This window comes from Medicago sativa, chromosome 3 (assembly GCF_051527215.1).
Source record: "Medicago sativa cultivar Bolivia chromosome 3, Bolivia_mono, whole genome shotgun sequence".
NCBI classification, from domain to species: domain Eukaryota; kingdom Viridiplantae; phylum Streptophyta; class Magnoliopsida; order Fabales; family Fabaceae; genus Medicago; species Medicago sativa.
This window is the reverse complement of record NC_140751.1, coordinates 95720833-95783328: the sequence shown is the minus strand read 5'-3', so window position 1 is coordinate 95783328 and position 62496 is coordinate 95720833. Positions and strand designations below refer to the sequence as shown.

The following is a 62496-nucleotide window of genomic DNA, read 5'->3' as shown; positions in this document are numbered from 1 at the left end:
GTAGTTTAGGAAGAAGAAGAAGGGGGGGTTTCTTTATTTTCTCTCACGTTTTTTATCATACATATATCTCTTGCAATTTTTCTTTCTTAACCCATGTCAACATATCCACAACCCATTGCCCATAAGGTCTGCCCCATACCTGCTCCAGGCCCATGCCTTTCTTGCTGTTTTTTTCCTCACTACGTTTTTGCTGTACGCACCCCCCTTTTCCTGCATGTTTTACTAATTTTTTGCTAATTGCACCCCTGCGTGTTCAAAAAGTCCTTTAAAAATTCCTAAAAAATTCCTATAATTTTCTTTGTACTTTTTGATCAATTTTGACATATTACATGTCAAGATTGATCAAGAAATACTGGAGAATTATTTTTACTTTGGTTTATTGTTTTTTTTCTTTAATTTTTGTTGAAAATCTTGATGAAAAACTTGTAAAAACCTTGTGATTTCTTTTACATTTGTTTTGAGTGATTAAGACTTGTTTTTTGTGACCTTTTGCATGTTGAAAATTGTTAGAAAAAATACATGTGAAATTGTGAGTGATTTGTATTGTTTTTTTTATCATATTTTGTTAAGTCTTTTTGCACATTTTAATTCCAATATTTTGGCTCATGATAATTGGTGCTTGAAGAGTAATTTTGGGGCATTATTTGTTGTTGATCTGGAATATTTGGTGCTGTTTGTAGTGTATGATATTACTTTCTTGTGTTGTGATTTGTTTGAATATTACTATGTGCAAAATTAGTGCAAAATAGGTCTAAAGTATGCCAAAACTTTGGAAGCTTGATGTGGCCTTGTGATTTTCATGTCATATGCTGAAATAAAACCCTTTGGAAATTTGCAAGGACATGAAAATTATAGGTCATGATCTTGCTTTCATATCATGGTAGATTTTAGGCATGTTTTTGCCACTTTTAGTGCTAATTCTCATTGATTTGCTTAATATTTTCTTGCCTATCTCTTCTATCATTTTGTGCCTTATATTACTAACCATTTCATTTCATGTCTCGTATATTTCATAAGCATTCCCATTTCATCCCATTTCATCTCTATTTTTCTTGCAATTTAATTTTTACCAAAGCTTAGAATGTAAAACTTAGGAATTCTTGTAATATTTTACTTTATGCTTTTAAATTCTTGCAAGACTATAGCATGTAAACTAGGGCATGATGTAAAGGACAATGGACTCTAATAAATGTACACCGACACAAGCACCGACACATGCACACACCTCACTTTAGATAGATAGCTAGAATATGCATGTTTAGATGTATGTTTAGGATTGTATGTTTAGATGAATGTTTAGGCATTACACTTAGAGAAAAATCAATTTTCCAAAAAAAAACTTGAACAAACTTCACTCAAATCATTTTCAAAACAAACCTTGGGATCAAAATCCCATTGTAATTTTCCCTTTTATTTTCTTAATCAAAATTCAATGAAAGTAATCATACTTAGACCACATTTTGCAAATGACTAATTCAACCCCACTTTTTACAATCTCATGCCCTCGAGGCCTCTTTCTATTCTTCAAATTCCAATTTTCAACTTAAAATCAACCAACAAAAACAAAAACCTTTTTGGAAGAGAACTACGGTGGATTTGATCCCTTAAACGGGTACGTAGGCAAGGAACAAAATTCCTTCAATTCAACTAAAATAAAAATCCAAAAACATTCTTCTCCCTCCAATTCTTCACTTAGGATACTCTTAGGTTTAATATCATCTTTCAAAATAGCATTTAAAAATAAAGCGCGCGCGTAGAAATTAAAGACGGTTCCTATAGGATACTATAGTCGTTATGGGTGCCTAACACCTTCCCGTAGCGAAAACAACTCCCGGACCTCGATTCTCAAGGGTTTTGCTTACTTTTTCCCTTCCCAAGAAAAAATAAGATATCACCGGTTTAAAAGCTTCAAACGTAATCAATGTTTGACACCCGAAAACCAAGATAAAACAAGTATCATCAGCAAATTGCAAATGAGAAACAGTTGTTGCGTTATCACTTCCTACCTTGTAACCAGTAAAAAGATTATTTGCTGACAAAGATTCCATTAACACATGAAACCCCTCCGCCGCTAACAAAAATAAAAAAGGCGAAAGAGGGTCACCCTGCCTCAACCCCCGCCTCAAAGAGAACTCCTGAGTTGGAGAACCATTTACCAAGACCGAAGCTGTTGCCGTACCAACACACTCTTTTATCCACTTCCGCCAAAGAGTTGGAAAACCCATTTTCAACATCACATCGTCTAAATAGCCCCAGTCGATAGAGTCATATGCTTTCTCAAAATCAACCTTGAAGAGAATCAGTTCCTTTTTGCATCTATGAGCTTCATCAACAATTTCGTTTGCCACCAATATGCCATCAAGAATTTGTCAACCTCTAATGAAGGCTGAATGCGAATCCGAAACAACAGAACCAATAACAGACCTCAACCTGTTTGCAAGGACTTTTGCTAAAATCTTATACAAGCTACCCACCAACGATATCGGACGGAAGTCATTCAACAAGCTGACAAGTTTTAATTGCATGATTTATTTGTTCACTTACTATTTTTCAGCCACACCTCCTTGAATTGTGGCAAATAGTACATTGTGATTGGCTTTTCTTTATTCTTGAAGAATTCTTGATGTTATTTTTCTAGGGATATAACATTGTTCTTGATACAATTGCCCCTGTTCTACATTTAGGTTGGCGAACATGTCACTTTTTTCAACAATCCTCTGCGAACAGGATTTGCAGGTTCTGTCTGAACAATTCTGAGTGTTCTACAATTAAGTTGGCGAGCAATTTTTTTTTCATAATTTTTTTATTACTTGTTCTTTATTCCAATTGGCGAGCATAGCTATGTTCCATATTTAAAATGGCGAGCTTGCCATTTTAAGTCCATCTAATTCCTTAAAAAAAAAGTCCATCTAATTTAATTTTGATTTTGAAAGAAGGTTCATCTAATTTAATTTTTTTTGAGAGAAATTTATCTAATTTAATGTAAACGTTGTATTATTATTTTTTAATGAAGTTGCAATCATCGTTTAGCCTACATTGTTTATAAATATTTTTAATTAAAAAATTAAAAATTATTAATAAATAGACTAGCAAAATGATAATAATAATTATTATATTAAGATAATTCGAAATAAAATACATTACGAAAAAAATTAACTACTGATGATTAACAGTTGGACAATTCCTGCGAATATGACCGGTCTTGGAACACAGTCCACATTTTCTCGGTGCTTTTTCCACAACATTCATTTCAGTCAAGATACGAGTATTGTTTGGACGACCTTTCTTTAATCTTCGCATGGTTGGATCGTGGCAAAGCTTTGGACCTTCATGCGGGGGCCAATACCTCTTGTCGTGGACTACTTCAAACATTGTGTTGTATATTGTGTATACACTCATTTGTAAATACAACTGATATAAGGGTTCGATAATCATGATGAAAACTAGAACACTCGGCTATAAAATTAGGAGAAGATAAATGTAATAGATATTTAATGTATTTTTGTTAAATGTTTAATAAAAAAATTATTTTAGGTTGTTTTTTTAAATTCAAGAAAGGTGGTTTTTTTAATAAAAAAAATTGTAAAAACAAAAAAACAAAAGTTAGACCGCAACCAAAAAAAAAGAAAAAATATATGAAAAAAAATGGCAAGCTCGTCATTTTATAAATAGAACACAAATAAAAATAAAAAAAAAATTAAAACATGGCATGCTCGCCATTTGAAACCAAGAACAGGAAAAAAAATATTAAAAAAAAGTTTGAACGCCATTTCACATGCAGAACCTACAGAAAGTTCTGAAAAGCCTGCCAGCTTGCGGAGAAAGTTGAAAAAAATGGTGATGCTCGCCAAATTAAAAGGAGAACAAGGGCATTTGTAACAATAGTTTTGAACTAGGGGCAGACATATCAATTTTTTAGATGATAGGGGCAGAAGCAAAAAAAAAACCTAGGTTAAGCAACCAAAACAAGTAGTAACTTTTTACTCCTTCCGTTTCAAAATGAGTGTCATTTTAGTCAAAAAAATTGTTTCAAAATGAATGTCACTTTCAGTTTCCAATGCAATAATAACTTTTTCTTTTCAATTGTACCCTTCAATTAATACTATGTTACACTAATTCCAAAGTATTATTTTAACAAGTTAAATTAGACACATACTTTGAATAATAAACACAAAATAGATCCTTGTATTAGTTCGTTATGAAAGTTTTTATTTTAATATTATCATTAAGACATCAACATTAACTTTCTTATTTTATTGGATGAAATCCATATAAATTGCGTACTTTAAAAGTTAATCTCACATAAAATAATGAGACTTACATATGTTTCATTTAATAAGAGAGTGAATGTTAAATATAATTCTCTTAACATTTCCCTTTAAAAGAATAATATTAGTTCTCGTCACTTCTAAATTCCAGACACAGTCGAATAAAAAATAATAACCGTGACATACAGTTACATAAGCGTTCATATTATATAACTAGTTGTCAACCTGTGCTTCGCAAGGGGTGGATTGCTTTTTTTCGGATAATTTTGTTGGCAATCACATTTGTTAACGGTTAAAAGTGAACTGATTGTGAACATAGATATTACATGCTTATAAATATAAAAAATCATGATCCATAACATATCAAATAATAGATAGGTCTGCCATAAATGAAACCGAAGTAGAAGTTATACAACATAGATTCTAAAGTAGTGGTGTTTAATGGATTACAAAGTTAAATTTCCAAAACGGCCTCATCATCTTCAATCCCAAAGGTAAGCACATTCACCACCTAAAGGTTTCTCGGCATTTTCCCTGCCAATAGTTATCTATTAGAGAAAACCATTTAGTTAATCTAACTATTTTTTTTTGTCATTAATAATTTTTTTATTGTTGTCCAGTTAATCTGAATATAATAATGATGTTTTTTGCCATGATTGAGTCACACTTGAATTCCAATCTGCTTCAAGGAGTGTTGCGATTACATAAGCAAAATCTTTTCCATCCATTTTCGATTATAGATGTGGTAATATTTGTTTCAGGGTCATTTATGAAAAATAATTTACATATTGTAATTGTGTTAGCGGTACCGCATAGTCTTAAATATCTTTTAAAAAATTTGTTACGAAGGAAAAATGAGCAAATTACTGAATATTCCACAGACATTAGAAATATTTACCAAAATTTGTTTATTGCTAAAATTTATTAGTATTTGAACCTGAGTCGCTACTAAAACAATAAATTGTCAAAATACAACAACATTGTGTTGCAGAAATTTTGTGGATACCGTCCTTGATTACCGAGTTTAAAAGTGAATTTCCAAACTCCTATCACTTATTGCGACAACCTAAGTATCATATCCCTATTACATAATGCAGTGCTTCATATTTAGGACCAAACATATGGAGCTCTAAATCTTTGATGAAGAGAAAGTAGCCAATTAGGAATCTCATAGTACATCATGTCCCTGCTGATCAAAATACAGTTTACTAATCTGAGACAAACCCATGGTGTTTGATAAGTTTGCACTTGATCGACCACCTTGAGTTTGAGTTGAAAAATGGAAAATGGACAACCAAACATTAGAAGCATCCAAGAGCAATGATCATCTCTTAAAAAAAACAATGAATCGTTTTGTGGTATAAGGAAAGGGATCAAGGACCCTAAGTGCAAGTCATGTAGCTCTTAAAAGTGTTGAAAATGAATGAAAAGAATAATAAATATGTTTGAAATTAAAAGAACAAAATGACCTTAGAATTTAGAAAAGGGCAACACCAGTGATAAAGAGGTTCCTCATTGAATTCATGTTGGTGTGAGTTGCAATTTTTTCAGTCAATTTCAAAAAGTTGAAGAAAATTAGAGGGACTAAAACAAAAAGTTGGTATATTTAACCCTTTTATGGATTAATTTCACTAATGAAAGCTACATTTGAGGATTAAATTAATCGATGAAAGATACATTGATAACCAAACCGATTGACGAAAGATGCATATATGTATGTTTTCATACGATCAGAGACTATTGTGACAACCTCTCACATATTTAAGGACCACAAAGTATGTTTGTTGTGTTATTAGAGAAGTTTTAGCTTACAATTAACTGATAGGAGAAAGAGAAAAAGGCTTAGCCATGAAAAACCCGAAAATATATTTGGTGACTTATAACTATATCAATAAGATTAAATATTCGTCTTGTATTAAACACAAAATAAAGAGCAAGAATTGGTTACAAAATTTTTCCATCAAACAATGGTGGAACACTAACTTCAAAATCTCCTTCCGACATCTGCAACACCTTTGCAATAGATGGCCTAATAATTGGATTAGGGCACAAGCACCACAGTCCAACCATAGTCATTCTCTCAAACCTAATGAAATCATTAACAACTTCAACATCATGGCTAAGAATGTCTCTTAGTTTCCCCTCTTTTGCCCAATATAGAACCCAATCTATAAGTATCATGTCATCACCACCTTCTGTTCCATCTTCAACTTGATGCAATTCAATGTGCCTTCTACAAAATAAGATTTCAAGCAACATGACACCAAAGCTGCAGATATCCACTTTTGCAGTGATAGGTGCATTTTTGAGCCATTCTGGTACCAAACATCCCATTGTCCCTCTAACATTCGTGCTTGTTCAACTTCTGTCTTTCATTAGCAGCTTGGCCATTCCAAAACATGCTTTAATTTTGAGCTATAGTTTACTTGCAAAAAGTGATATGCAAGAAAGTGTACGATGGTGTTTAAACTTGGAATGAAGAGTTACAATTACAAAATTAAGTACCTGCTAGATCAAAAATACTGCTAGTATAAAAATTCTATTGTGTAATATATGTATATGATATTTTTTCAAAGGAAAAAGTCTGATACAATGTCTATACCAAAATGCATAATGAATATGCAAATCATTTTAAAAAAGGTTAAGAATTATTAAGACATCACTGTCGAGAAAGATGCTCGGTGAGTGGTGACAGGCTGACAACAACTACACTTAATATATAGAAACCGTGATTATTAGCTCATACTATCTCATTCAGCCAAAAAACACACACATATTAACGTTTAGAGTAATATTTTATGTCCGTTTGTATGTTTTTTTGTTACTCGAATGCATATAATTTTTTTTAGTGTTGCTTGGTTGAGGGCTACCTCACCGATTTTTTTAACTATTTTCGAATTTTTATATTTTTAAAAACTTTTAACTATTTTATCAAAGCCTAACCAATGAAAACTCTATTACCAAAGCTACATGATTTATATCATTTTGACTTTCAGCTTCAACATATATAAATCCTTTCACATGATCTACAGCAAAGGCAGATATTAACTGCAATTTAGTATCCAGTTCTTTCAGGTGAACAAACTTCTGCATCAGACAGATAGCTGAAAGCATCTCTACCTAATTTATATGATTTTGTGTTTTAGCTTCAATGTATATAAATCTTTTCACATGATCTACAGCAAAGGCTAGGGATGTCAATGGATACCCATGGGTACGGATAATATGATACCTGTCCCCGCCCCATTGGATAAATATGATACCCGTGCCCGCCCCGTATCCTCGTGGGTACCCACTATACGGGTACCCGTGGGTATTGAGGTATCCATGGGTACCCATGGAGTTTTGAATTTATTTATTTTTTGGTACAAATAATAACGTTTTTTAATTCCCAAAAAACTTCAACTTTTAAACATTCATACATAATCCACTCAAAATTTCATAAATCATACATAATTCATAGAAAATTCATGATTCTTATATAATCTATATGTTTTATGATGTGAATGAAGTGGAAACGGTGAACTTAATAAGATGAATTAAAAATAGGTTATTATTGAGGATTTTTAGGTGGGCGGTAAAATTTTCTTAAATAAGGTACCAACTTTAAGTAATAAGATATGATATATAAGGATATATTAGTAATTTACTTAATTTATTATCGGGTATGGGTACCCGTGGGTATGGATACAATCCAATCCGTGTCTGTGTCCATATAATAATGGGTACTCAAATACCCGTTTATTATACCCGTGGATACCCGTTTAGCTACCCGCTCCATACCCGTGACGGATTTTACCCACGGGTACCCGTGAGCATGTGTATTTTTGTCACCCCTAGCAAAGGCAGATATTAACTGCAATTTAGTACCACGTATATAAATCCTTTCACATGATCTACAACAAAGGTAGATATTAACTGCAATTTAGTATCCAGTCCTTTCAGGTGAACAAACTTCTGAATCAGACAGATAGTTGAATGTCTCTCTACTTGATTTATATCATTTTGCCTTTTAGTTTCAACGTATATAAATCATTTCACATGATCTACAACAAAGACAAATATTAATTGCAATTTAGTATCGAGTCCTTTCATGTGAATTATACGCACTTTTAAAAAACTTGTTTTAAAGGAGAGATGTTCAAATTACGAAATATTACCATTCTTCGTAAATTTGAGAATGAAGGTCGCATAATCCAAATATTTGTGATGCATGGTCTAAGGCATGGGGTTCAATAACGTATTTTGTAAAAAAATTGTTCCGAAGGAAAAATGAACAAATTAATGAATATTGCACAAAAATTATAAATCTTTATCAAAATATTTATGAAAGCTTTATCAAGAGCAGGAAAACATCATAAATTACATATTAGTTAAAATTATAAAAGTGAGCGCTACTGTCATAGAGTTACCAAAAAGGGATTAACACCAATATTTACATGACACAAAATGAACGAAAGAAACACATTAAACTCTTTAGCGTCTTGTGTAGGAACTTGGTTATTAATAATTTGACCGTTAAAAAATAAAAAATCTCTTTGACGTCAAAAAAGTAATATCAGCTGAGCAATATTCAGTCTCTTCACATATGCTTAGTAATATTCAGTCTGGAAGATTACATTGAAAGGATAGATGGTAAAAATATTTGGGATCATTAAATGACAGCGTGAATAAAAATATTTATGAGATTGTGATGATTAAACGATATTGAAATTAGATATATAAGTGATAAAAAGATAATAAAATTCCTTTGAAAAAAAAGGTAATAAAACTAAATGGAATCTCCTTAAAAAATTAATGGAACGGTTAAAAAAATAAAGTTAAATGGAAGAAAAAAACATATTGAAATATAATATTAAAAAATAAAGAAAAGGTTCCCAGCGTGAGTTGAAAAGAGGTGTTTGTGAAATAAATTGTCGAGAAATAGTTTTTTAAAGTAACATTCAACAACTTATGGTCAAAGCTCATTCCATTCAATTTTATGCGTTAAAAAAAAGTATTTTTTTTAGTAAGCACTTAATTGATATTGTATTCGGCTTAACTTCTCCTTAAAAATGTAGAGAAGTTTGAAAAAAGTCGGGTCAAACGATACCTTATTCTCCCACAACGGCAATGTAGAAGCAATTGAATTTGGGAGGAAAAATTGAAGAATAGTTAAAAATATAAAAATTGAAACATAATTAAAAGTTATTAAAAATATAAAAATTAGAAAATAATTAAAAAAAATTGGTTAGGGACAAAAATGGAAATTCACAGGCCAACCCTAAAAAAAACACCCTCCAATAATTGAATTACCAAAATGCCCCTCATAGGGGCAAATTGGTAAATTCAATGGACATTTCCTTTTATATATAGTATATAGACTTGGGAAATTTCTATGTAGCTGCTACGATGAGTCAAATAGAAAATGTAGCTGATATGATATTTAAGGAAAATGCTACTTCTCAAGAAAAATAGCTTCAAGAATTTTTCAAGAAATAGTTGGCAAATTTTAATTGGATGATTTATTTGTCCACTTCCTATTTTTCAGCCACACCTCCTTGAATTGTGGCAAATAGTGCATTGTGATTGACTATTCTTTATTCTTGAAGAATTCTTGATGTTATTTTTCTAGAGATATAGCATCGCTCGATATTTAATTAAATAGGAAAATGCTAGATATCAAGAATGGATTTTCTTGATGAATTCAAGAATGACATGGCAAAATAATCACCTTTAGATTTCAATCTTATTTATTAACGTTTCATAAAAAAATAATACATAACACCCACCACCCATGATTTCCGGCCAGGCTGAGATTTTATTGGCTAACATTAATTTCGGGACAATTTCTTGATAAAATATTTCTTGATATATAGCATTGCTCATTTAAATATTACGTATCCGAGCATATACTGCTTGATCTTTGTTCGTCACTTTTTATTTTTTAAGATATTTCGCGCCAAAAGAGAGAGCAGTGCTGCTGCTCATGACGATGTATATAATGTTTATTTATTTTTTGACAAATGTATATAATGTTTATTAAACGTATTTGTTTTTTCTTATTTCATGAGGACAAATTAAAATATGACATGGAAAAAGTAAACGAAAATGAAAGAACTATACCATTTCCTTGACTGTGTAGTCATGTAGTGCAGTGCACTCAACATAAGTGACATGTATCAGACATAAATGTTATAGAGATTTTTTTTTTGAAACGAGATATAAATATTATAGAGTTAAATCAAAATAAAAATGGTCTTTTCTATTCAGATGGAAACTATCTACAACCACCTTACCAATATTTAAATCAAAATAAAAATGGTCTTTTCTATTCAGATGGAAACTATCTACAACCACCTTACCAATATCTAACTGAGAAAAATAAAAGATAAATGACACAAGTGTTACAAATAAATAAGATAAATGATCACCGAAGTAATTTTAAATAGGCATAAATTGTAAGTTATGACTGAATGTTTCGTCTTGATTAGGCATAAATTGTGCTTTGTTGATCAACAAATAACTCTAGTCATGTTACTTAATTTATAGAATTGGTTTTTCATAGAAAAAGTGAAGTCATTCAATACGGATGGGTTGCTTATGGATTATTTGAAAGTAGCGAAACCAAGTTATTTTTGGTAATCAAGATAGGTTTAGTGATCATCTTGTTGATTTGGTGAAGCTTTTGGTTTGGTCTTGGATTAAAAATAAGGGTTTCTCCTATAATTTTTGTCATTGGAGTACTCAACTCCTAATGTGCTTAGATGTGACTACTTTTGAATTTTGATTATTGTTTATTTGGGTTGATATATAGCGCCGCTATGTGTTGGCGCATTTATCTCTTGACTTTTGTATCTTCTCAATCTTAACACTTCTTATGTTTTGATTAGTTTTTCTATTATAATTCTATTTTGTCATCTTAAGAAAAAAACATAGATAGGCAGTAAGTAGATATTGTATTTTCATGTATATTATTTTCATTTTCATACAAATATAATGTATATACTACCTTTCCTAAAAAAAATGTATACACTACATATATAATGAATTCTACTCTACCAAAGCTTAAAAGCCACGTGTTGTTCTATATATGTACATTTTATGAAATTAAAATCTATTTATTTAATGGACAGTTTTAGTTAAAGATGTACTATATATAAATATAATTTTTATTTCTTACGTCTTTTTTTTTTATATAATGTTTAAGAGAATTGAGTTTTGGAAGCTCGTGAGAGTCGAAACAGGTTTCAATGTTTAACGAGCTTGACCAAGGTACCTACAATTTTAAGAGATCCTTAGGTTGACAAAATGAATTGAACACACGATCTTATGCTTATGTGTGACTATACTTAATCCCAGTGGTGGTTTACTTGCTTGAGTGTTACTTGTATAACCTCGGTTCAACTCCCGCCAGGATATATTTTTTTGAATAAAAAAGTTCAACTCCCGCCAGGATATATTTTTTTGAATAAAAAACATTATAAATACATTATAAATACAATTGAAATATAAAAAAGAGAGTATGAGAGAGTCGAACACAAAAGAGAGTATGAGTATGCTTATGTGTGACTATACTTAATCCCAGTGGTGGTTTACTTGCTTGAGTGTTACTTGTATAACCTCGGTTCAACTCCCGCCAGGATATATTTTTTTGAATAAAAAAGTTCAACTCCCGCCAGGATATATTTTTTTGAATAAAAAACATTATAAATACATTATAAATACAATTGAAATATAAAAAAGAGAGTATGAGAGAGTCGAACACAAAAGAGAGTATGAGAGAGTCGAACACACGCCATGAAAGCATCTGGGGTGTGTCTGACCACTACAACAACCATGAAGCATGTAAAATATTATGATTAGTATGGTATTTATAGAGAAGTTGGGGGGTGCAGTGGCACCTGGGGGTCTCAAAGGAGATCCGCCCCTGCTTAATCCCATTTTCACACTATGTACACTGAAGTGTTCAACGTCAATTCATCCCCCGCCTAACTTAAAAATGTCATGTTCTGAATTACTCATTAAAAAGTTAATATATTGTCTCTCATTCCCATTTAGATCCAGCCAAATAAATATGGAGGAAACAATTTCTACAACAACGAAAATTGTTTTTCTTAGATAATCATCACTCTCAAAAGAAAAGAAAGAGGAAACTCTATGAAATCTTTCAAGCTATCTATCGATATAAACGAAATCTAAAAACATTGATGTTGATGTTGTCAAATTTAAAGGATCAATTTCTTTATGGGAAAAAAGAGAAGATTTTTTTTTACTGAAGAAAGAAAAAAAAGAAGACTTTAGTACGTTAAAATAAATTGAAGTACTTCAGAGCAATTTTGAAAATATTCTGAAAAAAGGGAAAAAATATTTTGAAAAGCTAAAAAAAAGCAATTTTGAAAATAATAATATGCACATTAACATCGTTCGTAATCGGATTTCAATCAAAGTTAACTTATTCGTGTGAGGCATTCTTCGTCAGGACTTTCACTTATGTGTGGTTGGTTGTGGCTTGGTCGAGTCGGCAGATCATCTTTTTGTGGGTTGTCTCGTTTTTAGTTTGGTTTGGCATCTTATTCGGCTATAGCTTGACATCTCTTATGTTGATCCTATTTGTGTGTCTAGTAACTTTCTCTAGTTTGGTCAGATGAGCGGTAACTCAAAATCTCTTCGATATGCTTTACATTTAATATGGTTTTCATGTGTTTAGAGAATTTGGAAGATTCAGGAAACAATATGATTTTTAATGATAGGGAAGATTCAGGAAACAATATGTTTGTTTGAGTCTAATTAGAGCATATGTAATTTTTTGTTGCCTTGTTCGGTTTCGGCATTATAACATTGTACTAAACTAGTTGGGTTTTGTTTTAACATTCCTTGTGTTATTCAAAACTTTTTTTCGTGGTTATGTATTCGTTTTATTAGTTGTAAAAAAATAAAATAAAAGTTAACATCGAAGAATATTCCAGAGAACTGTTTTTTTTCTTCTTCTTGTTTCTGTACGCATAGCTACCGTGAATTTCATTGACTATATTATTTTGATTGCTGCAACGACTGAAATAGCTGGAGCCAGATCAGTCTACTACTTTTTATTTTATTTTATAAGTCTATATGATATAATTTTTTTTGGTGGTGGCCGGGGTTTGAACTCCGGACCTTACATATATTAGGCATTGTCCTTTTAGTAAGTATGATATAATTTGTGCAACTCAATAAGTCTTTTACATTTTTCTAAAAGAAAAAGCAATAAATCGGGCTTTCAATTATTTTTTTTATAAATTTATACGAGACTCACATTGATTTAGTTGAATTCATGTAAATATTAGTCATTAAAAAATTAATATATTAAAAAATATGTGTTAGAGACACAAACACTTGTTATCAACCTATTACTAAATTCATGTTGTATAGCTTTCAACACATATATATTTGTGAAGTTTTTTTTGAGCAATATAGTAATAATATTTTTTTTCCCGGAAGGATCAATTATTATAATATAGATTGACGATGTCATGATTAGATGGGATCTAATTTTGCTCTAGTTTTGACTTAATCTAACTAAGCTCTATTGGAAGTATATAATTTTTTCATTTTTATTCTCTTTAATAATTCGTCATACAAATGGTTCATATATATTCTCTATAAATTTAAAGTACTTGCTATTTTTTCATTTGTTTCATTTGTTTGACGGAAAAATAGTGAGCTCTATTTGAATTTTGATATATACTAATATACTTGTTCTTTTTTAGGGGAAGATTACTTGTTGGGTTGATATCCATTGTGTAGAGGGACTGAGTTTTTCATAGTCTATTATAGTCCAACATAAGTCCTTCTTCATCAGAGGGAGGGTGTTGTCCCTGAACGTACTCCGATATCCAAGTCAGTAAGAGGTCAAGAGAGAATGCAGTTAAAATATGGTAAGAAGTGTGTTACGTGATCCAGTGATATGCATTGGTACATATAGGGGATAAATAGCGTTTTCGCCTGTCAAACCTTCACTTGAACAGCTGTCCTGAGGAACAGGTGTAACCATCTGGGTGGTCCTCTAGCATTGGATCCGGACCACACGATCCTGATCTATTAGTATGGACCCTTATCTAGTAGAATTTAGGCCGTATCCATCGTACGAAGGTCGTGAATCGGACCCACTTCACATTTTAGTTAAGATATTTCGCGCCAAATAAAGCATTGCTGCTGCCGATGACGATGCATATAATTTTTTTTTTTGAAGGCACGTATATAATGTTTATCAAACGTATTTGTTTTTTTCTCATTTCATGATGACTAATTATAATATGATATGGTAAAAGGTAAACGAAAATGAAAGAACTATACCGTTTCCTTGACCGAGTGTAGTGTTGTGTAGTGCACTCAACATAGGTCATATAAAATTAAAAATATATATACATGATCTGTGTTTGCGGAAACGTTTAATTTAAAACTCAGGAAAACAATTCTAATTCAACTTTTTCTTTTGACTCAATTCTAATTCAGCTTGAATTAACTTGAACGGATTAAAATGGTGTTTAAAATAAGCAATATATGTTTAAATGCTTTATTATTTTTAGGAAACAAACTTATGTCATATCATTACTAATAAGTTATTATTCAATAACATCATAATCTTTTGAGCACCAACTGTATATGTAGTTGCCCTGGCTAGCTAATGAGTTATTACATTAGTTTCTTGTCAAATGAACTTTACCAAAAAGTTTGGAGACATCCTGCAGTATATGCTTCCGTTCAATTTTTTTATATTATAAAAACAACAATAATCAAATCATGCATGTTGATAAATAGTACTCCCTCCGTCCTGTAATAGATGACCCATTTGAAAATTTTTAATTTTGACCTAACTTACTTTGACCGTATTTTTCTACTAATATACAAAGACAAATAATATCATATAAGATGTCGTTAAATTCGTCTCGATGAGTATTTTCAAAATATCAAATTTTCATAATTTTTTTCTAATATATTATTCAAGATATCTAAGCTCAAAGTTATGCATTGACATGCGTAATAAGGTCAACTGTGTCAGGTATTATGGGACGGAGGGAGTAGTTGATTACTTGTAGTACAATACCCATTAGCAATATAATATTGACTTTTATACAATAGTTATTTTGCTTTAAGAATCTCAAAGAAGATACAATGTTTTTGAAATTGACTCAGTATTTTTGCCTACAACTACATATTATATATGTATGTTATTTTTTCTTAAAAAAAAAATTAGGGGACCCACCCCAATTCATCTTCTGGGTTCTCGCCTGGCCGATTGATCCGATGAGATTCAATAAAAAGAAGTTTCAGAAGCATCCTTCATTTATATCGAGTTACTTCGGTTTTTCTGCACCATATTTTGATCTGCCTCTTCTTCGATCCGGAATTCCCAACAAATCCTTTACTCCTCGAATACAATGGGATGATCTATAATTAAGTAAGATTAAAGATGTTGGAAAATGTCATTAAAAAATGTAAGTAAAAATGTCATAAAATACATTTTTTTTTATATGAGGAAAAAAATCTTTGATCAAAAGACCGATAGGTGTCTAAGTATTTTTTTTGTCTACTATATATAAATATATTTTATTTTATTTCATACGTCTATCTCTTTTTAAATAGAAATGTTCATTTATAAAATTGAGAAACTCTATATGCTCACCTTACCTTTGACAAGGAAAAGAGTTAGCGGAGAAATGATAAAGTATTATTATATGTGTAGATTCGGGTGTTTGTACTTTTCAATGGACGACTATAAAGATGCTTGTGACTTGTGAGAAGAAATAATTGAAAGCCATACTTGATGCAACCGACTCAACCATGAACATATATAAACCAATATTTCTGAAATTCATGGTTACTTATTGTTGTCTAATTAATCTTTTAGGTGGAGTATTGGCACAAACTAAAAATGAGAGTAATATTGTAGTGAAAGTAGGAGCTGTAATTGATATTAGCAGTAATGGAACGGTTGGGAAGATAGGATTGAGTTGCATAAACATGTCACTCTCAGATTTCTATCTTTCTCATTCTCATTACCAAACTAGAATCCAAATCATCGTTAGGGATTCTCATAAGGACGTCGTCACTGCCGCTGCACATGGTAATATTTACTAATTGCACCTCTCTAGCTACTATGTTAATTTTTATATAATCTGTGTATCTATGAATGTTAATTTCTGCATGCATACGGTTTCTGTATGTTTTCATCTCCATATGTGTCTGGATTTAATTGACATCTGTTTCTTCAAAGTTTGACCTTTTTTTTTGTTAACACATTATTTAATTAACATATATTTTTCAAAAGTTCTGAAATCTGTTTTTAGTGTAATCATTCTAGATAGATATTTTCTTTCTTGCAAGTTACTTAGAGAAATAATTGACATTTTCTTTCTTGAATAATATATACACTTTGACTTATTCATAGGCTAGTAGGTATTTTTTATGTTAAAACTCAAAATCACTCTTTTATTCCCCTTCGCTTGACCAGTTCCACACACAAGTCTCCCATTTCATTTCTCTTATTCGGTTGGGGGCGTTATTTTATTAAGTAAACATATTATTGATGTAATGTAAATATATAAAATCTAATCATAAGAGCTATTCTAATATACTCTAATACTCTAATATAGAAAATACTATAAGTATTGTCTTATATTTCAACACCCCCTTAAGTTAAAACAATGTCAAGCTGTTTCTTGGAAATGCACCTTGAAAACTAGAGATTAAACCAAATCAACTAATATTATTACCAATAGAAAGAGACAATCAAATAATGAACAGCAATATGAGAGCGAGAGACCAACAAACTAAAGAGAGGAAATATTAAGAGGTAGAGAGCAACTAAAGAATGAGCAACAATCGCATCAAACAATCACAAATGAACCAATGGAGAGAGATTAACGAAACAATAAGCAACAATTAGAGAGATAAACCAATATATTAAACAATCACACATTGGAACCAAACGAAAGAAAGCAATCAAAAAGAGAAACCAAACCAACAAGCAATCCAACAACACAAAATTAAGACCCAAAATTAATCCAAACGGAAAGAGGAGAGACGAACTATTAAATAACCAACAAAACAAAACTAGTAGGACAAATGAACCAAAATAGAATGTTAAATTGATAAGCACAACAACAAAAACATCAACGAAAGAAGAGAAAGGAACAACCAAAATTCAAAATCTGAAGAAGAAATGATGCCAAAAACCAAAAAAACTGTGATCACATTCACAAACTTTTTAATACCATGTTGACGATAGATAATAAAGATGACAAAATACGGATGATTCAATTAGAATACATAATCATTATGCAATAATAGTCATTAAATTTGTGATGAACAGCTTTGGATCTCATAAAAAATGAGGAAGTGCATGCCATCATGGGACCAATAACAACAATGGAAGCAAATTTTGTGATTCAACTAGGAGACAAAGCTCACGTGCCCATCGTAACCTTTTCAGCAACAAGCCCTTCACTTGCATCACTTCAAAGTCCATATTTCTTCCAAATATCACAAAGTGATTCAGCTCAAGCAAAAGCAATCACCTCAATTATCCAAGCTTTTGGTTGGAAACAAGTGGTCCCCATTTATGTAGACAATAGTTTTGGTGAAGGACTCATTCCTTATTTAACTAGTGTTCTACAACAAGCCTATATACAAGTTCCCTATCTAAGTGCAATTTCTCTTTCAGCCAATGATGATGATATCATTCAAGAGCTTTATAAAATAATGACTACTATACCCACTAGAGTATTTGTTGTGCACATGTCACCAAGTCTTGGCTCTAAACTTTTTACCTTAGCAAAACAAATTGGGATGATGAGTCAAGGCTATGTTTGGATAGCAACCGATAGTATGGCTAATTTATTCAATTCCTTGAGTTATAATGTGAGGGAATCAATGGAAGGAGTATTGGGTGTTAGGACTTATATTCCAAGAACAAAAAAACTAGAGGATTTTAGAGTTAGATGGAAAAGAAAATTTTTAAGTGATAATCCAACACTTGTTGACACAAATTTGAACATTTTTGGAATATGGGCTTATGATGCTACAATTGCATTAGCAATGGCTATTGAGGAAGTTGGAATTGGAGCCACTAAATTTGGTTACAATGAGAGTAACACATCAAGCAATTATTACATGCCTACTTTTGAAAATTTTGGTATTGCACAAAATGGTGAGAAATTGGGTCAAGCTTTGTTAAACACTAGATTTAATGGTCTTAGTGGTGATTTCAATGTTGTTGGTGGGAAGTTACAAGCATCAATATATGAAATAATTAATGTGATTGGTGATGGGGAAAAAAGGGTTGGATTTTGGACACCACATGAAGGGTTTGTTAGAAATTTGGACACAAAAGGCATAATAAGAAGCAATAATAGCATATACTCTACTTCTAAAAATGATCTTGGGGTAATCATGTGGCCAGGGGATATGAACTCTATTCCAAAGGGATGGGAAATTCCTACTATTGGGAAGAAGTTGAGGATAGGAGTACCAGTGAAAAATGGAGATAACTACACTGAATTTTTGCATATAAGTACTAATTCAACACTAGCCACTGGCTTCTGCATTGATGTCTTCAAAGCTGTGGTGGAAATTTTGCCTTATGCATTACCATATGAGTTTGTTCCATTTGCAAAGCCTGATGGTGAGATGGCGGGAACCTACAATGATTTGATCACTCAACTTTATTATGGGGTAATCTTTTTTCTCATATCAAGAACCCTGATCTTATATATGTGAATGATTTTTAATTTACATCATGAAACATTGCCAAATTCTTAGTATACTTTTAATATATGAAATATGTGAACTTTATGGTTTCTTTATTGGATAAATAATCAAATTAATGCATGAAATTGTAAGAAATGGTCAAAATAGTCCCTACTCTTTGAGAGTTTAAAAACACATCCATTAAATAATAAAATGTCATTTAAAATAATCATGCGTTAATTTTTGTTGTTAAAGACCGATGTGAGTGGCAACTGATTTGCCTATGGATTTTAGGTCTCCTAATGACTACTTTGTCAGTAATTAGTCTTTGAACAATTGAAATTACTAACAAATTGTTTTTGAAATAACCTAAAAATCATAGGCTAACTAACTAGTCCATGGTGATTTTGGATCAGAACTTTGATGCGGTGGTGGGGGATGTAACAATCATTGCAAACAGATCCGACTATGTTGATTTCACAATGCCATACACAGAATCTGGTGTGACAATGGTTGTTATAATGAAAGACAACAGAAAGAAAAATGCATGGGCCTTTTTGAAGCCACTCACATGGGATCTTTGGGTAACAACAGCTTGTTCATTTGTATTCATTGGATTTGTTGTTTGGGTCCTTGAACATAGAATAAACAACGATTTCAGAGGACCAACCTCTCATCAGATTGGCACAAGCTTATGGTTTTCCTTTTCAACTATGGTCTTTGCTCAAAGTAAGTCTCACTCATCAAACACACACATTCATACAGTAAGCACATCAATGATTATCAGATCAAGATCAAACAATTCAGCTTTCAAACTCAGTATTTTAGAGTTAAAAAATATCAAAATTTACTTACTTTCTATATTGTACAATCTCGTTCCAAAAATTGCGGATTACTTGAATTTTTTGCTACATACAATCTAAATCCATAAGTGTTCATGTATAAGTTATTCTATCACAAATTAGGAAAGATTTAGGCATTGATGAGTTGGATCCAAATATGGTTTGTGATAAACTTTATGACGTAATTTGATCCATGCAGTTGATCCCACTTAGTAGTGGGATAAACTTTTTTCATATAAGTTAGAAGCTGTTTTCAAAAGCTATCATGGAGTGCTTATAGAAATCTGGAGAAAATAGGTTATGGACATGTCATATGTTGTTTGCATGCTCTCTTAAAAAGTATCACAAGTATTTACATCGGTAGATAAGTTCGAATAAGTCAATTCAAATACGCTCTCACGGTTAACCATCACATTTTAATCACAGGAGAGAGAGTAGTGAGTAACTTGGCAAGATTTGTGGTGGTTATATGGGTTTTTGTGGTTCTAATTTTGGTTCAAAGTTACACTGCAAGCTTGACTTCACTCTTAACAGTTGAACAACTAAAGCCAGCTATTACAGACGTTAACCAACTTCTAAAGAATAAGATGAATGTTGGCTATCTGGAAGGTTCTTTTGTTTATGGAATCTTGAAGGAAATGAATTTCCAAGAATCTCAGCTCATTACTTATCAATCACCTGAAGAATGTAATGAGCTTTTCATAAAAGGAAGTGCAAATGGTGGTATTGATGCTGCTTTTGATGAAGTTCCCTATGTTAAGCAATTTCTTGGAATTTATAGTTGTTCTTCTTCAAAGTATGTCATGGTTGAGCCAAGATTTAAAACGGGTGGTTTTGGCTATGTAAGTTTTGTTAACTCTCTCTCTCTCATCTATCTCCCTAATATAATGTCATCATAATTTTCTCTTGTGAGCAACATTCCAAAATTCAAACCTAACATACTGATTCAATGAGTTGAATTGGTTTGATCCCAATCAATTGCAGTCTGGTTGAATTGAATTGGTTCAACTATTATTGGTTCAAACGATTCATGTTTTTATATTTTAATTTATTTCTTTTTAAAATTTGAATACTATTTTACTTGTTTATTTATTTCTCATTTGGTTCACTTGTGATTGAACCAATTGAACTATAACCTAGAAGTCGCATTGGTTTGATTCACGATCGGGTTTGTAAAACATTGCTTGTGAGTACTAACTTGACTTTTGTGGGGGTGAATTTGTAGGCATTCCCAAAAGGTTCACCTCTGGTAGCAGACATTTCAAGGGCAATCCTAAATGTGACTCAAGGAGGCAAAATGAGAACAATTGAGAATGCATGGTTCAAAGAAAGTCGTTGTCTAGATTCCAATACAGAAATTTCCTCTAATAATAGTCTTGGCCTTGAAAGCTTCTGGGGTCTTTTTCTCATAGCAGGGATTGCTTCCCTATTAGCACTCCTAATCTTTGTGGTAACGTTTCTACATCAGCACAAACACATTTGGTTAAACAATAATCCAAGTAATTCAATATGGAGACGAATTGAAGTCATGGTTAGGATGTTTGATCAAAGAGACTTGAGCAGTCACACATTCAAGAAAACAGAAAATATAAATGGAAGTAGTAATAGTCCTTATCATGATGATGATTTAGGTGCGGTAGAGGCCTCTCCAGGTACACCTTATCCACCTAGTCCATTTAGTCAAACTGAATCAAATGTTTCCTTTTATGGAGATTTTAGTCAAAGCATAGAAATGGATGTCATGCAAATTACTAATCCAGAAGTTTCCCCTGTGAACAACTGTGAAATTAACTCCCAAGCAACACGAGATCATCTATAATTGTAACATCAAGCTCGTAATTATTGTATTGATTCAAGATGAATTTTATGACAGTTCTGATAGCTCATCAAGGGTCTGCTAGGATTGACTTATTTGAATTACTAGGATTTCTGTCCATAAATTGTTTTCGGCTTATTTCTATAGGCTTATGAAAATAGCTCATAGCTTATATAAAAACAGTTTCACTTTATTCTATCTTCTGTTGTAGATAAACGCTTAATTAAATTGTTTATTCAGGCTTAAGCTATCACTAAATACATGCCTCACTATATCTCTACACATTTATGATCCAGGTATTTTAAGTACCCCCCTCAAACTTAGTTAATAATGATCAACATATACAATAAATAAAAAAACTACTTGTGAAAGACTTTTGTTACTTGTGCATTTTCAAATTACCAAGTGTAGATCAATCAATAAAAGAAAAAATAAACAAAAATGAAAAATAATACTAGTCAAGGACGAAAACAGGATACATTATTTCCTAAATTTTACTAAATACAAGAAGAAATTACAAGGGAAGTATCACCTTAAGTATTGTTCAATACATTCTTTCAATTTTCATAAACTAATAGGTTTTGAAACATATGAGTTCTTACCATTAGCAGAACACTCTTCAGCACTCTGACGAAGCATTTGCTGTCATCTCCAAAGGCATTCATATTAAGGATGCAATTTATTTTTATAGGATGTGTATAGTCGTTTATATAATTCAATAAAAAACATAAAGAGGTAAGCTATTTTCTATTTAACATGTTAATAGTTCTATTCTTCTAGAGCTCACCGCGACAATAGGAATTCACTTTGTAGATGAAACATGACATTCATAATCTGGATCTTGTCAACTTTGCTCGATTCAGGGGCGAATGGTAGTATAAGGGAGGGGTAGCCCTTGCTACCCCTAATAATATATATTTAGCTACCCCAAGTTTCATTTTAAGTGAAATAATTTTTTCTATCTTTATTTAGCTTCTGGTCAAACTTCAAATTATTTGATAATGTCGTATAGGAACCAAAAAATTAACACCCAAAAGAGATAAATAATACTCCCTCCGGTCCTATTTATAAGAGAAACTTGGGTCAACAAAAGTTGATGTATCTAATTAAAAATTCAGTCCAAATACATTAACTTTTGTTGACCTAACTTTCTCTTATAAATAGGACCGGAGGGAGTAAATAATAACAATATTTGGTTTATTTAACAAATAAAGTAATACAATTGTAGGCCCACACACTCTCAGCCCACCAGCACCACACAGTTAATAAAACAAGGATGGCTTTTTAACTTTTCACAATCACAATACAATTACACAGTACGATGGAATAGAAGAGAAGAGCCACAAACGACATGGTGACCTAAACAACAACAACTAACATCAAGCAACATAATTAGCAACAATTAACATCAATTTTTATAAATAGCTACTATTAGTTTTTATTTCTTTTGTTGTAGCTTTTTTGGTACAATCCGCTATTCTACTATGGCTTTTTTGGTACAAAATAGTTTATTGCCACATTTTTTGGTATAATCCGTTCTTGTTGAATCAAATGTATATTTTATGAAGAACATTTTATATAAGTAATAGTTATTGTGAACTTTTGTTGTCTACTTGGTTAGTTTAGTTTAAAAAAAAAATTATATGTGGCCACCTCATAGAATTATTGCTAGCTTCGCCGCCGGCTCGATTCCGTCATCTTTTGCAGCATCCCAATTCCATGTTTCCTGGAAAGACCGAATCAGTTTGATTGCGTGAAGATCATCCATAACTGGCATGCACACAACCTGTAAAGTGCAACCATCACTTGAATTGTTGAAATCATGATCATAAGATAATATATTAATAAGCAGCATTGCTTGAAATTTTTAACACAGTTAAATATATGAAAATTATTCATAGAGATAAAATGAAAAAACATACATTTCTGAGATCCATAAATTACCATCAGAACCAAATCATAAGTGCAAGCAGCGCTTGACCGCACGCACTGCTTCTGCTCCATCATTAGCGACAACAGGTATGTTATGACCAAACTTTTTCATCATGGACTGTGTTATCATGATATTAATCTTGTCATCTTCAACAAGAAGTATCATAGGCTTTGATATGGAATTGGTTTACTTTTGATTTACTATTGTTGTGAATCCGAACAAAATCACACCAATGAATAACAAAGATGTGTGGAGTAAAGGAAGTGGTAATCAATAGATAAAGTGTCTCCAAGCAACAACAACAAAAACAGATCTAAATCTAAGTGTAAAGCAACACCACAAGCATAATCAAAGCAATAGAGATAAGCAATGAAAGAAAGGAACAAACACACCAAGATGGTAACCCGGTCCAATATGACCTACTCTGGGGGAGAGAGCAGCCCTCCAATCCACTAAGATGAAAGTGATACAAATGGGTTACAAGAAATTAGCTTAAAAGCTCACAAAAGAACAAGACCTAATTTCTACCCATTTTCATGTCACCCACACTCACAATGAATCCTAAGAGAAAAACACAAAAGGAAGTTTTTGATCCTTCCAATGGTGAAATCTCACTACCCAAGGTGTTTACAATGTTTCTCAACCCAAGAGATCCTCACTACAAAGACACTCAACCCTAAAGTTACCTCCTTTGTAATCCAAGTTTCTCTCTCTTCAAGCTCTACTTCAAAAACTGCAAAGAAACACTTATATAGCAGTCTTCAGCTGTCAAAATCGTGTCACGTTTGTCCAAATCGTGACACGTTTGATACGTACGACCCAAGGTACGACCAACCTTATCCTGAAAACTTGCCCAGCACGCCGAAAATCGTGTCACGTTTTCTCAAAATCGTGCCACGATTATACACCAGCAAAACATGCTTTCGGCATAGCCAAAATCGTGACACGTTGATGAAATCGTGTCACGATTTCTCTGTTTCTCAAAACCACAAATTTGAAGCCAACTAACAACATTCTCCACCTTGACTTCTAATTTGGTGATGATGTCAATTTAACCATCAACCACCATAATGCTCTCTCCAAAAGGGAATTACTCTTCAACAAACTTGATCAAGTCCAAGCAATGCTTGAACCTTGATCTAGGTAATGACTTGGTAAACACATCCGCCGGATTCTCTTCCGATGCCACCTTTTCCACCACAATCTCTTTTGATTCAATCATGTCTCTAACAAAGTGCAAACGAATGTCAATGTGCTTTGTTCTCTCATGATACACTTGATGATTCACCAAGTGAATGGCGCTTTGGCTATCACAATGTATCTTCACACATTCTTGAGTAATTCCTAACTCACCAATCATACCTTTCAACCATATGGCCTCTTTCACCCCTTCAACAAGGGCAATGTACTCCGCTTGAGTGGTAGATAATGCCACCACAGATTGTTGATTTGCCTTCCAACTAATTGTCGTGCCATAAAGAGTAAACACAAAACCCGATAGAGATTTTCTTGTGTCTACATTACCCGCATAGTCCGCATCAACATACCCCTCCAAAGCGTCTTCATCTTTAGCTGCTCTTGTGTATTTCAAACTGCCCTTCAAAGACCCATTCAAGTACCTCAACACCCACTTCAAAGCTTGCCAATGCACAATACCTGGATTTGCCATAAACCGACTCACAATGCTAACCGCATAAGCTAAGTCCGGCCTACTACAAACCATTCCATACATGATGCTTCCAACCCCACTTGCATAGGGAGTACTTTCCATCGCTTGCTTCTTATCCTCGGAGGACATTGTTTTATGGACAACTTTGTGTGGTGACCCAAATGAGTGCTCACGGTTTTAGAGTTTGACATTCTAAAACGCTCCACCACCTTCTTCAAATAACTAAGTTGAGATAAGAAAAGTTCACCTTTGTCACGATTCCTCAAGATATCAATTCCAAGAACTCTCTTTGACGGACCAAGATCTTTCATCTCAAATTCACCATTTAACTTTTCTTTGAGCTTCACAATCTCATCCTTGCTAGAGCTTGCCATCAAGATATCATCCACATATAAAAGAAGGTAGAGAATGACTTTCTCACCCCTCTTCAACATGTACACACAAGAATCATACCCGTTTCTCACAAAACCGGTCTTCAGAAGAAATTCATCAAACCGTCGATACCATTGCATAGGGCTTTGCTTCAACCCATACAAAGATTTCTTCAAAAGACATACCTTAGACTTGTCCTCCACAAAACCTTCTGGTTGCTCCATGTAGATTGTCTCTTCAAGGTCACCATGTAAGAACGCGGTCTTTACATCCATTTGTTCCAATTCAAGGTTGAATTGATTCACAATAGCCATAAGTATCCTTATGGAACAATGTTTCACCACCGGTGAGAAGATCTCATTGTAGTCGATCCCCTCCACTTGAGTGAAACCCTTGGCCACAAGTCTTGCTTTATACCTAGGACCTTCAACTCCCGGAATACCTTCCTTTTTCTTGAAGATCCACTTGCATCCAACTACCCTTTGGTGTTTAGATAGCTTCACAAGTTTCCAAGTTTGGTTCTTTTCCAATGAATCCATCTCTTCATTCACCGCCTTCAACCAATACTTGCTTTCTTTGCTCTCAAATGCTTCCTTGAAGTTTCTAGGTTCTGAGTCTTGCACATATTCAACCGCATTTAGAGCAAAACACACCAAGTCCGCATAACCATATCTTCTAGGTGCCGTAATGGTCCTCCTTTCTCTATCTCTAGCCAAAAGATAATCGGGATCCACTACCGGTTGAGTTCCACTTAAATCCGATGTTGAAGTTTCATCTTCCACATCATCTTTCTCTTCATTTGGAAGCTCCACCTCAAACTGAGTTTCCTCCACCATTGTTTCCGGTTCTAAAGTCTCTAGGTCCTTGCACTTCATCCCCATATGGGTCTCATCAAAGGTAACATCCCTACTAATCAAGACTTTTGATCCTCCACTAGAGTCTAATTTCCACAACTTGTAACCCTTCACACCTTCCGAATAACCAATGAAGAGACATATCAAAGCTCTAGGCTCAAGCTTGTCTTACTTGATATGCGCATATGCCAAGGCTCCGAAAACCTTCAAAGTTGAGTAGTCTGCCGGTTTCCCACTCCATACCTCCATAGGTGTCTTGAAGTCGATTCCCGTTGATGGACATCTATTGATCAAATAAGCAGCAGTTGTCACTGCTTCACCCCAGAAACTCTTAGGTAACCCAGCTCCTAGAAGCATATACCTCACCCGCTCCAAAAGGGTCCTATTCATCCGTTCAGCAAGACCATTTTGTTGCGGTGTTCTTGGTACGGTTCTATTCCTCTTGATTCCTTTCAACCTGCAAAACTCATTAAATTGCTCTGAAACAAACTCCAAGCCATTGTCAGTTCTCAAACCTTTTAGTTTACTTCCCATTTGATTTTCTATGAGAGTGTGCCATTCCTTAAACTTCTCAAAGGTGTCACTTTTGTTTTTCAAAACAAAGACCGACACTCTTCTAGAATAATCATCAATGATGGAAAGAAAATAGGAACCCCCTCCATGAGTAAGAGTCTTGGAAGGACCCCAAAGGTCCGAATGGACATACTCAAAAGGTCTACTAGAATGATGCATACCACTACCAAACTTTACTCTATGTTGCTTGCCTAGTATGCAATGCTCACAAAATTCTAGTTTGTCCAATTTATCTTTTCCTAGCAAACCTTGTTTAGCTAGTTCAACTAAACCTCTTTCACTAACATGCCCCAATCTCAAATGCCACAATTCGGAATTATTATGAGGTACAACACTAGCTACTGATGCATTACCAATTACTATGGAACCATCTAAAATGTATAAACCATTCATTTTAGACCCTTTAACCGTAACCAATGCACCATGCAAAATTTTACAAACCCCATGCTCAATTTTAGTGCAATAACCTAGACTATCAAACATGCTAAGGGAAATTAAATTTCGCTTAAGTTCGGGAACAAACCTCACATCCATTAAAAGGAATTCACGGCCATCAAACATCTTTAGACGAACGGTTCCCATGCCTTGGACTTTGCACGCTTTGTTATTTTCGAGTCGAACAACTCCTCCTTCTTTTAGAGCCAAAGTCTCAAAATATTCCTTCCTAGGACACATATGATAAGAGCATCCCGAGTCCAAAACCCAACTCTTCTCCGGTTCCCAACTTGTGACCACTAGTGCACCCGCACTCTCATAACCATCTTCATCAGACGCCACCGCAACTTGAACGGAAGAACTACCATTGCCCCCTTTATCCGGGCAATCCTTCTTGAAGTGACCTTGCTTATGACAAAGAAAGCATTTATACTTTGATTTGTCAAAGCCCTTGGACTTAGACTTGGACCTCGACTTCCCCTTGCCTTTTCCTCTTTGCTCACTTCTCCCTCTTGCAACATTCAAGCCTTCACCACCCTCATCAACCTTCAAGTCCTTGAACTTGGTCAATTTCTTGGTTCTCAAAGCCGATTGGACCTCCTCCAAAGTAGTGGTGCCCTCCTTACCATAAAGGATGGTATCCTTGAAATGCTCAAAAGACTTTGGTAATGAACAAAGTAACAACAAAGCCTTATCCTCATCTTCCATATTAACTTCAATGTTGGCCAAATCATCAAGAATTTTGTTAAATTCCGCCAATTGCTCCGAGATTGCTTTAGACTCCACCATCTTGAATGAATAGAGTTGTTGTTTCAAGAGTTGTCTATGAGCCAACGATTTCGTCATGTACAATGACTCCAACTTAGCCTGCATCGACGTCGCGGTAGCCTCTCTCGCGACATCCCTTAAAACCTTATCTCCGAGACATAAAACAATGGCACTCTTTGCCTTGTCTATCATCTCACGCTTCTCCGCTTGTGTCAAATGTGTCGGCATCGCCGCTTCACCCTTCAATGCTTCTACACACTTTTGTTGTGTCAAAACCGCTTGCATCTTAACCTTCCAAAACCCGAAATCATTACTTCCGGTGAACTTCTCGATGTCCCACTTTGAACCCATGATACCAACTTTACCAATTTACGCCTATGCCCCACGGTGGGCGTCAATTGTTGTGAATCCGAACAAAATCACACCAATGAATAACAAAGATGTGTGGAGCAAAGGAAGTGGTAATCAATAGATAAAGTGTCTCCAAGCAACAACAACAAAAACAGATCTAAATCTAAGTGTAAAGCAACACCACAAGCATAATCAAAGCAATAAAGATAAGCAATGAAAGAAAGGAACAAACACACCAAGATGGTAACCCAGTTCGGTCCAATATGACCTACTCTGGGGGAGAGAGCAGCCCTCCAATCCACTAAGATGAAAGTGATACAAATGGGTTACAAGAAATTAGCTTAAAAGCTCACAAAAGAACAAGACCTAATTTCTACCCATTTTCATGTCACCCACACTCACAATGAATCCTAAGAGAAAAACACAAAAGGAAGCTTTTGATCCTTCCAATGGTGAAATCTCACTACCCAAGGTGTTTACAATATTTCCCAACCCAAGAGATTCTCACTACAAAGACACTCAACCCTAAAGTTACCTCCTTTGTAATCCAAGTTTCTCTCTCTTCAAGCTCTACTTCAAAAGTTGCAAAGAAACACTTATATAGCAGTCTTCAGCTGTCAAAATCGTGTCACGTTTGTCCAAATCGTGACACGTTTGATACGTACGACCCAAAGGTACGACCAACCTTATCCTGAAAACATGCCCAGCACGCCGAAAATCGTGTCACGTTTTCCCAAAATCGTGCCACGATTATACACCAGCAAAACATGCTTTCGGCATAGCCAAAATCGTGACACGTTGATGAAATCGTGTCACGATTTCTCTGTTTCTCAAAACCACAAATTTGAAGCCAAATAACAACAACTATTGCCATTAACACATTGAGTAGTTGTTTGCCACCATATGCTGAGAAGAATCTGCACTGTTCTTACTTTTTCTGTCATAAAGAACAGTGCCTATAGCACAGTTCATTAGTATTTTCCTAGATAAAAATTATTTTGAATTGAACTGATTATTTAAAATCTAGTGAGTTTGAGTTGAACTGATTGTGTTTCATTGTTTTTAATCTAAAATTAAGATTCATGTGAAATTTGTGTAAATTTTTTTAACTCTCAGTAAAAGTTTCATATTATCATTTTAGTCCAATTGAGACTTTAAGACAATAATATTTGTCTCATACTAATTAAACACATGCATTTTCACTAAATCATCTTTTATACAAGAAAACTATTCTTATTCATCAGCATGTAACCAAATACACAAAAAGTCTACTAGTTGTCTGCATATTGCTAGTCCTAGCCTTGTGCCACTGTACTTTCTAGCGTGGTCTGCATTGAAAAGTATTTATGTGGAGTGTACTGTGCCTGTGTGCACAATAATAGAGAATGGGATATGGTCTAAGGATGTAAAAATGTGGTGCATTGTGGATAACCTATGAATATGATAATGAGCCATATAATTTTTTTTCTTTTCCATATTACTCTTTAGAGTAGTGATATATGTATAACTATTTGAAGACAACTTTGATGACAACCTTGTTTTTCTCTTTTCTTGTTGGTCAAAAACAATGGAGAGAGAAAAAGAACATAATGTGAGTATGAGAAAGAAAGTTATCTAAAAATTATCACAAAATGATTGTACAAATATCATTTCTCTACTTTTATGTGTTAATATTTCTCTAATTAAAAGCAATTACGATATTTGAACACCTCATATTTCTTTACCCTCAATCAACGTGTCATTTTATTTTTACATCCCTCTTTCTTTCATCTATAACATCGATAATTTATCAAATTTATCTCAGCTTAGTCTATCTTGTCTCTTTCTCTCTCAAGGTAGGTAGATTCATTCATATATGGGTGTTGACCAGATATTTTTCAATTAGAAGTGTGAGAACATCTCAATTCACCTTTGACAGGGAAAAGAGTTAGCCGAGAAATATGTGTGGATGTGGGTGTTTGTACTTTTCAAAGGACGACTATAAATATGCTTGTATGAGAAGATATAGAGAGAGTATATGCTCCAAAAACATATATACTCCAATTAAGATCGATATAATGGATAAGCATAATCCAATAATTCTGAAATTCATGGTTACTTGTTGGTGTCTAGTTAATCTTTTGGGTGGAATATTAGCACAAACTAAAAATGAGAGTAATATTGTAGTGAAAGTGGGAGCTGTAATTGATGTTAGCAGTAATGGAACTGTTGGGAAGATAGGAATGAGCTGCATAAACATGTCACTCTCTGATTTCTATCTCTCTCATTCTCATTACCAAACTAGAATCCAACTCATCGTAAGGGATTCTCATAGGGACGTCGTCACTGCAGCTGCACACGGTAATTATTACTATTTGCACCCCTTTATTTTGTCTCTCTGGCTACTATGTATACTCCATATATGCTCTGTGTGTGTAAATGTTAATTTCGGCATGCATATGGTTTTAGTTTCTGTACATTTAATTTCCTTGAATCTGGATTTGCAGTTTAAAACATAATTTAGCCCTTTTTAACACATATTTTAACTTGTTGCTGCGTTAAAGGAACAAATCATCATAAGATATTAATTTAGAAGAGCATTGTGTGAGTATTTGTAAAAAAATAAAGAAAAAAAAACTATTATAGATTAATGTAGAAGAGCTTAGAAATTTAAGGTATAATTGACTTTTATTTTTTAACCATATCCTTAAAGTATTTACACTTTTTTTTTCTTCATATTTTTCCTATAAAAAAATACACATTCAAATTGGTATAATACGTAAATAAAAACATCGCAAATTCAGCTTGTTAAAACTAAAAATGATAATCCTAAATAAAAGCAAACTCACAAAATTTAGATTAATAGCAAAAATCGATAAAATATCTACACATGTAACTTAATCAAACTAAATACCTAAGTCTTCAAATCTACAATGTTTTCGTCAAATAATTGACTGAATTTGTAAAAGATCAAAGCAAATATATCTCAATGTAAACTAACCAAACACTAGAACGACATAGAAAATCAAATAATGTTGTAAAAGACGACGGGCGAAACAATACACTGAGATTATGAATTCACGAGAAAACATGAAAGAAAAATCATATTTCTATAAAAACGGCTTATATTTAAATAAAATGATAGAAAAAACAATGTCAATGGGTGATTGTGGAACCAAAATAATGACCCAAAACCATCTATATCCAATGGATGAGAAAAAAAGATACAAAATAATGACCCAAAACCATCTATATCCAATGGATGAGAAAAAAAGATAGAGATGAGTAGAGGGAATATTGAGAGAGGGGGCTAGGGTTCCTAAAATATTGAGAGATGAATGGATTTAGTTGAACGATTCCTTTTTTTTTTTTTTTTGTATGAAATGGATATATTCTGCTATATAAATTAATCCATTAAAAATCATGTATGACTAAAATGATGACAAATTTGTTTTTCAACAGATTTAATTTATGATTTAACGAAAGTAGTAAACCCAGATATTTTAAAAATAAAAGAAAGAAACAGAAAACCATGGACCCCAGTTGAACGAGATATGTCGAGATGATCAATCAATTTCCGCCATACGAGTAACCTGCATGCAGCCAAAGACGTGTGTATTTAGTATTTACCTTACGGGTTACGGCACTTCTTGTCGTCTACTAGCTACTAAGGGGTATTTTCTTTCTTCTCGTTCAATTCAATTAAATGGCGGTGCTTTGACTTTTTCTTTTTGATAGTAGTATATATTTTTTTATGATTTTTGAAATAATTTTTTTATGATTTTTGATAAAAATAATAGAGAAATAAAAAGAAGAAAAAAATAAAAATACAATAAGATTATGAAATAGAATTGTTTTTAACATTGTCTCAAAATAATGTATAATATCATTTCTCTTACTTTATTACTAGGCTACAAAATCATTTTTCTAAAAAAATTATTCTGCCAAAAAAACACTACAAGATTTTTACCTTATGTTGTTGACGAGTTCCACACACAAAATACAATATAATACAAGTCTCTCATACCACAAATATCTAATAATAAAATAAGAGTGTTGATGTATGTCATAAGGTCTCACAAGTTGAAGAACTAGAATAATCATTTAATAGATAAATTTTGTATTGTATATATATTTTAACTTTTAAGATATTAAATACACTCCTTCAAAAAAAAAGATATTAAATACTCGATTTCAACAAAAATATCTTTATTCCTTTCGTTTTAAAATGAGTCCCCATTAACATTGTATATTTGCCTATTCTCTTAATGAAATGTTAGTAAATTTGTGATTAACAGCTTTGGATCTCATTAAAAATGAAGAAGTGCAAGCCATCATGGGGCCAATAACAACAATAGAAACAAATTTCGTGATTCAATTAGGAGACAAAGCTCATGTACCCATTGTAACCTTTTCAGCAACAAGCCCTTCACTTGCATCACTTCAAAGTCCATACTTCTTCCAAATATCACAAACTGATTCAGCTCAAGTAAAAGCCATCACCTCAACTATACTAGCTTTTGGATGGAAACAAGTGGTCCCCATTTATGTAGACAATAGTTTTGGTGAAGGACTCATTCCATGTTTAACCAATTTTCTTCAACATGCCTACATTCAAGTTCCCTATCTAAGTGCAATTTCTCTTTCAGCCACAGATGATGCTATCACTCAAGAGCTTTATAAAATAATGACCACTATACCCACTAGAGTATTTGTTGTGCACATGTCACCAATTCTAGGCTCTAAACTTTTTACCTTAGCAAAAAAAATAGGGATGATGAGTCAAGGCTATGTTTGGATAGTAACCGATGGTATGGCTAATTTATTCAATTCATTGAGTTTTGATGTGAGGGAATCAATGGAAGGAGTGTTGGGTGTTAGGACTTATATTCCTAGAACAAAGAAACTAGATGATTTTAGAGTTAGATGGAAAAGAAAATTTGTAAGTGATAATCCAACACTTGTTGACACAAATTTGAACATTTTTGGAATATGGGCTTATGATGCTACAATTGCATTAGCAATGGCTATTGAGAAAGTTGGAATTGGAAACACCAAATTTGATTACAATGAGAGTAATACATCAAGCAATTATTACATGCCTAATTTTGAAAAGTTTGGTATTTCACAAAATGGTGAGAAATTGAGTGAAGCTTTGTCAAACACTAGATTTAATGGTCTTAGTGGTGATTTTGATGTTGTTGGTGGGAAGTTACAAGCATCAATATATGAGATAATTAATGTGATTGGTGATGGTGAAAAGAGAGTTGGATTTTGGACACCAAATAAAGGGCTATCTAGAAATTTGGACACAGAAGGCCTAATAGGCAATAATAATAACATGTATTCTAGTTCTAAAAATGATCTTGGGTCAATCATATGGCCAGGGGATATGTACTCTATTCCAAAGGGATGGGAAATTCCTACTATTGGCAAGAAATTGAGGATAGGAGTTCCAGTTAAAAATGGATTTAACTACACTGAATTCTTGAAAGTAACATATGATCCTAGTACCAATTCAACACAAGCCACTGGCTTCTGCATTGATATCTTCAAAGCTGTGCTAGATGTTTTGCCTTATGCCTTACCATATGACTTTGTTCGATTTGCAAAGCCTGATGGTGAGATGGCAGGAACCTACAATGAGTTGATCGCTCAACTTTACGACGGGGTAACCTCTTCTTCTCGTATAATATCTTCTCCTGTTATATATGTTAATGATTCTTTCATCATGAGCATGTGCATGTGCCAAAATGAAAAGAATGAAAAAAATTATTTTGGATTGACAGAAATTTGATGCGGTAGTGGGGGATATAACAATCACTGCAAGTAGGTCAAACTATGTTGATTTCACAATGCCATACACAGAATCTGGTGTGACAATGGTTGTTTCAATGAAAGACAACAGGAAGAAAAATGCATGGGCCTTTTTGAAGCCACTCACATGGGATCTTTGGGTGACATCAGCTTGTTCATTTGTGTTCATTGGATTTGTTGTTTGGGTCCTTGAACATAGAATAAACAATGATTTCAGGGGACCACTCTCTCATCAGATTGGCACAAGCTTATGGTTTTCCTTCTCAACTATGGTCTATGCTCATAGTAAGTCTCACTCATCAAACACACACCAACTATAATTCATTAATTAGAATTAAGATTTTATTCATATAGGCCGAAAGTTTAAAGTTTTTACACCGTCATTCAATCATAACAGTTACATTATTAAGGGATGTGATCTTGTTAGTGTAAAACTTTAGTGACAGTATATGAAATTAAACTACTTAATCATTGCAAAGGTATCACTTTTTACTTTTGTTCTTATTGTTTTGTTTTTGTCCACGTAAATTAAATTTGTTCAAGTTGGAATTATTCTCTGTAATATAAGTGTAATCTTCATTTTAGTCCTTACATAACATGGGACTAAAATCGAATGTTCTACATACTACATGGATCAATTTCAACCTAGAAAATATACTTCAAGGACTAAACATAAGGAATTAAAGCAAAAAGACATTTTTTACTGGACCAAACCAAAGCATATTTAAACGCATTAACTAGTATGTAATTCATGTTAGTATCTCATTTTAATGACAGGAGAGAAAGTAGTGAGTAACTTGGCAAGATTTGTGGTGGTTGTATGGGTTTTTGTGGTTCTAATTCTTGTTCAAAGTTACACTGCAAGCTTGACTTCACTCTTGACAGTTGAACAACTAAGGCCAGCTATTACAGACGTACACCAACTTCTAAAGAATAAGATGAATGTCGGCTATCTCAAAGGTTCTTTTGTTTATGGAATTTTGAAGGACTTGGGTTTCGAAGATTCTCATCTCATTACTTATCAATCTGCTGAAGAATGTAATGAGCTTTTTATAAAAGGAAGTGTAAATGGTGGCATTGATGCTGCTTTTGATGAAGTTCCCTATATTAAGCACTTTCTTGGAACTTATAGTTGTTCAAAGTATGTCATGGTTGAACCAAGATTTAAAACTGGTGGCTTTGGCTATGTAAGTTGTGTTTACTCTCTCTGTCTCTCTCCCTAATAACAATATTATCATTGCCTTCTGATCAATGTTTTAAAAATAAGATCAAAATGGCTGGTTCAACCAGTTGAACCAGAAATCGGCTAGTTCTTCGATTTGTTTGATCTCAGTTACCTAGCAGTCTGGTTGTTTCAATTGACTTTTTTCTATATTTAATTTATTTATTTTTACTTTTTATTTATTTGTCGTTAGTTTCAACTGTGTTTGAACCAATTGAACCATAACCCTAGAGGTCTCATCGTTCAATCTATGATCAGTTTTTTTAAAACATTGGTTATGAGTTCTGAATTGACTTGTGTGTGATGAATTTGTAGGCTTTTCCAAAAGGCTCACCTCTTGTGGCTGACATTTCAAGGGCAATCCTAAATGTGACTCAAGGAGACAAAATGAAAACAATTGAGAATGCATGGTTAAAGAAAACTAGTTGTCTAGATTCTAACACAGAAATTTCCTCAAATAACAGTCTTGGACTTGAAAGCTTTTGGGGTCTGTTTCTCATTGCAGGGATTGCTTCCCTATTAGCACTCATAATCTTTGTTATCACATTCCTATATCAACACAAACACATTTGGTTACCCAATAGTCCAAGTACTTCAATATGGAGACGAATTCGCGTCTTGGTAATGATATTTGATCAAAGAGACTTAAACTCTCACACATTCAAGAAGAGTGGAAATAAAAATGAAAGCAGTAAAAGTCCTCATCATGATGATTTAGGTGCAGTTGAGGCCTCTCCAGGTACACATTGTCCACCTAGTCCATTTAGTCAAACTGAATCAAACGTTTCCTTGAATGACGATTTTAGTCCAAACACAGAATTGGATGTTGTACAAATTACTAATCAGGAAGTTTCCCCTGTGAATAACTGTGAAAGTAACCCCCAAGCAACTTGATATCATCTGCAATTGTAACATCAAGCTCCTAATAATTGTATTGATTCAAGATTAATATTATGTATCAGTTGTGATAGCAACAAAGATATAGAAATTGGCCCTCTCTTTGGTATTGTATATATCCAACGAAACTAATTGACAACACTTACTTTTATATGTCCCAAGAATTTACTTTACCAAAAATTATGCTATCATCAGATACATGCCTCATTATATCTCTACACATTTACTTTAACAACGAGTATAAATGTGATGTATAACAAATGAGTTAATGATAAACATATACAATATATAAAAACAACTTCAGATACTCTTTTGTTACATGTGCATTTCCAACTTAACTAGTGTAGATTAAGCAATAGAAAGAAAGAAAAAAAAGTGAAAATGAAAAAGACAAAGCTGAGAAACATATGCTAATGTGTATAGAACTGCATACCAAAATCAAGGCTAGCTAATAACTATACTATGCAGACTCCCTTGATTTTGGGATGCACTAGCGAAGGATGACAGCACGATACATTCATTACAAAACTTTCCTTAATTCTCTTATATGCAACAAGAAATTACAAAGGTATTATCACCTTAAGTATTGTTCAATACACTCTTTCAATTTTCGTAAACTCGCAGGTTTTGACACAAATGAGTCCATACCATTAGCAAAACATTCTTCAGCACTCTCTGACAAAGCATTTGCTGTCATCTGCATTCATACAAAGCAATGATGATTTATTTACTTCCCAAAGACATTCATAGTAAGGATTAATTTTTTATTTTATTTCGTAGCATGCTAATAGTTGTTTATGTAATTCAACAAAAAATTAAATATATCAGTTATTTTCTAATTAATATGTTAATGGTTCAAGTCTTCTAGTGCTTACCGCAACAATGGGAATTCGCTTTGTAGATGGAGCACAATATTCATAATCTCGATTGGGTAGACTTTGCTCGATTCCGGCATTTTTTGCAGCATCCCAATTGCCTGTTTCCTCGAAAGACCGAATTAGTTTTGTTGCTTGAAGACCATCCATAATTGGCATGCACACATCCTGTAAAGTGCAACTATGAAATGAGTTGTAGAAATAATTATTATAATTCATAGTAATATATCAATAAGCAGCATTGGATGAATTTTTTTAAGTCAATTTAACATATGCAAATTATTCGTAGAGAGAAAGTGGAAAAACAAAAATTCTGAGATCCATAAATTACCATCAGAACCAGGTCATATGTACAGCGCTGAACCGCACGCACCGCCTCTGCTCCATTATTGACAACATCTATGTTATGACCCAACTGTTTCATCATGGATTGTGTCACCATGATGTTAATCTTGTTATCTTCAACAAGAAGGATCTTAGGCTTTGATATGGATTTGGTTACTTCTGATTTACTATTGCTAGAAGCACATTGAGTAGTTGAGTTTACCACCATATGCTGAGAAGAATCTGCAATACCATTCTGGAACCATGCATGAGCATTATATAGATGATGTTTGTGGCTAGATGAACTAGCTGATTCAGACATATCTGAAGCATCAACCAATGAATTTGAATCATCAACTGAACATGTTCCTTTTGATATGTTGTCATTGGAAGTAGAGGGAAATGAGAATGAACTCTCAGAAAATCCACAAAATTTGTGCGGCAATAACTTGTTGTGAGTTCTGTTTGCTCCACTGGAAGAGACTAGATGGCCTAAATTGGGAGGTTGGAATTGGAAGAAACCTTCTGTTGTTGTATCATCAGAAGCTGAAACATTATGCTCCATGTCTGAGAATTCATCTGAGTAATCAGAACTATCGCAAGCGATCGAGACCTTGTATGGAAGTATGAATGTGAAGGTAGAACCATTTTGTTCTTTGCTAGACACTGTTAAACGACCTCCCATCAACTCAACCTATGCAGAAGTTACATTTTATCAATTTAGTCTAATTGAGATTTTGAGACAAAAATATATGTGTCATGATAATCAAGCACTTTTATTTTATTTGTGATCATCTATTATAAAATAAAATCAATCAATTCTGTATTCATCACCATGTAACCAAATACTCTACACAAGAAATTTACCAGTTGTTTGCATATTGCTAGTCCTAGCCCTGTCCCACCATACTTTCGAGCGTGATCTACACTGACTTGCATGTACCTTTTAAATAAACTATGTATTGCATTTTCTGTCACATTGTAACATGAAAAAAAAAATATTGATTTGATAAGTACGTTTTCTGTAAGAAAGTTGAACTTATGAATACAAAATAGAACTTTATACAAACAGAAGAATAGAGATTAAGGTCAAATATGAAGTTGACTACACTACATAGTAGTTATAGTAGATAATACCTGGTATTCCAATGCCTGTATCATATACATCACAACCTATCCACACTGTTGTTGCATTTGAGTTATATTGATCCTCTGTGTCTCCGTTCATCGAGCATTCACTCTTAACCGGAGATCTACACTCATCATTAACTCCATATTTTTCTTCTTTCACTACATTCACAGAAATGGTTGAATAGCCTGAACTAATCTTTTGTACGCTTTCGGGTTTTGTAAAACTTGGCTCTTGCACAACATAAAGGTTTATCCCTACTTTGCCTTCATTTGTAAATTTGATGGCATTGCTGCAAAATTATAAATGTTAAGTGTACATCAACAGAAACACATTAATAATGAAAATGACTTAACCGATACACACTGAAGGTGTAAATATTTTTTTACTGTCAATCAATCATAATTGCAAAAACTGTTTACAAAGTTTTAGACTACTAATCACATAAATATTTAGTACCTGGTTAAATTTGTGAGAATTTGCCGAATCCTTAAAACATCACCAATGACCTGCAATTACGAATGAAGCAGATGAACAATAAATTAATCAGCACTAAACAGTTGAAATCATGCTTTATGTTTTGAAGTCATGTCCATCTAGTACACATGGCAACACTAAGAATCAAGCAACAGTTAAATGTGTCATCACCTCTATAGGTACATCATCTGCTACATGTCCTTCTATGGTTAATATTTTCTGCAATGATGCTGCGGCTGTCTGAAGGACATGCTTTACTACCTCTCTAGGTCGAAATTTGGTAGCTTCCAACTTCATAACTCCTACACAGAATGCAGATTTTGGGAGGTAGGAATCAGTCTATATTATCATCTAGTTTATGTATCACTGAGGCATGTTTGAATAAACATAAAATTAAGCGTTTATAGATTAGACACTTAGCACATAAGTGATTATGTATACGATATCCCTATAACAAAATATAATAGAAACTTAAACTGTTGTCATTTAAACTATAAGATGCTGTCATAGCTATCTTAAAGACTTTACAGGAATATGTTGAAAACAACTTATGAACATCCGATACGCTGAAAACAACTTATACCAATAGATAAGTTTAAATAATTCAATCTAAACAGGTCTAATATGGATTGGAAACAAGGACAGATTTCCAACCTGATTCAACCTTGGAAAGATCAAGTATGTCATTTATGAGTTGAAGAACCAAATCTCCAGATGACAACATGACATCCAACAGCTGTCTTTGCTCCTTGTCAAGTTTTGTGGTGGAAAGAATTTCAGCCATGCTAACAACACCAGAAAGTGGAGATCTTATCTCGTGTGACATTGTTGCCAGCACTTTCTTTGCTCTCATAGTTTCCTCTATTAAAAAGATGAGGAAACATAATAAGCTTTCTTGCTGAAAACTAATTAATTTGATAGAGGATGATTTTAATGAATGAATCAATCAATCAATCAATCAACCTGTTATGTGAATGGTTTTATTCAGTTCTGTTTCCTTTGCTTTCTGAACAGCAATCTCTTCGCGAATTTTCGCCATCCTTTCTCTTTTTCTAACCTACATTTTTCAAGAGATTCATGCAAGTAAAACTTAAAACCAAAAATTTAAAAAATAAGAAGTCAATACTCCCTCTGAAACGATATATAAGCAAAAAAGTATATGTATCCTGGTCCAAAAATTTCATAGGGAGTAACAATTAACTTTTACCTGATCTGTTACATCCATTCCCATGTAATTGATTCCAATTGTTTCACCTGCCTTGCTGAAGACAGGTTCTACATAAATCAAGAATGTCTTTGATCCAAATAGTTCTGTCTCAAAAGTGATTTCCCTTTTTGCAGGCAATCCTTTTTCCAAAACTTCCCTCTTAAAATCTTGGTTCTCCTTAACACCAGATCCAGTGAATATTTCGACATCAGTTTTTCCTATTATGTCCTGAAAAAAGATGACAAAATAAATTGATTTATCATGAATCATATAAACCTTTTCAAGAAGAGCTTCAACAGTAAAAAATATTACCTCCTCATGTAAACTTGGAAAGTGGTTATAGATAAAGCGATACCTCAACTCTTTGTCCTGATGGCCAATAACAACAGGAGCATTTTGGAGTATAAAATGCAAGAAATTATCTGCTCTCTTCAGAATTTGAGAGAGTTCTTCAACAGGTGATGATTGTCTTTCAATGTTCTTGATACTTTCTTTTAACTTGTGTTCAAGTGTCTCTTCTCTCTGAATACTTGCCTCCAACAACTTTTCCAAGTGCATCGCTCGCTGTTTCCAGTACACAACAGTATCATACTCAGCATCAATTTCAACTCTCTTGTTTTGTACAACAACATTACTTTTTCTGCAAGGCACGTCTTGTTGCCATATATCATAAATATCATCCAATATAGAAACCGGTCGTTTATGGCCTCCGTATCTTTCGTCCTCAAATCTATGTTCTTCCAATATCTCCAACTTCCTTAGCTCAACATCCTGTCTTTGTTTGTTTAGGTTGTCGAGTTCTTCTCTTAGAAGACGCGCCACGCTCGCCTGCTTATACTCCCAATGTTTCATAAGGTAGGCTAACTGAGAAGAACCTTTTTCTGTGAAATTTGTGAGCTCAATGAGACGCTTGAAATCAGCTATAGTTGTAACTTCATCTATGATTGATACTTCTTCTAACATATCTTGATCATTTCCTGGCTTTTCTATATTGAACTGCTTTCCAACGTCAGCTCCAATATCTTCTGGCCACATTGAAGGAAGGACTTCAATTTCCATAATATCCTCAACACACTCTTTTTCCATAATATCTTGTTTTCTATAATACACAACTTTGTGATATCAATTCTTTTCAAGAAGTACTGGTCCGAATTTCAATATGTCTATGAAACAAAATAGAAGTCAAATATGTGAATAAAATTCAATTGCAAGTTATCAAGGTAATTTTCAATATTCAGAAACCAAAATTAAGGGCTAAAAAATCTCAATGGAGAAGCATAGGAATCAGAAACAGGTTCCTTCATTGTCATGTTTTAATAAATATCAAAACTATTTATCAAAATGATAAAAAAAAAAAATATTACTATATATAAACATTATGAAAACACTAGTGCATCGGACAACTACACGCACTAGTCTAGCTACTCTAGTATATTATGTCTGAATAACAATTAACTGAAAAGATCGCAAATGAAGTTAAGTTAACCTTAAGAAAGATAGTCGAGTCAAATGCATTACGCAGTTAAACTATTTAGCAGATTCAGTTTTCTTTTATCTGAATGAAATGAAAAACCTCAGGTGTTGTTGAATAAACAATCATACAAACAAGCCAAATTATTTATAGGGAAAAGGATCTTGAGTTTGCTTTTTTAATTATTTCCCGACCAAACTCAAGATCCTTTTCCCTAAGAATCGTACCGTTAATAACAAAAAAACCATATGGTCTGATCATATACCTAAAAGTAGAAAATTATATAAACGTGGCCAATTGATCCGGCACAATCCAGGAATCCCGAAAACAAAACCCACATATTCATTATGTTAACTTTGGAAGCATTTGTACCAAAGACAGCTTAATGCCAAAAACAATACATCCACATCACTATCTCTCAAAAAAAAAAAAATACATCCACATCACTTAAAGTTGAATTATCCATCGATTTAGATTCATGTGGTATTAATGATTGTTTATAAAAAAATAAAAAATAAAATTGATTTTGAATATATTGAGTATGTAAAATTGATTCAAATATAAAGTTATTTATGTTTAAACAAAATCATATTAAATGAGTTGATTAATAAATTTAAGACTGAAAATTAGTTGTAGAGTCAAATACTTCAATCTTTTAACTTCAAATTAAAATCAATTCTTAAAAAAAAAATTAGAATCATTTTTAAAAACAAAATCAATTTTATTGGAGAACGACTAAACATCTTAAAATTAATCCTACTCTCGGAAGCTCGATGCTTCAAAATGGATGACATACCATATCTCCTGCGTCATGCACCGATACTTGTCTGATACTTCCTGATACGTATCAGGAGAGTATCCGAAGATTAAATTTTATTTTTTTAAAAAACAATTATCCGATACTTTTAAGATGTATCTGGAATACAAGGGATAAGCGGTGGAAAACCAATATGTGCGGGCTACCAGATGTTTCTATTATATTTGGTTATACTTGGTATATATGTAATTGACTTATTGTCGCTTTCTTTATTATCAATATTACGTACATTTATATTTCTATTGTTGTCGCCGTCTGTTTTGTGTCTCTTTGCTTGTTTTAGAACGATGCAATTGTTTTGTTGTGTGAAGACAATTTCATTGTTGTCCTTATCGTTTTTCTATGTCTGTTTGGTATAGGTTTTGCGCCAATTTTTTTGCTTTTGAGTTTTAATATGTAGTTTAAATTTAATTTTTTATTAAAGTATCACAGCCATATCGTATCTTGAATTTAAAAAAAAAATCGTATCGTATCCATATCGTATCATGGATCTGTGCTTCATAGATCCTACTCCTTTTAAATCAATTTTGTCTCCTCAAAGATAGGATAGGATTCAGAATTAAATTTAATTTTTTATTAAAGTATCACAGCCATATCGTATCTTGAATTTAAAAAAAAAATTGTATCGTATCCATATCGTATCATGGATCTGAGCTTCATAGATCCTACTCCTTTTAAATCAATTTTGTCTCCTCATAGATAGGATAGGCTTCAGAAATTTTGATTAGTAAAAGTGTCATACATCACTTTCAACTATTGTCGCATATTCCTTAAAAAAAAAAAAAAAAAACTATTGTCGTATATTCCTTAAAAAAAAACTATTGAATCCGTAAGAGTTCAGTTGTGATGTTGACTAATTTAAAATAGGATTTATATTTAATGATAAAAAAAAATTCATGAAAACATAGATTTTTTTTGGTAGTGAAAAACATAGATTTAGAGATAGAACATACATGATATAATATTGAAAAATATATTGTATTTTTTTGACAGAAAAATATATAGGTAAAAGTTTTTTTTTTTTTTTGAGCAATATATAGGTAAAAGTTAAAGAAAATAATGTCATATTTTAGCACCGTCAAAAATATAAAATGACATATTTCAGTGGAAAACACCACCCCGGTTTTTCTTGCACAAAATAGTTAACCTTCCCTTGTCCTAATCCTTTTGCCTGGCAATCACAAATAATTCATCTTACTTGCCGATGTCATTTTCAGTAAAACTTTTGAATTTCTTTTCTATAAAAGGCACGATAGTAGTTTTTGTCCCAAAGGAATAATATAGTTCATATTATTCGCCAGTACACCAAACAAATTCTATGTCTGATGTACGCTTCTTAATTTTTTTTTGAAGAGACTAAAATGAAATATATTAACACAACTTAGGCCTTCCTAGCACAAGATAAGCTAAGGAATAAAAACCTAAAAGTTAAAACAGAGTATAGACAATAATTACAAAACACAGGCTGCACCACAAATCCACCGAAAACAAGAAGAAAACTAGCCAATGCCTAAAGTAGTGAACGGACTAAGCCACCAAACATGGTAGTTGAGGGAAATATTAATGAATTTCACCTTCAACCACTTGAAAGTTAGAAACTTAATCCTATCTACCACCTGCATAATTGAGCTTTCTTGAGCCTTAAAAATTCTGTTATTTCTTTCCTTCCATATTTCCCAAACTGACGCAATCCAAATAATCTGTAAAATAAATTGCCTCGACCTGGATACACCACCCAAGTGATAAAATTGAGAAAAATGACCTGAAACATCATTAAGCATAGCTGTACTAATCCCAAGCCACCTTAGAATATGATTCCACACCGAGCCAAAATGATAGCAATGTAAAAATAAATGAGTGGATGTTTCAATCAATCCACAACCACCCACACAAATTTGATCATCAAAATGTAAAACCTGGTGTTGCGGATTCGTTGTGAAAACCACACCAATAAAAACTTGATGTGTGGAGCAAATTAATACCAAGCAATCAATTGAAGCGGATGACAAAAATAAAACAAACAAAATAAAACAGCAAGAGAGGAGAGAGAGAGAGAACACGAGAATCTGTTTACCCAGTTCGGTCTAATGATGACCTACTCTGGGGGAGAGAGCAGCTCTCCGTTCCACTATAATGATATGAGTTTCTTTACAAAGAGATGTCAGAGGGTTACAAGAATCAGTCTTCAAACCTAATTCTACCCAAAATCCCGGCCTCTTCCCGTGACCAAGAGACTCAATCCTAATAGTGCTTTGTTCAAGGTGAATCGAAAACAAACCCAACCCTAGTGTTGTTGCCAAGAGAATTCTCTATAAACCCTAGTTTTTATGTTGGCTTCTAAACCCTATTTTTCTACTCTACATTTCATCTGATACAAGGTTTATATTAATAGTAAAAGTAACCCTTAAAATATGGAACAAATCTGCACTGAAAATACGTTTTCTTTATTTCCTTCAGCGTACCATCGTGCCACGTTACGATTCCATCGTGGCACGATTTTTCCAGTGCTTGCATCAGGATCTGCTTTCAACCCATCGTGGCACGTTGCTTCCAATCGTGGCACGTTGCTCCTGATTTCTGAACCTGATTTTAAGTTAACTCTTACAATTCTCCACCTTGACTTCAAATCAGTGATGATGCCAATTTAACCATCAATCACCTTGCTGCTCTCTCCAACCTTCATCTATTCTTCAATGAAGTTAATCAAGTCCAAGCAATGCTTGAATCTTGATCTTGGTAATGATTTGGTGAACATGTCTGCTGGATTTTCTTCCGATGCCACTTTCTCCACCATGATCTCCTTTGTCTCAATCATGTCTCTAACAAAGTGCAAACGAATGTCAATGTGTTTTGTTCTTTCATGATAGACCTGATGATTTGCCAAATGAATGGCACTTTGGCTATCACAATGTATCTTCACACACCCTTGACTAATCCTAATTTCTCCAATCATACCTTTCAACCATATGGCTTCCTTGACCCCTTCAACAAGGGCTATGTACTCTGCTTGAGTTGTTGAAAGAGCTACAACTGATTGTTGATTTGCCTTCCAAGTTACCGCTGTATCGAACAAAGTAAACACAAAACCTGATAGGGATTTTCTAGTGTCTACATTACCTGCATAGTCTGCATCCACATATCCTTCCAAAGCATCCCTTCCTGGTTGTGACCTTGTATACTTCAGACCACCTTTCAAAGTCCCATTCAAATATCTCAGAACCCACTTCAAAGCTTGCCAGTGCACTTGACCCGGATTTGCCATAAACCGACTTATCACACTTATTGCATAGGATAAGTCCGGTCTACTACAAACCATACCATACATGATGCTTCCAACCCCACTTGCATAGGGAGTACCCTCCATCTTGCTTTTCTCTTCATCGGATTGAGGACACTGCTTTATTGACAACTTTGTGTGATGACCAAGAGGAGTGCCAACGACCTTAGAATCTCTCATTCTGAACCGCTCCACCACTTTCCTCAAGTACCCTTGCTGAGATAAGAATAGCTCACCTTTGTTTCGGTCCCTTATGATATCCATACCAAGTATCCTCTTTGCATTACCAAGATCTTTCATCTCAAATTCATCATTCAATCTTTTCTTGAGCTTCTGAATCTCTTGCATGTCAGAACTTGCCATAAGAATATCATCTACATAAAAGAGAAGGTAGAGAATGACTTTCTCATTCCTCCTCATCATGTAAACACAACTATCATAGTTGCTTCTCACAAAACCAGCCTTTACTAGGAACTCATCAAACCGACGATACCACTGCCTTGGACTTTGCTTCAACCCATACAGAGATTTCTTCAACAGACATACTTTTGAATCATCTTCTACGAAACCTTCTGGTTGTTGCATATAGATAGTTTCTTCCAACTCTCCATGTAGAAATGCGGTCTTCACATCCATTTGTTCTAACTCAAGATCATACATGTTAACAATCGCCATAAGTACCCTTATAGAACAATGTTTTACCACCGGTGAAAAGATTTCATTGTAATCCATCCCTTCCACCTGAGTAAAACCCTTTGCTACAAGTCTTGCCTTATACCTTGGTGCTTCGACCCCTGGTATACCTTCTTTCTTCTTAAACACCCACTTGCTTCCCACTACCCTTTGATTCTTAGGTAATGAAACAAGTTTCCAAGTCTGGTTCTTTTCCAATGAAAGTATTTCCTCATTCATTGCCTTCAGCCAGTCCTTGCTTTCATTGCTTTCTAATGCTTCCCTGAAGTTCTTTGGTTCCGAGTCTTGCAATTCTTTAGCTGCATTCAAAGCATAACATATGAGGTCAGCATAACCGTATCTTATAGGTGGATTAATTTGTCTCCTTATCCTATCTCTTGCTAGCTGATAGTCAGGATCAATTGTTTCTTGGCCTTCACTCTCATCAGGTACTGGAGTCTGATCCTCCCCTTCCCTTTCATCAGTGGTAGGCTCCACCTCAAACTGAATTTTCTCTACCCCCGTTTCTGAGCTTGTATCCAGGTCTTTGCACTTCATCCCCATGCGGGTCTCGTCAAAAGTAACATCCCTGCTTATAATAAATTTTGATCCTCCAGGTTCCATCTTCCACAGTCTGTAACCTTTCACACCTTCAGGATAACCCATGAAAATACACTTCACAGCTCTAGCATCAAGTTTGTCTTGTCTCACATGAGCAAATGCTAAAGCTCCAAAAACTTTCAAATTAGAGTAGTCTGCCGGTCTCCCACTCCAAACCTCCATAGGTGTCTTGAGATCTATCCCTGTTGATGGACATCTGTTAATCAAATATGTTGCAGTACTAACAGCTTCTCCCCAGAAACTCTTGGACAATCCAGCTCCCAACAGCATACACCTCACACGCTCCAACAAGGTCCTGTTCATTCTTTCAGCAAGACCATTCTGTTGAGGTGTGTATGCCACGGTTCTATGCCTCTTTATACCTCTTTTCCTGCAAAACTCATTAAACTGCTCTGAAACAAACTCCAGGCCATTGTCAGTTCTCAACACTTTCAGTTTAGTTCCAATCTGATTTTCTATAAGTGTATGTCATTCTTTAAATTTTTCAAAAGCGTCACTTTTATTCTTCAGAATGTATACCCATACCCTTCTAGAAAAATCATCAATAATAGACATGAAATATGAACCTCCCCCATGAGTTTTAACTGATGCTGGACCCCAAAGATCCGAATGAACATACTCAAAAGGCCTACTAGATTTATGCACACCCACCCCAAACTTCACCTTGTGTTGTTTGCCTAATGTGCAATTATCACAGAAATCTAGTTTGTTCAATTTTCCATTCCCTAGCAAACCTTGTTTAGCTAGCTCAACTAAACCCCTCTCACTGACATGACCTAACCTCAAATGCCACAGTTTAGTTATGTCCAGAGTGTCTACACTAGCAACCGATGCATGACCTATAACAGTGGAACCATCTAAAATATATAAACCATGTATTTTAGACCCTTTAGCTATAACTAATGCACCATGAGAAATTCTCATCATACCACGTTCAATTCTAGTACAATATCCTAGACCATCAAACATGCTTATAGATATTAAATTTCTCTTAAGTTCAGGAATATACCTCACATCCTTCAAAAGGAAATCACGGTCATCAAACATTTTGAGACGGATAGTACCCCTACCTTGAATCTTGCAAGCCTTATTGTTACCAAGGCGAACAACTCCACCTTCTTTCAGCTCCAATGTTTCAAAGTACTCCTTTCTCGGACAGATGTGATAAGAGCATCCAGAGTCCAAGAGCCAGCCCTTTTCAGGTTCCCAACTTGTCACAGTTAGTGCTCCAGCACTCTCATAACCTTCCTCTTCACTTGCAATCTGAACGGATGGATTACCACTTCCATTGCCCTTTCTCTCCGGACAATCCTTCTTGAAGTGACCATAGTTGTGACAAATAAAACATTTGTACTTTGTTTTATTATCACCACCCTTTGACCTAGACTTTGATCTGGAATTCTTGCCTTTCCCCTTTCCTCTGTTTTCACTTCTCCCCCTTGAGACATTCAAGCCTTCTCCACTATCATCAACCTTCAACTCTTTGAACTTGGTTAACTCTTTGGTTCTCAAAGCTGCTTGAACTTCCTCCAAAGTGATAGTGCCTTCTTTGCCATAAAGCATTGTATCCTTGAAATTCTCAAAGGACTTAGGTAAAGCACACAGTAGGTGTAAGGCTTTATCCTCGTCATCCAGATTTACATCTATGTTCGCCAAATCATCAATAATCTTATTGAATTCCGTCAGTTGCTCCATTATAGGTTTTGACTCCACCATTCGGTAAAAGTAGAGTTGTTGTTTCAGACATTGTCTATGTGCCAAGGACTTGGTCATGTACAATGAATCAAGTTTATTCCACATAGACACAGCAGTAGTCTCCCTTGCTACCTCTCTCAACACCTTATCACCAAGACACAGAATGATAGCACTGACCGCTTTATCATTCATCTCCGTCTTCTCTACAGGTGTCAGATGCGCAGGCATCTGTGCTTCTCCCTTCAATGCTTCAACACACTTTTGTTGAATTAGAATTGCCCTCATCTTTACCTTCCACAACCCGAAGTCGTTACTACCGGTAATGTAACGCCCTATTTTATTAATTATTTATTTTATCGAGTTTAGTGTCTTTTTGTATAATTTATTTGAATAATCGTTACGTGTTGTATGTGCTCATATGTGAATAATTGTCTCTGTGTGTATTTTGTTTGGGATTATTAGAATTCGGTGTTAGATAATTAGACATTTTACTAAGCTGAGTGAGTAGTAATATTTCTAATTAGTTGTGAGCCGGTAAGTGACCATTATTATTATTATTTTACCGTTAAGTGAGTAACCCTTTTGTGAGTGGACTTTATTATAATAGAATATAATAAGGAGAGGTAGGAAAAGAAGGAAAGAAGTCACGGGAAAGAATAGAAGAATAAGAGAGGAAAGAGAAGAAAAGAAAGGAATGAAGGAATATATAAGAAAGAAAGAATAGGAGAAAGAGAGGAAAAGAAAGAAAACACGTGAGAGAAAGAGAAGAAGAGAAGAAAAAGGGGAAAATATCTATCTATCTTATGTTATAAGTGGGACCGCAAGAGAAAACATGTTTCCCATTATATGCTTATTTCCTTGCTTAATTCCCGGGCTTTGCTTCCTTATGGGTCCATGTGAGACATCTTTATCTATTACAAATTTCCATCAATTATTTCCAATAAGAAGTATATAGCCTCCCTCCCATATCAGCAAACTCACGCCTTTTTCCATTGAGTTTACACATTGTTTATACCATTTAGATTCATATGCCTCCACCACTTGGTTCAATCTTCAAAATAATTACTGGAGTGTGAAGAATTGTACTAGCACCGTAGCTGCAAACTTGAGGTATAGAGCTTTGGCTTAGGAAGGGAAGCGTATAAGGTAAGGGTGAGACTATCTTTCACTAATATTAAGTATGTATATCATTAGATTGCAATTAACATGTTGTAGGATTAGTTTGTAAGATTTGAGAATTATGATTTATTATGTCAATTAGTAATGTGTGACTTCTCATAATTTTATAATAATAGTGATAAATAGTTATTATTATTTATTATATAATTCTTGGATAATGATGAATTAATTGATGATGAATATTGATGTATTATATTTTAAGATATGTGATTTAAAGATGTGCTATATAAAGAGGTGATATTTTAAGATATGTGATTTAAAGATGTGTTATATAAAGAGGTGATATTTTACGATATGTGATTTAAAGATGTGCTATATAAAGATGTGATATTTTAAGATATGTGATTTAAAGATGTTCTATATAAAGAGGTGATATTTTACGATATGTGATTTAAAGATGTGCTATATAAAGATGTGATATTTTAAGATATGTGATTTAAAGATGTGCTATATAAAGATGTGCTATTTGAATATGTGTGCTTTTAAGATTTGTTATTTAAGGATGTGATATTTGATGATGTTGTATTATGATGTTGATATGATATGAATTATTTATATGTTGTTGTTGATCTTATTTGAGTTGTAAGTGTCAGTCTAAGTTGTGAAGTCATAAGAAGTCGTCCAAATTATTGGAATCATATAAGTTGTTCAAGAAGTTCAAGTTGTAAGTTGTTAAGATGTTGAGTTCATGCATACTCATTCATGTTGGGGGCTTGATGCCCGGCAGCTTTATGCTCAAACTACGTTGGGGGCTTGATGCCCGGCAGCTTTATGCTCACTTGTTGAAGAGCCTATTTACGCTCAAATATGTTGGGGGCTTGATGCCCTGATTGGTACCACATGCATTTGCATATCAAGATGATTTAAGATGATTTTAAGAAGTTGAAGTTGCATAGTCGAGTCGAGTTGTTAAGAGGTTAAGATGTCGAGTTGTTAAGAGGTTAAGATGTCAAGTTGTTAAGATTGAGTTATAAGTTGAATACGAAGTTGATGTTGATGATTGATTATGAAGTTGTTATGATAATGCTATGTTTGATAATGCTATGATGTTTATGATTAATATTTGACGACATGTGATGATGTTTGTAACTAATATATGTGATGATGTCGATGATTAATATATGTGATGATGTTTGTGATTAAATATATGTGATGATGTTTGTAATTAATATATGTGATGATGTTTGTGATTATTATTTGATGATGTATGATGATGTTTATGATTAATAACTGATGTTATATGATGATGTTTATGTCTATGATTAAGATGATATATGATGCTATGATTAAGATGATATAAGATGAAGTATATGACTAATGTAGGAAGATTAATGATGCTAGTTAATGAAGTTTAAGATGTTAGATATAATTATTGAATTATATGATGTCTAGGTTGTTAAGTGTAGTTTATGATTTATATGCTTAAATATCATTGTTTGAGAAATCTCATCCCTTCTGCGTATATGTTGCCTCGACCGTGGGTAATGTGCAGGTAATAAAGGCTAGCTGTGTTCGTGAGTAGACTCCTCACATCGTGTCTAGGATGCTCTGATACGTAACGGGATGGGAATTTAGTTGTTGTTTTCTGTTCCTTACGTATTATTTTAAGAAGATTTTCATGAACTATTATTGAACTAAGATTTTATGAGATTTTATGTTGAGGCCCTTGTGCCAAAGATTATTTAAGATGTTGAAACTATTCTGCTGCAAAGTTTTAAATATTACATTATTGGATTTTGAAGGATTACTATTTATTATTCAGCTTATGATTTTTAAGAAAAGAATGTGACATTCCGTTTACATTGAATTACTCTGATTTTTATTAAGAAATGATTTTTAAGAAAAGAATGTGACATTCCGTTTACATTGAATTACTCTGATTTTTATTAAGAAATTTTTATTTCGGGAAAACGGGGTGTTACAATTGGTATCAGAGCAGGTCGGTCCGTCCGGCCAAATAGATGAGTCGTCGTGTCGTGTGACGTTTGAATATTGTCGTTGTGTTTTCTAATTAATGGTTATGTTTTATTTTGTGATCATGTTTAGCTGACTAGCCTTCTTTAATCATAAGTGTATTTTGGATCTCGTTTAAAATAATTACCATGATTGTCACTAAAGCTTGCCATTTTCTATATTTTCTTCAACTTAAGGGTCTGTATGTTTTTGTCCTCCTTCTTACTATTTAATTTATTATCTGTTTTGTTGTTCCTATTAAATTGTTGCTTAACGTCGTTGAAGTGTTTTGCTGAAAAAAAAAAAAAAAAAAATGTTAAGACTCTTATTTTTCAATAAGAAATAGTGTTCACTCTTTTGTGCTGTTAAGACTCTTACTTTTGGAGTGTTAAATTTTGGAAGAATCTTATGTTTTCTCTCTAATAGATATATGTTTTATCGTGGTGCATTCTGATTTTCTATATGTGAGTTTTCTTTACTTGTGATGGCACTATTTTTTTTATTTGTGTTTGTGAAAGATACTGAAATATTTGTAGGAAGTGAAATTTTTTTTTTAAGTTAACATATTTCTTATTAAGCTAAAGCTTGCGTGGATTAGTTGGTAGAAAATATCAGGACTTATGATTTGTGATAGTAGAGGTATTGGAAATGATGTTATTTTAAGTTTGGTTTAAATAAAGGTGTTGGATTGGAAGATGTGGTATTAAAATGATAGCACATTGTGATTAAATAAAAAAAAAATGTGAAAGTTGCGATGGTTGAGCTTGAACTAAATTAAAATTTGTATATCTTATATGCTAAACATATTTGTGACTGTGGCTCATTTGAAAATCTGAAAAGATGCATGATTATGTGTCTTGTATGTTGTGTGCATACTACTTGCTTATGTGTTGTTTTATTTTTAAAATGAAGGAAATTTTCTATTCGGCGAAGGTATTTTTAAATTTCTATCAATTAATTTCTTATTTGATGTAAAACCTTCATTCTTGGGAACTATTTAATTATTGGTGTTATACTAAAATTTTATTCTATGATCGAAAAAAAAAAAAAAAAAAATTGTCATACTAATTTGTTATCAGAGTGCGCAGCGGAGAAGTAGAGTTTTATTTTCCTGTGATTTTTTTTTTTTTTTTTTGTGTATTGTTTGAAGTTTCTATTTTTTTTATATATGGTTTAAGATATTTAAGCAATAATTAAATTCATTTTCTAATGTGCTCTGAATTTCGAGGACGAAATTCTTCTAAGTTGGGGAGAGTTGTAACGCCCTATTTTATTAATTATTTATTTTATCGAGTTTAGTGTCTTTTTGTATAATTTATTTGAATAATCGTTACGTGTTGTATGTGCTCATATGTGAATAATTGTCTCTGTGTGTATTTTGTTTGGGATTATTAGAATTCGGTGTTAGATAATTAGACATTTTACTAAGCTGAGTGAGTAGTAATATTTCTAATTAGTTGTGAGCCGGTAAGTGACCATTATTATTATTATTTTACCGTTAAGTGAGTAACCCTTTTGTGAGTGGACTTTATTATAATAGAATATAATAAGGAGAGGTAGGAAAAGAAGGAAAGAAGTCACGGGAAAGAATAGAAGAATAAGAGAGGAAAGAGAAGAAAAGAAAGGAATGAAGGAATATATAAGAAAGAAAGAATAGGAGAAAGAGAGGAAAAGAAAGAAAACACGTGAGAGAAAGAGAAGAAGAGAAGAAAGGGGAAAATATCTATCTATCTTATGTTATAAGTGGGACCGCAAGAGAAAACATGTTTCCCATTATATGCTTATTTCCTTGCTTAATTCCCGGGCTTTGCTTCCTTATGGGTCCATGTGAGACATCTTTATCTATTACAAATTTCCATCAATTATTTCCAATAAGAAGTATATAGCCTCCCTCCCATATCAGCAAACTCACGCCTTTTTCCATTGAGTTTACACATTGTTTATACCATTTAGATTCATATGCCTCCACCACTTGGTTCAATCTTCAAAATAATTACTGGAGTGTGAAGAATTGTACTAGCACCGTAGCTGCAAACTTGAGGTATAGAGCTTTGGCTTAGGAAGGGAAGCGTATAAGGTAAGGGTGAGACTATCTTTCACTAATATTAAGTATGTATATCATTAGATTGCAATTAACATGTTGTAGGATTAGTTTGTAAGATTTGAGAATTATGATTTATTATGTCAATTAGTAATGTGTGACTTCTCATAATTTTATAATAATAGTGATAAATAGTTATTATTATTTATTATATAATTCTTGGATAATGATGAATTAATTGATGATGAATATTGATGTATTATATTTTAAGATATGTGATTTAAAGATGTGCTATATAAAGAGGTGATATTTTAAGATATGTGATTTAAAGATGTGTTATATAAAGAGGTGATATTTTACGATATGTGATTTAAAGATGTGCTATATAAAGATGTGATATTTTAAGATATGTGATTTAAAGATGTTCTATATAAAGAGGTGATATTTTACGATATGTGATTTAAAGATGTGCTATATAAAGATGTGATATTTTAAGATATGTGATTTAAAGATGTGCTATATAAAGATGTGCTATTTGAATATGTGTGCTTTTAAGATTTGTTATTTAAGGATGTGATATTTGATGATGTTGTATTATGATGTTGATATGATATGAATTATTTATATGTTGTTGTTGATCTTATTTGAGTTGTAAGTGTCAGTCTAAGTTGTGAAGTCATAAGAAGTCGTCCAAATTATTGGAATCATATAAGTTGTTCAAGAAGTTCAAGTTGTAAGTTGTTAAGATGTTGAGTTCATGCATACTCATTCATGTTGGGGGCTTGATGCCCGGCAGCTTTATGCTCAAACTACGTTGGGGGCTTGATGCCCGGCAGCTTTATGCTCACTTGTTGAAGAGCCTATTTACGCTCAAATATGTTGGGGGCTTGATGCCCTGATTGGTACCACATGCATTTGCATATCAAGATGATTTAAGATGATTTTAAGAAGTTGAAGTTGCATAGTCGAGTCGAGTTGTTAAGAGGTTAAGATGTCGAGTTGTTAAGAGGTTAAGATGTCAAGTTGTTAAGATTGAGTTATAAGTTGAATACGAAGTTGATGTTGATGATTGATTATGAAGTTGTTATGATAATGCTATGTTTGATAATGCTATGATGTTTATGATTAATATTTGACGACATGTGATGATGTTTGTAACTAATATATGTGATGATGTCGATGATTAATATATGTGATGATGTTTGTGATTAAATATATGTGATGATGTTTGTAATTAATATATGTGATGATGTTTGTGATTATTATTTGATGATGTATGATGATGTTTATGATTAATAACTGATGTTATATGATGATGTTTATGTCTATGATTAAGATGATATATGATGCTATGATTAAGATGATATAAGATGAAGTATATGACTAATGTAGGAAGATTAATGATGCTAGTTAATGAAGTTTAAGATGTTAGATATAATTATTGAATTATATGATGTCTAGGTTGTTAAGTGTAGTTTATGATTTATATGCTTAAATATCATTGTTTGAGAAATCTCATCCCTTCTGCGTATATGTTGCCTCGACCGTGGGTAATGTGCAGGTAATAAAGGCTAGCTGTGTTCGTGAGTAGACTCCTCACATCGTGTCTAGGATGCTCTGATACGTAACGGGATGGGAATTTAGTTGTTGTTTTCTGTTCCTTACGTATTATTTTAAGAAGATTTTCATGAACTATTATTGAACTAAGATTTTATGAGATTTTATGTTGAGGCCCTTGTGCCAAAGATTATTTAAGATGTTGAAACTATTCTGCTGCAAAGTTTTAAATATTACATTATTGGATTTTGAAGGATTACTATTTATTATTCAGCTTATGATTTTTAAGAAAAGAATGTGACATTCCGTTTACATTGAATTACTCTGATTTTTATTAAGAAATGATTTTTAAGAAAAGAATGTGACATTCCGTTTACATTGAATTACTCTGATTTTTATTAAGAAATTTTTATTTCGGGAAAACGGGGTGTTACAGGTAAACTTTTCAATATCCCACTTCGAACCCATGATACCTGGTTATTGATTTGACCGTTGCCCCACGGTGGGCGCCAATTGTTGCGGATTCGTTGTGAAAACCACACCAATAAAAACTTGATGTGTGGAGCAAATTAATACCAAGCAATCAATTGAAGTGGATGACAAAAATAAAACAAACAAAATAAAACAGCAAGAGAGGAGAGAGAGAGAGAGAGAGAGAGAGAACACGAGAATCTGTTTACCCAGTTCGGTCTAATGATGACCTACTCTGGGGGAGAGAGCAGCTCTCCGTTCCACTATAATGATATGAGTTTCTTTACAAAGAGATGTCAGAGGGTTACAAGAATCAGTCTTCAAACCTAATTCTACCCAAAATCTCAGCCTCTTCCTGTGACCAAGAGACTCAATCCTAATAGTGCTTTGTTCAAGGTGAATCGAAAACAAACCCAACCCTAGTGTTGTTGCCAAGAGAATTCTCTATAAACCCTAGTTTTTATGTTGGCTTCTAAACCCTGTTTTTCTACTCTACATTTCATCTGATACAAGGTTTATATTAATAGTAAAAGTAACCCTTAAAATATGGAACAAATCTGCACTGAAAATACGTTTTCATTATTTCCTTCAGCGTACCATCGTGCCACGTTACGATTCCATCGTGGCACCATTTTTCCAGTGCTTGCATCAGGATCTGCTTTCAACCCATCGTGGCACGTTGCTTCCAATCGTGGCACGTTGCTCCTGATTTCTGAACCTGATTTTAAGTTAACTCTTACACCTGGCGCTTATATAAATTATTTTTAGTGGGAAGCCGATCACGTAACAAACGCCAAACAAACAACAACACTTTTAACGGAACATCCTTATGCCAAATGAACGAATATGTCCCCGCATTATCAAGAGATGTTTGAGCCATAATAGAGTTATATGCACTGCGAACTGTATAGCTAAAGGAAGAGTCCGCCTGCCACGTCCATTTATCTTCTCTGTTAACCTGTAAAGACACATTCTGAAGTAAAAAAATCAGCTCTCCCACCGACTCCTCCTCCCACACAAACAACCTACGCCTCCACCTCCACGCCTCACCATCCGCTCCCCACCCTAATGTTCTCATCGCATCCACTGATGCCCCCTTTAATAACGACAACTCATACAACCTACTAAATCTAACCCGCAATGACACGTCTCCCACCCAAACATCAGACCAAAACTTCGTATTTTTACCATCACCCAAAGAACGTTTGACATTACTATGAAACCATCCTTCCGATCTCAAGATCGATATATTCCGCCACCATCCAGAACTATTGCGACCACCATCACACAACCGACCTTATTCTAACCCATTCCTCGCCGCTAACACTCTAAACCACAAACTCTCCTTCTCCTCCAACACCCGCCAGCACCACTTCCCTAACAACGCTAAATTAAACTCTTTAATTCTCCTAACCCCCAAACCTCCAACCTCCTGACTCCGACAAATAGAATTCCAGTCAACCCAAATGATTTTTCTGTGGTCTACACTCCCCCCCCAAAAAAAATTATTTAAAATAGATTCGATAGAGGAAATAATACCTGACGGAGCCTTGAAAAAAGAAAGAGCATAAACAGGCAATGATGACAGGACAGACTTCAGAAGAACCAAGCGACCACCCAAGGACAAATGTCTCGACTTCCAACCCGACAATCTAGAATTAATTTTATGAATAAGAGGCTCCCAAAAATCCAACCGACTAGCCAGACCTCCAATAGGCAAACCAAGATACAAAAATGGAATGGAACCAGTCTTGCAATTCAACACCGTCGCCGCCTCCAATAGCCACGACCCAACAACGTTAACCCCAACCAAAAGACTCTTAGAAAAATTCACCTTCAGACCAGATAGATCTTCAAAGAGCAATAAAATGGCACGCAAACCTCTAATATTAGCCCAAGATTTTTCGCATAAAATAATAGTGTCATCTGCAAATTGAAGATGAGACACCACCACTGAATCATTGTTACCCACCTTATAACCAGCAAGAAGATTATTATCAACAAAAGCTTCCATCAACACATGTAACCCTTCCGCCGCCAAAAGAAACAAAAAGGGTGAAAGAGGGTCTCCTTGCCTTAAACCCCTCCCCAAAGAAAATTCATCTGTGGGCGACCCATTAACCAACACAGAAGCTGTGGCCGACCCCACACACTCCTTAATCCACTTTCGCCAAAGAGTCGGAAAACGCATTTTCACCATCACTTCCTCCAAGTAATTCCAATCAATAGAATCGTACGCTTTCTCAAAATCAACCTTGAAAAGTAGTAATTCCTTTTTACGTTTCTTAGCATCATCAACAACCTCATTTGCTACTAAAATCCCATCAAGAATCTGACGGCCTTTAATAAAAGCCGATTGAGCTTCTGAGATAACAGAACCAATTACAGCTCGAAGCCTATTTGCAAGAACCTTAGCCAAGATTTTATAAATACACCCAACCAAAGATATAGGCCGAAAATCATTCAAACGTTGAGGGCTATCAATCTTCGGAATAAGGGCTATCAATCGTACGCTTCTTAATTACTACTACTAGTAGGATAAAAAATTAATTTCTTCCACATTTGGTGGTTCCATATAGTCAGGGGTGATCCTAAGGATGGACGGGAGGGGCGGCAGCACAAGGCACGATTTTTTAAGGGGCACCAGAATTATTACTTTTATTTAGTAATTATAGTACTATAGAGATATATTTATTTTTAAATCAGTTTAATTATTTCTGTTGAAAATATATTTTTAGAGAATTTTGATTATAAATGAATATTTTGCAACAAAAAATGCGAAGAAAAAATTGAAATAATTAAAAGGGTGCGATTTTATTGTTTCGCCCAGGGCACAAAAAATCTTAGACGGACTCTGCATATAGTTAAGGATGTCAATGCAGCGAGGACTATTTCTCTACGCCCCATCTCGAGAGTTTTTCTTCTCGTCCCGATCCTTCACAAATTTCCATGTTTTCAGCGGAGCCCCATTAGCATGGGAAAAAATAACTAAAATTCTATTGTTCAAAAAGATAAATAAATATAACATGAAATATTTGCACACAAATATAAAATGTATTCTAATGAATTTCGTAGGAACTGGATCTCTCGCGGGGCAGGGTTACGATCCTCGTCCCCGGCCTATACTACCCTCAAAGGAACTTTCTCTCCAAGACCCCATCTCAGTCCCCACGAAGAAAATTTCACGCTTGTAAATCCCACCAAATGGGACAGTCTCGACAGGGATCCCGTTTACATATACAAGACATCTCTGCTTAGTGACTCATTATTGTGCGTGAGTTTGTAGCGACAATCAAGATCATGGAATGTTTCAATAAAAGTAGAATTGCTAAAGATGAGTTGGGTTTGTCGGACTAACATTAGTCCATAATTTTTATGGGCTGGACTGAAATCAAGCAGGTCAAAAAAAAAATCAAGACTATCACTTTTTCCACTCTACTCATTTCTCTAGCGCCCTGTTATTTTTTCGAAAATGTCCTTGAGGTTTTCAGATTTTAAAATCCGAAATCATTTTTCACTAATTCGGATTTTATAATCCGAAATATGCTTATATATAATCAGCAATCAAAATCTCTCACATTTCAGTAGTTTTGATTTAGCTTTTAAAAACAACCAAAAAACAAAGTAAAAAATGTTAAAAACCTGTCAAATAAAATCATAAAAATATAAAAATACCATCAAAAAATTTAAAAATGGGTCTAAACGATGGAATTTGGGATTTTGAGGGGCGGAGTCCTGTAAGAAGTCCCTTTTAGGGGAGTCCTGATCCTTGATTTTTTTTCCTGTTTTTCCGGGGAAGAAGCAATCCGATCAGGTAGCCCGAAAACCGGATTTTTTTACTAAGAACAACTAACAATGACCCAAAACAGATGAATGAGGGTTATAATGATTAATATTGTCCGTAAAATGACTATTCATGTTACAAACATGTTCAGAATTTGTGCTGATACAATTCGAATTATATAATCCGAACTGTTTTTCCCTTGAAAATGGGTGTTTATGAGGCGTTCGGATTCTATAATCCGAAAAAATCAAGGAAAGCGCCCTATTTTTTTTTTTTTTTGAGGTTTTCAGATTATAAAATCCGAATTAGTGAAAAACTTATTTGTTTTCACTCCATAACAATAGAAAAACTTAGTTCGGATTCTAAAATCCGAAAATTACAAGGGCATTTTTGGAAGAAAAAAAAAACACAGGACGCGAGAGAATTACATAACGTGGGAAAAGTAATAGTAAAAAATTGTTATTGCGGAAAATTAACATATCAAAGTGGAATGAACAATTTTTTTTATATATACGATGCACTAAACTTTTTTTAACATATCAAATATAAAAAAGTGTGGGAAATTAATTTGATCAAATTTTTTATATTTGATTTGATACGTGCATCTATCAATTCCCTTTAATTAGACTGCATTACTCTGCTCTTTTTATTCATTTTTACTATCAAAAAATCATACTGTATTGTATAGGCACAATAAGGATACTGCTGAACAAAGAAATTAATTTGGGCTGGTTGGTGTGACAGATTAAAACACAAATAAAGTGGTCCCACCGCCATGTCTACTTATTATAGTTGAAAATGACAATACAATTTGGGGTGTTAACTAGGGTAGACAAATGGTGTGAGGGACTGCATTCTAATTCATAAATGACAATTCAATCTTGCTATATCACAACCCAATTAATCAAACAATATATACCTGAAACCGCAACACAAGTGGAGGCCACAATAAGCACATGTAATAATTCAAACGATTTATACTCCCTTCCGTCTCATTTATAATAGAAAGTTTACTTTTTAAGTTTATTCAATAAATAATGTATCTAGTTTTTAATATAGGTCAGATACATTGTTTATTGAATGAGTCTAAAAAAGTTATCTTTCTTTTATAAATGAGACTGAAGTAGTACTTATGATTCCTTTTCTGACCTTTCCACGTGGCAACCCTAATGCAAAACATCAGATTTTTGCCTAAAGTTATCCACCCTTTATGTCCTTAAAAGGTACAAGATCCCTTCCCAAAACGGCTTTTTCACGTGTCTGCCCTACATGTGAGTTTTTATTACCAATCTGCCCTACTTGAGAAATTAAATACCAATATGCCCTAGTTGAGTTTTTGAAGCGTATGCCAAATCATATGGTGCGCTCATGAAGGCGACGTGGCAACGAGTTTGCCAATTGAAATGGCGGACTCGTGAAGGGCTTTTTCTTTTTGTCTTTCGTTTTTTTTCTTTTTTTTTGTTGTGGTTTTGTAGATTTTTTTTTCAAATTTAATTATTAAAACCTAAAAACTTAAATTAAAAATATTTTGAAAATAGACTAATAAACTTCATAATAAAATATAACAACAATAATATTTATTACATTAAAAGATAGCACAATATAAAATATCAATTACACAAAAATAACTAGTTTTGTCTAGTAAGAGGACAATTTTTTTGTGAGTGTCCGGTCTCACGACACATTCCACATTTTCTTGGATTTCTTTCCACCGCGTCCATTTCAGTCATAATGTGAGTACTATTTGGACGACCTTTTTTCACTCTTCGCATTGTCTCATCGTGGCAGAGAATTTCCCCTTCGTATGGGATCCAATATGAAGGGTGTTGAATTACTTCGAACCTGGTATTGTACACGTTGAATACATGATCACTGCTGTAAACTTGATGGATATATCTTCGGTAGTCATGATTAAAACTAGAACAAGCAGCTATGACATGTGAACAAGGCATATGGAAAGCCTGAAATTTCCCACAATCACACCACTCTACATGCAAGTCGACCTTGAAAGTTCCCTTTGGCCTTCCCTCCTTGTGGTCGACAGTTTCGCGGACAGAAATAGTATGCATTTCTCAATCAAACTGATTGACTTCGTGAGTGTGGGACTTAATCACTTCGGCTTTAAGTGTGTTGATGCAATGCTCGGTGTAAGCTTGATTAGTCTTTAACCTGATATTCGCGTTCTCTCCTCGCTCTGCAAAAAGTGATGCAAGCCTATAATAGGTTGACTTCACCAAAGCAGTTTTAGGGAGGTTGTGAATACCCTTGAACACATTGTTCATCGACTCTGCAAGGTTAGAGGTCATGTGACCCCAGCGTACACCTTTGTCATATGCCTGTGTCCATTTTTCTTTGGGTATTTTGTCTAGCCACTTCACAACTTCTTCGTTTTCCCCTCGGATTTTGTTGCGGTAATATTTGAATGTAAGCTCGTTCAATGC

The 62496-nt window shown here is 33.8% G+C and overlaps 3 protein-coding genes, 3 long non-coding RNA genes and 1 pseudogene across 7 annotated transcripts in view; 4 read left to right on the top strand and 3 right to left on the bottom strand.

The window, feature by feature from the left end:
• Window positions 1–15937: 15937 nt before the first annotated feature.
• On the top strand, window positions 15938–21915 carry LOC146942358 (glutamate receptor 2.7-like). Its single transcript, XM_085756325.1, has 5 exons — window positions 15938–16353; window positions 17602–18962; window positions 19394–19706; window positions 20246–20661; window positions 21045–21915. Exons 1-5 carry the CDS (start codon window positions 16071–16073, stop codon window positions 21636–21638), a joined length of 2967 nt encoding a protein of 988 aa, XP_085612451.1. The 5' UTR covers window positions 15938–16070; the 3' UTR covers window positions 21639–21915.
• Window positions 21916–22811: 896 nt separating this feature from the next.
• Window positions 22812–23886, bottom strand: LOC146942357 (uncharacterized). The gene is made up of 2 exons (XR_015033553.1): window positions 23558–23886; window positions 22812–23421 (listed from the first exon to the last, which is right to left on the bottom strand). It is a non-coding gene; the product is annotated as an uncharacterized LOC146942357 (long non-coding RNA).
• A 6719-nt stretch (window positions 23887–30605) lies between these two features.
• LOC146942356 (glutamate receptor 2.7-like) lies at window positions 30606–36658 on the top strand. The gene is made up of 5 exons (XM_085756323.1): window positions 30606–30930; window positions 32868–34240; window positions 34359–34671; window positions 35164–35573; window positions 35924–36658. The coding sequence occupies exons 1-5, from the start codon at window positions 30648–30650 to the stop codon at window positions 36500–36502; spliced, it is 2958 nt and encodes a 985-aa protein (XP_085612449.1). The 5' UTR covers window positions 30606–30647; the 3' UTR covers window positions 36503–36658.
• Window positions 36659–36770: 112 nt separating this feature from the next.
• On the bottom strand, window positions 36771–41980 carry LOC146942354 (histidine kinase 5-like). The gene is made up of 11 exons (XM_085756324.1): window positions 40830–41980; window positions 40518–40745; window positions 40274–40367; window positions 39965–40171; window positions 39482–39612; window positions 39293–39342; window positions 38842–39125; window positions 38572–38675; window positions 37712–38398; window positions 37381–37548; window positions 36771–37202 (listed from the first exon to the last, which is right to left on the bottom strand). The coding sequence occupies exons 1-11, from the start codon at window positions 41601–41603 to the stop codon at window positions 37080–37082; spliced, it is 2850 nt and encodes a 949-aa protein (XP_085612450.1). The 5' UTR covers window positions 41604–41980; the 3' UTR covers window positions 36771–37079.
• LOC146942355 (uncharacterized) lies at window positions 37129–37630 on the top strand. Its single transcript, XR_015032660.1, has 2 exons — window positions 37129–37254; window positions 37407–37630. It is a non-coding gene; the product is annotated as an uncharacterized LOC146942355 (long non-coding RNA).
• A 12113-nt stretch (window positions 41981–54093) lies between the features above and the next one.
• On the top strand, window positions 54094–56059 carry LOC146942353 (uncharacterized). The gene is made up of 2 exons (XR_015032659.1): window positions 54094–54279; window positions 55805–56059. It is a non-coding gene; the product is annotated as an uncharacterized LOC146942353 (long non-coding RNA).
• Window positions 56060–61882: 5823 nt separating this feature from the next.
• LOC146942352 (uncharacterized) overlaps window positions 61883–62496 on the bottom strand; it is a 5795-nt pseudogene continuing 5181 nt past the window's right edge. Inside the window, exon 2 of the transcript XR_015032658.1 lies at window positions 61883–62496. This exon is cut by the window's right edge and continues 5 nt beyond it. The product of XR_015032658.1 is annotated as an uncharacterized LOC146942352 (transcript).

Bases quoted from the DNA above. Each gene is read 5' to 3' on its own strand.
- LOC146942358 (XM_085756325.1), top strand. From the start codon at position 16,071: ATGAACATATATAAACCAATATTTCTGAAATTCATGGTTACTTATTGT. The intron at 16,354-17,601 runs GTAATATTTACT...TGTGATGAACAG, and splicing joins CGTCACTGCCGCTGCACATG to CTTTGGATCTCATAAAAAAT. The intron at 20,662-21,044 runs GTAAGTTTTGTT...GTGAATTTGTAG, and splicing joins AAACGGGTGGTTTTGGCTAT to GCATTCCCAAAAGGTTCACC.
- LOC146942356 (XM_085756323.1), top strand. From the start codon at position 30,648: ATGGATAAGCATAATCCAATAATTCTGAAATTCATGGTTACTTGTTGG. The intron at 30,931-32,867 runs GTAATTATTACT...TGTGATTAACAG, and splicing joins CGTCACTGCAGCTGCACACG to CTTTGGATCTCATTAAAAAT. The intron at 34,672-35,163 runs GTAAGTCTCACT...TTTTAATGACAG, and splicing joins AACTATGGTCTATGCTCATA to GAGAGAAAGTAGTGAGTAAC.
- LOC146942354 (XM_085756324.1), bottom strand. From the start codon at position 41,603: ATGGAAAAAGAGTGTGTTGAGGATATTATGGAAATTGAAGTCCTTCCT. The intron at 40,746-40,829 runs GTAATATTTTTT...ATCTTTTTTCAG, and splicing joins TTCCAAGTTTACATGAGGAG to GACATAATAGGAAAAACTGA. The intron at 38,399-38,571 runs GTAAATTTCTTG...ACTTCTGCATAG, and splicing joins TAGCAATATGCAAACAACTG to GTTGAGTTGATGGGAGGTCG.